Genomic DNA, 57,645 nt, shown 5'->3' with positions numbered 1-57,645 from the left:
ACAGAAGTTTATAATGCAGAACCGTAAAAATAAAAAATCATATTCTTTCACAAAAATTATCTTTTCGCCCCAAATTTTTTATTTTCCCAAGGGTAAGAGAAGAAATTGGACCCCAAATGTTGTTGTACAATTTGTCCTGAGTACGCTGATACCCCATATGTGGGGGTAAACCACTGTTTGGGCGGATGGGAGAGCTTGGAAAGGAAGGAGCGCCGTTTGGCTTTTCAATGCAAAATTGACAGGAATTGAGATGAGACGCCATGTTGCGTTTGCAGAGCCCCTAATGTACCTAAATAGTAGAAACCCCTCACAAGTTACACCATTTTGGAAAGTAGACCCCCTAAGGAACTTATCTAGATGTGTGGTGAGCGCTTTGACGCACCAAGGGCTTCACAGAAGTTTATAATGGAGAGCCGTAAAAATAAAACAAAAATTTTTTCCCACAAAAATTATTTTTTAGCCCCCAGTTTTGTATTTTCCCGAGGGTAACAGGAGAAATTGGACCCCAAAATTTGTTGTCCAATTTGTCCTGAGTGCGCTGATACCCCATATGTGGGGGGAAACCACTGTGTGGGCGCATGGGAGGGCTCGGAAGGGAAGGAGTGCATTTGAATGCAGACTTAGATGGAATGGTCTGCAGGTGTCACATTGCGTTTGCAGAGCCCCTAATGTACCTAAATAGTAGAAACCCCTCACAAGTTACACCATTTTGGAAAGTAGACCCCCTAAGGAACTTATCTAGATGTGTGGTAAGCGCTTTGACCCACCAAGGGCTTCACAGAAGTTTATAATGGAGAGCCGTAAAAATAAAACAAAAATTTTTTCCCACAAAAATTATTTTTTAGCCTCCAGTTTTGTATTTTCCCGAGGGTAACAGGAGAAATTGGACCCCAAAATTTGTTGTCCAATTTGTCCTGAGTGCGCTGATACCCCATATGTGGGGGGAAACCACTGTTTGGGCACATGGGAGGGCTCGGAAGGGAAGGAGTGCCATTTGAATGCAGACTTAGATGGAATGGTCTGCAGGTGTCACATTGCGTTTGCAGAGCCCCTAATGTACCTAAACAGTAGAAACCCCCCACAAGTGACACCATTTTGGAAACTAGACCCCCTAAGGAACTTATCTAGATGTGTGGTGAGCGCTTTGACCCACCAAGGGCTTCACAGAAGTTTATAATGGAGAGCCGTAAAAACAAAACAAAAATTTTTTCCCACAAAAATTATTTTTTAGCCCCCAGTTTTGTATTTTCCTGAGGGTAACAGGAGAAATTGGACCCCAAAATTTGTTGTCCAATTTGTCCTGAGTGCGCTGATAACCATATGTGGGGGGAAACCACTGTTTGGGCACATGGGAGGGCTCGGAAGGGAAGGAGTGCCATTTGAATGCAGACTTAGATGGAATGGTCTGCAGGTGTCACATTGCGTTTGCAGAGCCCCTAATGTACCTAAACAGTAGAAACCCCCCACGAGTGACACCATTTTGGAAACTAGACCCCCTAAGGAACTCATCTAGATGTGTTGTGAGAGCTTTGAACTCCCAAGTGTTTTACTACAGTTTGTAACGCAGAGCCGTGAAAATTTAAAAAAAAAAATTTTCACCCAAAAATTATTTTTTAACCCCCAGTTTTGTATTTTCCCCAGGGTAAGAGGAGAAATTCGACCGCAAAAGTTGTTGTCCAATTGGTCCTGAGTACGCTGATACCCCATATGTTGGGGGGAACCACCGTTTGGGCGCATGGGAGGGCTCGGAAGGGAAGGAGTGCCATTTGGAATGCAGACTTAGATGGAATGGTCTGCAGGCATCACATTGCGTTTGCAGAACCCCTAATGTACCTAAACAGTAGAAACCCCCCACAAGTGACCCCATATTGGAAACTAGACCCCCCAGGGAACTTATCTAGATGTGTTGTGAGAACTTTGAACCCCCAAGTGTTTCACTACAGTTTATAACGCAGAGCCGTAAAAATAAAAAATCTTTTTTTTTCCCACAAAAATTATTTTTTAGCCCCCAGTTTTGTATTTTCCCAAGGGTAACAGGAGAAATTGGACCCCAACAGTTGTTGTCCTATTTGTCCTGAGTACGCTGATACCCCATATGTTGGGGTAAACCCCTGTTTGGGCACACGGGAGAGCTCGGAAGGAAAGAAGCACTGTTTTACTTTTTCAACGCAGAATTGGCTGGAATTGAGATCGGACGCCATGTCGCGTTTGGAGAGCCCCTGATGTGCCGAAACAGTGGAAACCCCCAATTATAAGTGAAACCCTAATCCAAACACACCCCTAACCCTAATTCCAATGGTAACCCTAACCACACCTCTAACCCTGACACACCCCTAACCCTAATCCCAACCCTATTCCCAACTGTAAATGTAATCTAAACCCTAACTGTAACTTTAGCCCCAACCCAAACTGTAACCCTAGCCCTAACCCTAGCCCTAACCCTAACCCTAGCCGTAACCCTAACCCTAGCCCTAACCCTAGCCCTAACCCTAGCCCTAACCCTAACCCTAGCCCTAACCCTAGCCCTAAACCTAGCCCTAGCCCTAACCCTAACCCTAGCCCTAACCCTAGCCCTAGCCCTAACCCTCGCCCTAACCCTAGCCCTAACCCTAGCCCTAACCATAACCCTAGCCCTAACCCTAACCCTAGCCCTAACCCTAACTCTAGCCCTAACACTAGCCCTAACCCTAACCCTAGCCCTAACCCTAACCCTAGCCCTAACCCTAGCCCTAACCCTAGCCCTAACCCTAGCCCTAATGGGAAAATGGAAATAAATACATTTTTTTAATTTTTCCCTAACTAAGGGGGTGATGACTGAAAGACGCTTTTTATTGCAAAAAATATTTTTTGCATTACCACATTTTGAGAGCTATAATTTTTCCATATTTTGGTCCACAGAGTCATGTGAGGTCTTGTTTTTTGCGGGACGAGTTGACGTTTTTATTGGTAACATTTTCGGGCACGTGACATTTTTTGATCGCTTTTTATTCCGATTTTTGTGAGGCAGAATGACCAAAAACCAGCTATTCATGAATTTCTTTTGGGGGAGGCGTTTATACCGTTCCGCGTTTGGTAAAATTGATAAAGCAGTTTTATTCTTCGGGCCAGTACGATTACAGCGACACCTCATTTATATCATTTTTTTATGTTTTGGTGCTTTTATACGATAAAAACTATTTTATAGAAAAAATAATTATTTTTGCATCGCTTTATTCTCAGGACTATAACTTTTTTATTTTTTTGCTGATGACGCTGTATGGCGGCTCGTTTTTTGCGGGACAAGATGACGTTTGCAGCGGTGCCATGGTTATTTATATCTGTCCTTTTGATCGCGTGTTATTCCACTTTTTGTTCGGCGGTAAGATAATAAAGCGTTGTTTTTTGCTTCGTTTTTTTTTTTTTCCTACGGTGTTTACTGAAAGGGTTAACTAGTGGGCCAGTTTTATAGGTCGGGCTGTTACGGATGCGGCGATACTAAATATATGTACTTTTACTGTTTTTTTTTATTTATTTAGATAAAGAAATGTATTTATGGGAATAATATTTTTTTTTTCATTATTTAGGAATATTTTTTTTAATTTTTTTTTACACATTTGGAAAATTTTTTTTTTACTTTTTTACTTTGTCCCAGGGGGGACATCACAGATCAATGATCTGACAGATTGCACAGCACTCTGTCAGATCACTGATTTGACATGCAGCACTGCAGCCTTCACAGTGCCTGCTCTGAGCAGGCTCTGTGAAGCCACCTCCCTCCCTGCAGGACCCGGATCCGTGGCCATCTTGGATCCAGGCTTGGAGCAAGCAGGGAGGGAGGTAAGACCCTCGCAGCAACGCGATCACATTGCGTTGCTGCGGGGGGCTCAGGGAAGCCAGCAGGGAGCCCCCTCCCTGCACGATGCTTCCCTGCACCGCCGGCACATCGCAATCATCTTTGATCGCGGTGTGCCGGGGGTTAATGTGCCGGGGGCGGTCCGTGACCGCTCCTGGCACATAGTGCCGGATGTCAGCTGCGATAGGCAGCTGACACCCGGCCGCAATCGGCCGCGCTCCCCCCGTGAGCGCCGCCGATCGCGCTGGACGTACTATCCCGTCCGTGGTCATAGGGGCCCACCCCACCTCGACGGGATAGTACGTCCGATGTCAGAAAGGGGTTAATCTCTCACTATTTTTTTTTCAGGGAGAATTTAAAAGAAATCTGGCCCAGTATTACACACTAGATTTAATGTGGCACACAATTTGAGACAGGTGGCACACACAGGAGTGGCACTGAAGCAGAAATGCCAATCTTAATCTCCCACTATTTTTTTTTCAGGGAGAATTTAAAAGAAATCTGACCCAGTATTACACACTAGGTTTAATGTGGCACACAATTTGAGACAGGTGGCACACACAGGAGTGGCACTGAAGCAGAAATGCCAATCTTAATCTCCCACTATTTTTTTTTCAGGGAGAATTTAAAAGAAATCTGACCCAGTATTACACACTAGGTTTAATGTGGCACACAATTTGAGACAGGTGGCACACACAGGAGTGGCACTGAAGCAGAAATGCCAATCTTAATCTCCCACTATTTTTTTTTCAGGGAGAATTTAAAAGAAATCTAGCCCAGTATTACACACTAGGTTTAATGTGGCATACAATTTGAGACAGGTGGCACACACAGGAGTGGCTCTGAAGCAGAAATGCAAATCTTAATCTCCCGCTATTTTTTTTTCCAGGGAGAATTTAAATGAAATCTGACCCAGTATTACACACTAGGTTTAATGTGGAACACAATTTGAGACAGGTGGCACACACAGGAGTGGCACTGAAGCAGAAATGCCAATCTTAATCTCCCACTATTTTTTTTTCAGGGAGAATTTAAAAGAAATCTGACCCAGTATTACACACTAGGTTTAATGTGGCACACAATTTGAGACAGGTGGCACACACAGGAGTGGCACTGAAGCAGAAATGCCAATCTTAATCTCCCACTATTTTTTTTCAGGGAGAATTTAAAAGAAATCTGGCCCAGTATTACACACTAGGTTTAATGTGGCACACAATTTGAGACAGGTGGCACACACAGGAGTGGCACTGAAGCAGAAATGCCAATCTTAATCTCCTACTATTTTTTTTTTTCAGGGAGAATTTAAAAGAAATCTGACCCAGTATTTGTTAGGAGTCGAGTTTCCTCTGCTGCACAGGGGGAATCTCGATCCGTCTCCGCTGCGGTCTCCCATTCTTCTCCAGCTGCAGTGGAGTCTGCTCAGCAGGGACGTCGATCCCAGCGTCTCGCTCAGTCTGACTCTGTGTGAAGAGTTACTGCTGCTTTTCCTGCTTCTGCCATTGAAGCCAGTGCTGGGCAGCGGCGAGTGGACGTTTCTGGATCTAAGTCCTGCTTTTCTCTGTCTGAGCATGCCCAGTGCAGGATCTCCCGTTGGAGATCGAGGGTCACATGCTCAGGTACTGCAGCACATCCCATTGGTCCTTTTGGCAGGTCCTGAAAGGGCAAAACTTCTGTAGCTGTTTCCTGTGCTGCAGCTATATAAACTGCGCATGACCGCACGGCCATGCGCTAGTATTGTCTTGTAAATATGTGTGAGTGTTGTGAGTGAAAGTCGCTCTTTAAATAACCCTCCCTATTGAATGTCTGTTCGCGGAAGGTGTATGTTTGCTATCTAGCGCCCGACTTATCCAATAGCACGAAACACACATTACAGCTACCAGTTGCTGTGTCCGCCAGTACGGCGCTGTGTGCTTGCTCTGCGCTTTCCTGACCCAAGCCTGGGTGGTTAGTGGCGTCCGTCAGTGCGGCACCGCACGCACTCTTGTGCCTTAATATTATTATTTATGTTCCTCTGACACACCCAGTTGCGGTGTTGTGCCAGCAAGTGTCTAATTGGACTTCAATCCTGTGTTGGGGTTGAGTCCGCTGACTTCTTGCTCGCGCTTTATGTGCGGTACTGCGGTCCTGTAACGCAACAGGATCGCTTCCTTCACGCAGGGTGAAGTTAACCCATGTGTGTATACTTAGTACCACCATATAGTCCGTCTTACTAGCAGCAGGGTCTTTTACCTGCACGGTGGACCTCGGACTGCGAACGCACCTAATACCATAACATCTGATTCTTGGTGCGTTCCGCCAGTCCCTAACAGAATACTAGCGCCAAGGTCTGGCTAGTAATGACGGACGATCAGCATTCACAGTGGTACATCAAACAGCTGGAGGGTAGGTTGGCGGCTCTAGAGTGTGCAACCTCAGCTGTGGACGTTACTGCTGTCGCTGTTCAGGCTGCAAGTGCAGTTGCAGCCAGTTTGTCCGCTGCCACCCCTGCTCCGACCTTATCCCATCTCCCGCTTCCAGACAAGTGTGCTGGTGACAGTAAGCTATGTCGGGGATTCGTGAGCCAGTGCTCCATACATCTCGAGCTGCTGGCTGCACGTTTTGCTACGGAACGGGCGAGGGTGGGATTCATCTTGTCTCTTTTGTCGGGCAGGGCGTTGGAGTGGGCAACGCCGCTTTAGGTGGTGATCGTGTGGTACAGAGTGCTCCTATCTTCTTGGACGCTCTGAGGCAGGTCTTTTTGGGACCCCGTGTCACCCACGATACCGCGCTCCAATTGTTGGCAATTACTCAGGCTTCGTCCATGGTCAGCCAGTTCGCCATCCTATTCCGGACTCTAGCTTCTGAGCTGGAATGGCCGGATAAAGTCCTTATTCCGGTGTTCTGGAAAGGACTGGCAGATCATGTAAAGGACGCCTTGGCCACCAGGGAGATTCCCGCCACACTGGAGGAGCTTATTACTATAGCTACCCGCATCGATCTCCGTTTTAACGAGCGGAGGTTGGAGCGGACCCAGTGTAGGCAGAGGTTTCAGCTGGCTCCCACCTTTGCCAAACCTCTAGAATCTCCTGTTATGGCATCTGACTCCCATGAGGCCATGGAGGTTTCTAGAGCGGGACCTAGGTCTCAGACCGCTCGAGTACCTGTGGTGTGTAAAAATTGCCAGCAACCGGGACATTACGCTAATAAATCTCCACGGCGGTCGGGAAAACGATCGCGTCTAGTGACCATTGGAGGAGGTTCACTGGACACAGCGGCATTTTCCTCCAAATTGTCCTTTAAAGGGACAATCCTGTTAGGCACATCCACTCTTACAGTAGAGCTTTGTGTGGATTCAGGAGCAGAAGGAAATTTTATGTCTTCTGCTTTTGCTCTGCGCCACGCAGTACCTCTGGTTATGCTTGCCAAACCAGTAACCGTTAGAGTGGTGAATGGGTCGACACTTCCGCTACAGATCACACATCAGACTGTCCCTTTCACGTTAGCCATGTCCCCATCCCACCAGGAGATTATTTCCCTTCTTGTCCTTCCCGAGGGAATGGATGAGATTCTGCTGGGAATACCCTGGCTCCGTTTCCACTCCCCACATATTGAGTGGACCTCTGGGAGGATATTGGGTTGGAGTGAATCCTGTAAGGGCAGATGTGTGAAAGAGTGCGTTCAGGTTTCCACCACTGAGATGCCCGCAGATCTCTCTACTCTCCCCAAATACTATTGGTCTTATGCAGACGTCTTCTCCAAAAAGGCTGCGGAGACCCTTCCGCCTCACCGTCCCTATGACTGTCCTATAGATCTCTTGCCTGGAGCAGAACCTCCTCGGGGACGTGTCTATCCCCTCTCTCTCCCGGAAACGGAGGCTATGTCCCAGTACATCCAGGAGAATTTGGCAAGAGGGTTTATTAAGAAGTCAGTGTCACCAGCAGGGGCAGGGTTCTTCTTCGTACAGAAGAAGAATGGAGAGTTGCGTCCTTGCATAGACTACAGGGGTCTTAACGCCATCACCGTTAAGAATGAGTACCCGCTGCCCCTGATTTCTGAGCTTTTTGATAGGCTACTGGGAGCTAAGGTATTTACCAAATTAGACCTGCGGGGAGCTTATAACCTGATTTGCATCCGTGAGGGGGACGAATGGAAGACGGCGTTTAACACCAGAGATGGGCACTATGAGTATCTGGTGATGCCCTTCGGGCTCTGTAATGCCCCAGCCGTTTTCCAAGACTTTGTCAACGACATCTTCCGGGATATGCTTTCCATCTCGGTCGTAGTCTATCTGGATAATATTCTCATCTTCTCTCCAGATGTTGACTCCCACCGGAGAGATGTTGGCAGAGTCTTCGACCTCTTACGGGCAAACTCTCTTTACGCAAAGTTGGAGAAGTGTGTGTTTGAGCAGGAGTCTTTACCTTTCCTGGGCTATATCATCTCTGCCCAGGGATTGACTATGGATCCTGCCAAACTACAGGCTGTGATGGACTGGCAAGAACCCCATTCACTTAAAGCGGTGCAGCGCTTTATGGGGTTCATTAATTATTACCGCCAGTTCATTCCCCATTTCTCAACTTTGGTAGGTCCCTTGGTAGCCCTCACCAAGAAGGGAGCAAATCCCAAAGTGTGGTCTGAAGAGGTCTCCAAGGCCTTTTCTCCTACTAAGTCTCATTTTGCTAGCGCTCCCATCCTACATCGTCCCGATGTCGATAAGCCGTTTATAATGGAGGTGGATGCCTCTTCCGTTGGTGCTGGAGCAGTCCTCTTCTAAAAGGATGCTCAAGGTCGGAAGCATCCGTGCTTCTTCTTCTCCAAGACCTTCACACCAGCGGAGAGGAATTATTCCATCGGGGACAGGGAGTTGCTAGCGATGAAATTGGCTTTCTCAGAGTGGAGACATCTCTTGGAGGGGGCTCGTTTTCCCTTTCAAGTTTTTACAGACCACAAAAATTTGCTCTATTTGCAAACAGCCCAGCGACTAAATTCTCGCCAGGCCACATGGTCCTTATTCTTCTCCCGATTCCACTTCACCCTCCATTATCTCGCTGGGGAGAAGAATATTCGAGCTGATGCTCTTTCTCGCTCTGTTGTGTCATCTGAGGAGGAGGAGGAAGGAGAGCCTCGGCTTATTGTTCCTTCTGAGAGCTTGAGAACCGTGGCTCCGGTGTCGCTTGAGTCTGTGCCTCCGGGCAAGACTTTTGTGCCCATAAATTTGCGACCGGAGGTTCTCTCTTGGGCTCATTCCTCCAGGGTGGGTGGACACTTTGGGACAAAAAGGACATCTGAGCTGCTGGTGAGGACGTACTGGTGGCCGCATATGCTCCGAGATGTCAGAGATTACGTTCTGGCATGTGTCTCATGCGCCAAAAATAAGTCTCCTCGACAACGGCCGTCTGGGTTACTCTATCCCTTGTCGGTGGCAGACAGGCCCTGGGAGATGGTCGGGATGGACTTTGTAGTGGGTTTGCCCAAGTCTCGCGGCTGTACCATCATTTGGGTTATTACCGATCATTTCTCGAAAATGGTGCATTTGGTGCCGCTCCCACGGTTACCTTCTGCACGGGCCTTGGCAGCGTTGTTCATAAGACACATCTTCCGCCTACACGGCATGCTAGACAAAATTGTCAGTGACCGGGGTCCCCAGTTTGCGTCTCGTTTCTGGAGAGAGCTTTGTCGTCTTCTCAGCATTGAGTTAAATCTCTCTTCCGCATATCATCCCGAGACGAATGGGTTGGTAGAGAGGGCCAATCAGACTCTGGTCACATATCTACGACATTTTGTTTCTGCCAGGCAGGATGACTGGGCATCTTTATTACCATGGGCAGAGTTCGCCCTTAATAACGCTGTAGCCGACTCCACCGGTCAGACTCCTTTCCTCCTTAATTACGGCCAGCATCCACGGGTTCCTGTGCCTATGCCCGTGTCCTCTGCTGACTCCAGGGTGGCAGACTGGGCAGTGGAGGCACGGGACATTTGGAACCGCACTCAGGATGCCATTCGGGCCTCGAAGGAGAGAATGAGGTCCTCCGCCGATGCACATCGGCGCCCTGCCCCGACCTTTGCTCCTGGCGATTTAGTGTGGCTCTCCGCCCGTAACATCAGGCTGCGAGTTGAGTCCACTAAATTTGCTCCTCGCTACTTGGGCCCATTCAAGGTCCTCGAGCAGGTTAATCCTGTGGTCTATCGTTTGGCCCTTCCGCCACGCCTGGGTATCACCGACACCTTTCATGTGTCCCTCTTGAAACCCGTGTATATGTCCCGGTTTTCCGAGTCATCTGCTGGGACATCGGGTTCGTCTACGGACGATTATGAGGTGAACGCTATTTTGGGGTTCAAGGTGGTACGTGGCAAAAAATTTTATTTGGTGGACTGGAAGGGTTATGGCTCCGAGGACAGGTCCTAGGAGCCTGTTGAGCACATTCGGGCCCCGCAGCTCATTGCTGCCTTCGAACGTAGCGAGGCCCAAGGAGGGGGGGGCCCTAGGAGGGGGGGTAATGTTAGGAGTCGAGTTTCCTCTGCTGCACAGGGGGAATCTCGATCCGTCTCCGCTGCGGTCTCCCATTCTTCTCCAGCTGCAGTGGAGTCTGCTCAGCAGGGACGTCGATCCCAGCGTCTCGCTCAGTCTGACTCTGTGCGAAGAGTTACTGCTGCTTTTCCTGCTTCTGCCATTGAAGCCAGTGCTGGGCAGCGGCGAGTGGACGTTTCTGGATCTAAGTCCTGCTTTTCTCTGTCTGAGCATGCCCAGGGCAGGATCTCCCGTTGGAGATGCTCAGGTACTGCAGCACATCCCATTGGTCCTTTTGGCAGGTCCTGAAAGGGCAAAACTTCTGTAGCTGTTTCCTGTGCTGCAGCTATATAAACTGCGCATGACCGCACGGCCATGCGCTAGTATTGTCTTGTAAATATGTGTGAGTGTTGTGAGTGAAAGTCGCTCTTTAAATAACCCTCCCTATTGAATGTCTGTTCGCGGAAGGTGTATGTTTGCTATCTAGTGCCCGACTTATCCAACAGCACGAAACACACATTACAGCTACCAGTTGCTGTGTCCGCCAGTATGGCGCTGTGCGCTTGCTCTGCGCTTTCCTGACCCAAGCCTGGGTGGTTAGTGGCGTCCGTCAGTGCGGCACCGCACGCACTCTTGTGCCTTAATATTATTATTTATGTTCCTCTGACACACCCAGTTGCGGTGTTGTGCCAGCAAGTGTCTAATCGGACTTCAATCCTGTGTTGGGGTTGAGTCCGCTGACTTCTTGCTCGCGCTTTATGTGCGGTACTGCGGTCCTGTGACGCAACAGGATCGCTTCCTTCACGCAGGGTGAAGTTAACCCATGTGTGTATACTTAGTACCGCCATATAGTCCGTCTTACTAGCAGCAGGGTCCTTTACCTGCACGGTGGACCTCGGACTGCGAACGCACCTAATACCATAACATCTGATTCTTGGTGCGTTCCGCCAGTCCCTAACAGTATTACACACTAGGTTTAATGTGGCACACAATTTGAGACAGGTGGCACACACAGGAGTGGCACTGAAGCAGAAATGCCAATCTTAATCTCCCACTATTTTTTTTTTCAGGGAGAATTTAAAAGAAATCTGACCCAGTATTACACACTAGGTTTAATGTGGCACACAATTTGAGACAGGTAGCACACACAGGAGTGGCTCTGAAGCAGAAATGCCAATCTTAATCTCCCACTACTTTTTTTTCAGGGAGAATTTAAAAGAAATCTGACCCAGTATTACACACTAGGTTTAATGTGGCACACAATTTGAGACAGGTGGCACACACAGGAGTGGCTCTGAAGCAGAAATGCCAATCTTAATCTCCCACTTTTTTTTTTTCAGGGAGAATTTGAAAGAAATCTGGCCCAGTATTACACACTAGGTTTAATGTGGCACACAATTTGAGACAGGTGGCACACACAGGAGTGGCACTGAAGCAGAAATGCCAATCTTAATCTCCCACTATTTTTTTTTTCAGGGAGAATTTAAAAGAAATCTGACCCAGTATTACACACTAGGTTTAATGTGGCACACAATTTGAGACAGGTAGCACACACAGGAGTGGCTCTGAAGCAGAAATGCCAATCTTAATCTCCCACTATTTTTTTTTTCAGGGAGAACTTAAAAGAAATCTGGCCCAGTATTACACACTAGGTTTAATGTGGCACACAATTTGAGACAGGTGGCACACACAGGAGTGGCTCTGAAGCAGAAATGCCAATCTTAATCTCCCACTATTTTTTTTTTCAGGGAGAATTTAAAAGAAATCTGGCCCAGTATTACACACTAGGTTTAATGTGGCACACAATTTGAGACAGGTGGCACACACAGGAGTGGCACTGAAGCAGAAATGCCAATCTTAATCTTCCACTATTTTTTTCAGGGAGAATTTAAAAGAAATCTGACCCAGTATTACACACTAGGTTTAATGTGGCACACAATTTGAGACAGGTGGCACACACAGGAGTGGCACTGAAGCAGAAATGCCAATCTTAATCTCCCACTATTTTTTTCAGGGAGAATTTAAAAGAAACCTGACCCAGTATTACACACTAGGTTTAATGTGGCACACAATTTGAGACAGGTGGCACACACAGGAGTGGCACTAAAGCAGAAATGCCAATATTAATCTCCCGCTATTTTTTTTTTCAGGGAGAATTTAAAAGAAATCTGACCCAGTATTACACACTAGGTTTAATGTGGCACACAATTTGAGACAGGTGGCACACACAGGAGTGTGTTATGACCTGGTGGTTAGGAGCACCCGACACGACCTGATAGTTAAACTCACACAGGACAAGCTCTGGGATGTGGGAGCTCTGCTGACCGCAGGCCCTAATCCTATCACAACAACTAGAAATAGCCGTGGAGCGTTCCTGACTCTCCCTAGATGCCTCTTCACAGCCTAAGAGCTAGCTAGCCCTAGAGATAGAAAATAAAGCCTACCTTGCCTCAGAGAAATTCCCCAAAGGAAAAGGCAGCCCCCCACATATATTGACTGTGAGTAAAGATGAAAGTCACAAACGCAGAAATGAAACAGGTTTCAGCAAAGGGAGGCCAGACTTACTAAACAGACAGAGGATAGGAAAGGTATCTTTGCGGTCAGCACAAAAAACTACAAAAGACCACGCAGAGAGTGCAAAAAGACCTAGTGCAAAAATCTGACCCAGTATTACACACTAGGTTTAATGAGGCACACAATTTGAGACAGGTGGCACACACAGGAGTGGCACTGAAGCAGAAATGCCAATCTTAATCTCCCTCTATTTTTTTTTTCAGGGAGAATTTAAAAGAAATCTGACCCAGTATTACACACTAGGTTTAATGTGGCACATAATTTGAGACAGGTGGCACACACAGGAGTGGCTTTGAAGCAGAAATGCCAATCTTAATCTCCCACTATTTTTTTTTTCAGGGAGAGTTTAAAAGAAATCTGGCCCAGTATTACACACTAGGTTTAATGTGGCACACAATTTGAGACAGGTGGCACACACAGGAGTGGCACTGAAGCAGAAATGCCAATCTTAATCTTCCACTATTTTTTTCAGGGAGAATTTAAAAGAAATCTGACCCAGTATTACACACTAGGTTTAATGTGGCACACAATTTGAGACAGGTGGCAAACACAGGAGTGGCACTGAAGCAGAAATGCCAATCTTAATCTCCCACTATTTTTTTCAGGGAGAATTTAAAAGAAATCTGACCCAATATTACACACTAGGTTTAATGTGGCACACAATTTGAGACAGGTGGCACACACAGGAGTGGCACTAAAGCAGAAATGCCAATATTAATCTCCCACTATTTTTTTTTTCAGGGAGAATTTAAAAGAAATCTGACCCAGTATTACACACTAGGTTTAATGTGGCACACAATTTGAGACAGGTGGCACACACAGGAGTGTGTTATGACCTGGTGGTTAGGAGCACCCGACACGACCTGATAGTTAAACTCACACAGGACAAGCTCTGGGATGTGGGAGCTTTGCTGACCGCAGGCCCTAATCCTATCACAACAACTAGAAATTGCTGTGGAGCATTCCTGACTCTCCCTAGACGCCTCTTCACAGCCTAAGAGCTAGCTAGCCCTAGAGATAGAAAATAAAGCCTACCTTGCCTCAGAGAAATTCCCCAAAGGAAAAGGCAGCCCCCCACATATATTGACTGTGAGTAAAGATAAAAGTCACAAACGCAGAAATAAAACAGGTTTCAGCAAAGGGAGGCCAGACTTACTAAACAGACAGAGGATAGGAAAGGTATCTTTGCGGTCAGCACAAAAAACTACAAAAGACCACACAGAGAGTGCAAAAAGACCTCCGCACCGACTAACGGTGCGGAGATGCCACTCTGCATCCCAGAGCTTCCAGCTAGCAAGACAAAATCATGATAACCAGCTGGACAAGGAAACAATGAACAAATAATAACTATCAGGAACTTAGCTTCTGCTGGAGAAGACAGGTCACCAGAAAGACCCAAGAGCGAACTGAACCAATGCAGGAACATTGACAGCTGGCATGGAGTAACGATCTGAGTGGAGTTAAATAGAGCAGCTAACCAAAGGATAAACCACGTCACCTGTGTAAGGAACCTCAGAAGCAGCAGCTTCACTCACAGCCACCAGAGGGAGTCCATGGACAGAACTCGCCGAAATACCATTCACAACCACAGGAGGGAGTTCGACAACAGAATTCACAACAGGAGTGGCACTGAAGCAGAAATTCCAATCTTAATCTCCCACTATTTTTTTTTTTCTGGGAGAATTTAAAAGAAATCTGACCCAGTATTACACACTAGGTTTAATGTGGCACACAATTTGAGACAGGTGGCACACACAGGAGTGGCACTGAAGCAGAAATGCCAATCTTAATCTCTCACTATTTTTTTTTTCAGGGAGAATTTAAAAGAAATCTGACCCAGTATTACACACTAGGTTTAATGTGGCACACAATTTGAGACAGGTGGCACACACAGGAGTGGCTCTGAAGCAGAAATGCCAATCTTAATCTCCCACTATTTTTTTTTCAGGGAGAATTTAAAAGAAATATGGCCCAGTATTACACACTAGGTTTAATGTGGCACACAATTTGAGACAGGTGGCACACACAGGAGTGGTCTGAAGCAGAAATGCCAATCTTAATCTCCCACTATTTTTTTTTTTTCAGGGAGAATTTAAAAGAAATCTGGCCCAGTATTACACAATAGGTTTAATGTGGCACACAATTTGAGACAGGTGGCACACACAGGAGTGGCACTGAAGCAGAAATGCCAATCTTAATCTCCCACTATTTTTTTTTCAGGGAGAATTTAAAAGAAATCTGGCCCAGTATTACACACTAGGTTTAATGTGGCACACAATTTGAGACAGGTGGCACACACAGGAGTGGCACTGAAGCAGAAATGCCAATCTTAATCTCCCACTATTTTTTTTTTCAGGGAGAATTTAAAAGAAATCTGACCCAGTATTACACACTAGATATAATGTGGCACACAATTTGAGACAGGTGGCACACACAGGAGTGGCACTGAAGCAGAAATGCCAATCTTAATCTTCCACTATTTTTTTTCAGGGAGAATTTAAAAGAAATCTGACCCAGTATTACACACTAGGTTTAATGTGGCACACAATTTGAGACAGGTGGCACACACAGGAGTGGCACTGAAGCAGAAATGCCAATCTTAATCTCACACTATTTTTTTCAGGGAGAATTTAAAAGAAATCTGACCCAGTATTACACACTAGGTTTAATGTGGCACACAATTTGAGACAGGTGGCACACACAGGAGTGGCACTGAAGCAGAAATGCCAATCTTAATCTCCCACTGTTTTTTTTTCCGGGAGAATTTAAAAGAAATCTGACCCAGTATTACACACTAGGTTTAATGTGGCACCCAATTTTAGACAGGTGGCACACACAGAAGTGCCACTGAAGCAGAAATGCCAATCTTAATCTCCCACTATTTTTTTTCAGGGAGAATTTAAAAGAAATCTGACCCAGTATTACACACTAGGTTTAATGTGGCACACGATTTGAGACAGGTGGCACACACAGGAGTGGCACTGAAGCAGAAATGCCAATCTTAATCTCCTACTATTTTTTATTTCAGAGAGAATTTAAAAGAAATCTGACCCAGTATTACACACTAGGTTTAATGTGGCACACAATTTGAGACAGGTGGCACACACAGGAATGGCTCTGAAGCTGAAATGCCAATCTTAATCTCTCAATATTTTTTTTTTTTCAGGGAGAATTTAAAAGAAATCTGACCCAGTATTACACACTAGGTTTAATGTGGCACACAATTTGAGACAGGTGGCACACACAGGAGTGGCTCTGAAGCAGAAATGCCAATCTTAATCTCCCACTATTTTTTTTTCCAGGGAGAATTTAAAAGAAATCTGACCCAGTATTACACACTAGGTTTAATGTGGCACACAATTTGAGACAGGTGGCACACACAGGAGTGGCTCTGAAGCAGAAATGCCAATCTTAATCTCCCACTATTTTTTTTTTTTCAGGGAGACTTTAAAAGAAATCTGGCCCAGTATTACACACTAGGTTTAATGTGGCACACAATTTGAGACAGGTGGCACACACAGGAGTGGCTCTGAAGCAGAAATGCCCATCTTAATCTCCCACTATTTTTTTTTTTAGGGAGAATTTAAAAGAAATCTGGCCCAGTATTACACACTAGGTTTAATGTGGCACACAATTTGAGACAGGTGGCACTCACAGGAGTGGCACTGAAGCAGAAATGCCAATCTTAATCTCCCACTATTTTTTTTTCCAGGGAGAATTTAAAAGAAATCTGACCCAGTATTACACACTAGGTTTAATATGGCACACAATTTGAGACAGGTGGCACACACAGGAGTGGCACTAAAGCAGAAATGCCAATCTTAATCTCCCACTATTTTTTTTTTCAGGGAGAATTTAAAAGAAATCTGACCCAGTATTACACACTAGGTTTAATGTGGCACACGATTTGAGACAGGTGGCACACACAGGAGTGGCACTGAAGCAGAAATGCCAATCTTAATCTCCTACTATTTTTTTTCCAGGGAGAATTTAAAAGAAATCTGACCCAGTATTACACACTAGGTTTAATGTGGCACACAATTTGAGACAGGTGGCACACACAGGAATGGCTCTGAAGCTGAAATGCCAATCTTAATCTCTCAATATTTTTTTTTTCAGGGAGAATTTAAAAGAAATCTGGCCCAGTATTACACACTAGGTTTAATGTGGCACACAATTTGAGACAGGTGGCACACACAGGAGTGGCTCTGAAGCAGAAATGCCAATCTTAATCTCCCACTATTTTTTTTTCCAGGGAGAATTTAAAAGAAATCTGACCCAGTATTACACACTAGGTTTAATGTGGCACACAATTTGAGACAGGTGGCACACACAGGATTGGCTCTGAAGCAGAAATGCCAATCTTAATCTCCCACTATTTTTTTTTTTCAGGGAGACTTTAAAAGAAATCTGGCCCAGTATTACACACTAGGTTTAATGTGGCACACAATTTGAGACAGGTGGCACACACAAGAGTGGCTCTGAAGCAGAAATGCCCATCTTAATCTCCCACTATTTTTTTTTTTAGGGAGAATTTAAAAGAAATCTGGCCCAGTATTACACACTAGGTTTAATGTGGCACACAATTTGAGACAGGTGGCACACACAGGAGTGGCACTGAAGCAGAAATGCCAATCTTAATCTCCCACTATTTTTTTTTTCAGGGAGAATTTAAAAGAAATCTGACCCAGTATTACACACTAGGTTTAATGTGGCACACAATTTGAGACAGGTGGCACATACAGGAGTGGCTCTGAAGCAGAAATGCCAATCTTAATCTCCCACTATTTTTTTTTTTCAGGGAGACTTTAAAAGAAATCTGGCCCAGTATTACACACTAGGTTTAATGTGGCACACAATTTGAGACAGGTGGCACACACAGGAGTGGCTCTGAAGCAGAAATGCCAATCTTAATCTCCCACTATTTTTTTTTAGGGAGAATTTAAAAGAAATCTGGCCCAGTATTACACACTAGGTTTAATGTGGCACACAATTTGAGACAGGTGGCACACACAGGAGTGGCACTGAAGCAGAAATGCCAATCTTAATCTCCCACTATTTTTTTTTCCAGGGAGAATTTAAAAGAAATCTGACCCAGTATTACACACTAGGTTTAATGTGGCACACAATTTGAGACAGGTGGCACACACAGGAGTGGCACTGAAGCAGAAATGCCAATCTTAATCTCCCACTATTTTTTTTTTCAGGGAGAATTTAAAAGAAATCTGACCCAGTATTACACACTAGGTTTAATGTGGCACACAATTTGAGACAGGTGGCACACACAGGAGTGGCACTGAAGCAGAAATGCCAATCTTAATCTCCTACTATTTTTTTTTCAGGGAGAATTTAAAAGAAATCTGACCCAGTATTACACACTAGGTTTAATGTGGCACACGATTTGAGACAGGTGGCACACACAGGAGTGGCACTGAAGCAGAAATGCCAATCTTAATCTCCTACTATTTTTTTTTTCAGGGAGAATTTAAAAGAAATCTGACCCAGTATTACACACTAGGTTTAATGTGGCACACAATTTGAGACAGGTGGCACACACAGGAATGGCTCTGAAGCTGAAATGCCAATCTTAATCTCCCACTATTTTTTTTTCCAGGGAGAATTTAAAAGAAATCTGACCCAGTATTACACACTAGGTTTAATGTGGCACACAATTTGAGACAGGTGGCACACACAGGAGTGGCTCTGAAGCAGAAATGCCCATCTTAATCTCCCACTATTTTTTTTTTTTCAGGGAGACTTTAAAAGAAATCTGGCCCAGTATTACACACTAGGTTTAATGTGGCACACAATTTGAGACAGGTGGCACACACAGGAGTGGCTCTGAAGCAGAAATGCCCATCTTAATCTCCCACTATTTTTTTTTTTAGGGAGAATTTAAAAGAAATCTGGCCCAGTATTACACACTAGGTTTAATGTGGCACACAATTTGAGACAGGTGGCACACACAGGAGTGGCACTGAAGCAGAAATGCCAATCTTAATCTCCCACTATTTTTTTTTTCAGGGAGAATTTAAAAGAAATCTGACCCAGTATTACACACTAGGTTTAATGTGGCACACAATTTGAGACAGGTGGCACATACAGGAGTGGCTCTGAAGCAGAAATGCCAATCTTAATCTCCCACTATTTTTTTTTTCAGGGAGACTTTAAAAGAAATCTGGCCCAGTATTACACACTAGGTTTAATGTGGCACACAATTTGAGACAGGTGGCACACACAGGAGTGGCACTGAAGCAGAAATGCCAATCTTAATCTCCCACTATTTTTTTTTAGGGAGAATTTAAAAGAAATCTGGCCCAGTATTACACACTAGGTTTAATGTGGCACACAATTTGAGACAGGTGGCACACACAGGAGTGGCACTGAAGCAGAAATGCCAATCTTAATCTCCCACTATTTTTTTTTCCAGGGAGAATTTAAAAGAAATCTGACCCAGTATTACACACTAGGTTTAATGTGGCACACAATTTGAGACAGGTGGCACACACAGGAGTGGCACTGAAGCAGAAATGCCAATCTTAATCTCCCACTATTTTTTTTTTCAGGGAGAATTTAAAAGAAATCTGACCCAGTATTACACACTAGGTTTAATGTGGCACACAATTTGAGACAGGTGGCACACACAGGAGTGGCACTGAAGCAGAAATGCCAATCTTAATCTCCTACTATTTTTTTTTCAGGGAGAATTTAAAAGAAATCTGACCCAGTATTACACACTAGGTTTAATGTGGCACACAATTTGAGACAGGTGGCACACACAGGAGTGGCACTGAAGCAGAAATGCCAATCTTAATCTCCCACTATTTTTTTTTTAGGGAGAATTTAAAAGAAATCTGACCCAGTATTACACACTAGGTTTAATGTGGCACACAATTTGAGACAGGTGGCACACACAGGAGTGGCACTGAAGCAGAAATGCCAATCTTAATCTCCTACTATTTTTTTTTTCAGGGAGAATTTAAAAGAAATCTGACCCAGTATTACACACTAGGTTTAATGTGGCACACAATTTGAGACAGGTGGCACACACAGGAGTGGCACTGAAGCAGAAATGCCAATCTTAATCTCCCACTATTTTTTTTTTAGGGAGAATTTAAAAGAAATCTGACCCAGTATTACACACTAGGTTTAATGTGGCACACAATTTGAGACAGGTGGCATACACAGGAGTGGCACTGAAGCAGAAATGCCAATCTTAATCTCCCACTATTTTTTTTTCCAGGGAGAATTTAAAAGAAATCTGACCCAGTATTACACACTAGGTTTAATGTGGCACACAATTTGAGACAGGTGGCACACACAGGAGTGGCACTGAAGCAGAAATGCCAATCTTAATCTCCCACTATTTTTTTTTTCAGGGAGAATTTAAAAGAAATCTGACCCAGTATTACACACTAGGTTTAATGTGGCACACAATTTGAGACAGGTGGCACACACAGGAGTGGCACTGAAGCAGAAATGCCAATCTTAATCTCCCACTATTTTTTTTTCAGGGAGAATTTAAAAGAAATCTGACCCAGTATAACACACTAGGTTTAATGTGGCACACAATTTGAGACAGGTGCCACACATAGGACTGCCACTGATACAGATTTGCCAATTTTAATCTGCACTCTTTTCTTCTTCAGGGAGACTAGTGAATAAATCTGGGCCACTGTATTAGAGTATATTTTCTGTGGCAGAAAGTGGCTTGAAGAGATATAACGAAACAAGCAAAAAAAAGGGACTGTCCTACAATTACTATCTCCCTGCAGTAATCTCAGCAATGTATGGCAGGCAGCAATAACAAGGAGTGGACTGATGCACAAAAAAAGTCAACAGTGTGGACAAACAAACAAGGAAGCTGTGCAGAAAGGAAGGAGCAACAGGACTTGTGCTTTGAAAAAAAGCAGTTGGTTTGCACAGCGGTGTACAAACAGCAATGCAGCTATCTGGGAGCCTTCTAGGGCAGCCCAATGAGCTACAGCGCTGAGGAAAAAAAAAATGTAGCCTCCACTGTCCCTGCAAACAAAAGGTGGTGTTGGACAGTGGAAATCGCTACAGCACAAGCGGTTTGGGGGTTAATGGACCCTGCCTAACGCTATCCCTGCTTTTGAAGAAGCGGCAGCAACCTTTCCCTATGCTCAGATCAGCAGCAGTAAGATGGCGGTCAGCGGGAACGCCCCTTTATAGCCCCTGTGACGCCACAGACAGCAAGCCAATTACTGCAATGCCCTTCTCTAAGATGGTGGGGACTGAGACCTATGTCATCACGCTGCCCACACTCTGCGTCCACCTTCATTGGCTGAGAAATGGCGCTTTTCGCGTAATTGAAACGCGACTTTGGCGCGAAAGTCGCGTACCGCATGGCCGACCCCACACAGGGATCGAGTCAGGTTTCATGAAACCCGACTTTGCCAAAAGTCGGCGACTTATGAAAATGACCGACCCGTTTCGCTCAACCCTAGTAGGGAGAGCTAGTGAGCGGCTTGTTTGTAAACTTTTTCTAACATTATGTGTGCACATTGCGAGTGAACATCTTGTGCCATTTTGACACTGTAACAGCGCAGAGAGGCTACTCCTGACGCTGGAACTGTTTGCTGCTATATTTTACCTAGTTAGCTAGGCGATTATTTGTTAGTCAGATAGTTTAGCTAGCTAGTGTCCTGTGTGGCTGTGAAATCGACCTTCCTGTAGATTTTATTTTTGTGCCATTACTGAGGTCCACTGACAAAGACAGCAGGGCGCATTTCATACATGTGTGTTGTGCACTGCTTCTATTGTGCTCCATGCACGTGTAGACTGTTCTAAATCTTATTTTTCCAATTGCTAAATGTGATACAGCACACCATATCCCACCTTGCTATTTAATTTAGTGACATTATTTTGTGATTTGAGCTGTTGGCCATGAATAAAAAATTTTTTTTGGCAGTTGCTACCATAATTCAGCATGCCATATCTCACCTTGCTATTTAGGGGTGGGGAAATTCCACTGTCTGCATAGATCATGCAGATTTAAAAAAAAAATCTGTTGCTAAATGTGAAGAAACCAGATTGTATCTTAATTTCCCAGACAACCATGTTTTTTGCAAACCAAAAGAACTGGCTTTTTATCTGAATATTGGCTTGTGAATTTAAGTGTTTATGTCTGGTGGGTCAAAAAGACAAGACTTGCCAACTGATATACTATCTAACATAATGTGTAATTCTGTAACAGTGACTGTACATAGGGTGTGTTAAGCTTTGTTTATAGATGTGTGCTTATATGCTAATAGTGCTACTTAATCCCATCACCATTGTTTACCTTATCTTGATGTTGGACTGAAGGACCCTGGGTAATTCTAAAAATAGCTTACATGCCTTGGGTATAAAAAGACTCAGAGATCACATCTTGGGAAAGGGAAGTAACACAGAGCTACCAGCCAGACATTCTGCAAACCACCCAACAGACAAGAGAAAGGACTGCAGCCAATTCATCATGGAACCATCACGAGGGACACTGATCTATGATTCTATAGGAAACAACCTAGGGGTTTTCGGCTCCGGTTGGAAGGACACACATCTGATCCAGTGACCATCTCTGAACCATGGATATGTTTGGAGAAAGCCAGGTTTGGGATTCGCTGGTCGCCTGGTTCCATGGAGATGGTCAGATAAGCCAGGTGGTGACTCTCGTGTCAACTGGCTTTGGACCTTGGACAGTTCTTGGTCATCTCCCTATGCTTGTCGTTACCTCTTCTTTGTGCGTGCATCCACAGATGAAGTAGCGATCCTGGGAGCTCTGACATCATGTCATACTGGAAATACGTGGAGACGTAGTGATCTTTTATATGCGAACCTGGTGAGACAGAAGAGGGCACCACAGGGATACAGGGATCCAACCTGATCTATATTACAGGCAATAATGCAAAAAAAGGGCAATAAGAAATAGATCACAAAAAGGGGATCACCTGAGGCATTAGATCCAGTATAAAAATATACAAATTTTATTTATATTCTTAAACACAGAAAACCACACAAAAAGACATATTAAAAACATTAAAACTGGTCACACATGTGACCTACACACAGTAACAAGACAGCTCATAATAAAGCCAGCCTCCTGAAGAGACTCCCCAGCAATAATGCAATAGAATATCCCTATAAATATAGGGTATGGTATTTATGTGAACAGCACTTGAGCTCTAAAAAAGAGTGAGATATAAGGTCATTAAAGAGAATTCGCCTAAGGCAATTTATTACATAAATGCATGCTCAATGTTGGTAAAATTGGCGACACTTTGTATATTAATTTACTAACTCAAGTGAGCCATAAGAGAGTAAGACCGTTAATAAACAGCAGTGACTTGCAATACAAATAGTTTCAAAATATAAACATGAACCTATCGCTTGAACAGACCCACAGAATGACTGTATCGAGAGAAACAGAAGAAATGTGATCTATAAACACAATAATTGTATATAAACTCCTCTCACAAGGTCCTATTGAAAGGTGTATATCCAGGTGTATGCAAATACTAAGTCACCCATAATAGAGAATATATCCAAATTTGCAGAGTGCCAGCGGGATTGTTGTACCCAGCCCCCTTACCCAGAATCATTTAAGGGGGAATATATCACACTCCAATAACGCCCCGAGCATCCTAGTCACTGCTGTTACAAAATGGTCTCTATGGTAACTCTGTCTGGGGCGCGGTGATGCGCGATAGGTGGGGTTTCTACCCACGCATGCGCCATCCAGACTCACTGGATGCCGGTCTCTGGAACTTCCGGCCCCACGGAGTCCATGCTACTTCTGGTAAGCCGCACAGCTGCAGCATTTGATTTGTAAATATTTGCTATAAATAGACACAGGATACCCACAGGAGACACCCCTGACGAAGCCACTTCTGGTGGCGACACGCGTCGGGTCTGCGCACCTCCTGCCTTTGCTCCCTGGGGCTCTTGATTGATCTACAGCAGTGACTAGGATCGCTTAATAATAACTGAATAGATGCTTATCTGTGCATATTGGTCTCTATGATCCAGGGTGTGTTCCCCATTGTGGGTAAGCTCGGGGCTTTATTGGAGTGTGATATATTCCCCCTTAAATGATTCTGGGTAAGGGGGCTGGGTACAACAATCCCGCTGGCACTCCGCAAATTTGGATATGTTCTCTATTATGGGTGACTTAGTATTTGCATACACCTGGATATACACCTTTCTATAGGACCTTGTGAGAGGAGTTTATATACAATTATTGTGTTTATAGATCGCATTTCTTTTGTTTCTCTCGATATGGTCATTCTGTGGGTCTGTTCAAGCGATAGGTTCATGTTTATATTTTGAAACTATTTGTATTGCAAGTCACTACTGTTTATTAACGGTCTTACTTTCTTATGGCTCACTTTAGTTAGTAAATTAATATACAAAGTGTCGCCAATTTTACCAACATTGAGCATGCATTTATGTAATAAATTGCCTTAGGCGAATTCTCTTTAATGACCTTATATCTCGCTCTTTTTTAGAGCTCAAGTGCTGTTCACATAAATACCATACCCTATATTTATAGGGATATTCTATTGCGTTATTGCTGGGGAGTCTTTTCAGGAGGCTGGCTTTATTATGAGCCATAACACCATAACCCCTATTGCATATTAATACAATGAGGAAAAGAGTTTTTCAAAATATCAATATTTTATTTATACAAAAAATAAAATTGTTTAATACAAGATCAGAATACCACACACCAAACAGGTTAAGGGAATTATAGCCAGGTCTGTTAACTAATAACATTTACACCATCACATACAATTGTGCAAACTGCCATATCGGATACCAAATATATCCTAATTGTATAATAACTGTTCATGCAAAAAATTGCTGTATATAGAATTCTACATTATACAACGGTATATGGTCCTCTACGCAGAGAACAAGTAAGAACTGACTTGGGCCATCTCATATATAGGGCACTGAATTATCCTGGATAGTCATTAGGGCTGGTATAACATATATTGGAAATTGGCAAATGCCGTACACAGCAGTCCTACCAGGAGCAAAGAACAATGTGCATATTTAACCCAGATTCCGGGAGACCCATGTCAGAAACAACTCACCCAAAGTTCGGAACCTGGTATCCCCACCTGTCGCCCCTTTATTATGAGCCGTCTAGTTACTGTGTGTAGGTCACATGTGTGACCAGTTTTAATGTTTTTAATATGTCTTTTTGTGTGGTTTTCTGTGTTTCATAATATAAATAAAATTTGTATATTTTTATACTGGATCTAATGCCTCAGGTGATCCCCTTTTTGTGATCTATTTCTTATTGCCTTTTTTTTAATCTTTTATATGCGCCCATGTAACTGTCAACTGGCTTTGGACCTTGCATGGACTCTATGGACAGTTCTTGGTCATCTCCCTATGCTTGTCGTTACCTCTTCTCTGTGCGTGCATCCACAGATGAAGTAGCGACCCTGGGAGCTCTGACATCATCTCACACTGGAAATACGAGGAGACGCAGTGATCTTTTATGTGTGCCCATGTAACCAAACAATCCCAGTCATGGTGGGATTGTTCTGTTTGCTATTGTGTGTTGTGGTTCAATAAAGTATTGCCACACTGTTTTACCTTAACCCTGTGCTGTCTGTGTAGTGTATTGCCCACTGGGAGATAGAGCGGGCGTTCAGTGTTATGAGCCATGGTCCATGCAGTCTTGCTAAAGACAGCCGGGCCAGCAGATGAGAGCACCCACTGATCCCGTTTCTCCACACTAAACGTGATACAGCCTGCCATATCCCACGTTGTGTCAGTATTCCGGGTTTTCCAAGTCACCTTGTAAATGATCTTGCCCTTTGTTAAGATGGAGTTTGCTGTTTTTGTCTGCCCTACTTCCTGTTCATTTGTTTTAAACACGACTCAGGTGTCAGCCTCCTTGCTGGAGTATTCTGCTTCCGTTTCCCCTTCAGCTCAGCTGCTTGTTCTACTGTGCTTCTACCCATGGCTCTGGACATTCTCTGACTATGTAAGCTACACTCTCAATTATCTTTAGTCTGTTGAATTTGGAACTTAACCCTTGGTTCACTCCTCCTGGTAAGAACTCTGTTTTTGAACTGTGTTTTGGAACTATGTTGCTGGACTGTGTTTTTGCTACTTAATACTTCATTTACGCCCCCCAGTGGGAGCTACTGGAATCTACACCAGTATAATACTTTAATGTGAACTTGTTCTGGACATACCCGTGTTTATACTACAACTGAGATCAAGTTGAGAACTTGTTTCTGGACTTTCCCGTGTTCATGCCACACCTGGTATTAGGAAAAACCGAAAAAAAATAAAAAAAGACCTAAAAGAATAAGCTTTAATATCAATAATTTAAAACTAGGAACCACTTATATAGCCTATAAACCAATAGTAGGGATCCTATGGGTCAGGATCTGCTAGTAATGAATTAGAGAACACAAAAAAAAATATTATATTAGGAAAGATCTAGGGAGGATAGTGGTGCCTAACCCTAAACAATTCCCTTCCTTGCAGCGGAGGTTGGCACCCTGGGATACGAAATGGCGCCCCCACTCAACGTAGACTGACCCTGGAGACCCTAAGAGGTATCCCTACCAAAAGCCACCACCCAAAAAACACCACAAAACAGAAAAGAGTGAATAAATACACTAAAGTACTGTAGCTAGTACTGACTTATGGTGCATCGATGGCATCGGTGAGCTTGATTCAATGAACTCTGAGGAATTACTGAGACTCTCGATTATGTTAATACTAGGAGATAAGGTGATTCACAGAGATAGAGTGTGAACAATGTTTTGTAACACAATGTACTCCTCCTTCTAGATATAATTCAATCGGTACAGGAAAGAGACATGAAAAACTACCGGCTCATTACCTCAGGTGGTGAAAAAAGACTATATATCATTTACATGAGCAACCCATCTCTTTTTTGTGTTATTATAATAAAAATAAAAAATTATTATAATCACCTATTAGAAGAAAGCGTCTTTCTACAAGTGACAAATGATGTTAAGCACTTGCCATACTCAGAGTGTCTCAAAAATTATTCACACAGAGGAAATCGGCATCACCACCAGAATAGCATAGGCATCATTGCCAGAATAAAGCCATTAAACGTACAAAATGTTGCATATTAGTTGATGGTTTATCATGTACGAGCTATTCCTAATGTGGCACCCCTAGGGGTATTTGCCACAAAAACAGTTACTGACACTAAATACAAATACTAAAATAGCAAGTACCACCTCCGGCCAGAAGGGGGAGCTCCAGAGACTCCCCTTGATCCATTCTGGTCTGAGAGAAGAACTGGCAGTTGGGCTAAGGAGCTGAAAGTGAGAGGTCATACAACTGAATTTCTAACAGTCCTATGACGGTTTCCAGGCCCAAATCACCGGCCTGAGGAGAAAAGGGACGGAGAAAAAGGACATTGTGAGAACCGGGTAGCATTAATCACTACCCAGAACAGGCGCAAAGACGGATACTGGATCCGTGGCTGTATTCATTATATATAATACAGCAACCGGAAAAACGTGAGGTGATATCAGCTTCACTAGGGCCGGACGCAGCAACAGTCACAGAGTTCAGCGGTACTCCCGGAGGGGGTAAGCCGATAAAAGGACTCGGGTTGCCCGTCGAACCAGGACCCGGAGGGGACAGATTGGGCCGGCAGCCAGTTCACATACAGCAGCAGGGCCATACAGAAACTGCGTACAATAAGAGGCGAAGACCCCGGCAGGGTCAAAGTAACTCAGAGTTCCCATACAGACTCCGGTGACAGGACTGGTTGTAAATCCCTTTATGTTGAAGTAAACTGGTTAAATGTTTAAGTGCCTCAGTCTTTCATTTGGACAATAGCCATCTATCCAGGATCGGGATCATCACCGCTGGGAAAACCTGCTGCTGATCAAGTAAGTGCCTGTTCCCTCACGATACCCTTACACTGTGCATTGCCTGAGGCCACAGCACCGGGTCAAGCCACCCGTGACATACCCCTCAAGAGACAGACCCCATTGGTCCGGTGCTGGGTACCCCGGTCTCCTGGGCGTCACACTACCATGCTAGATAATTAAATGCAAATGGTGGCATCAGGTCTCTTCAAGTCATTGACCAGGTCCTCCCGTGTATTTCTGGGCTGATTCCTGACCTTTCTCAGAATCATGCTTACCCCACTAGGCGAGATCCTGCATAAAGCCCCAGTCCGAGGAAGTTTCACAATCATCTTGTAATTCTTTCATTTTCTAATAATTGTGCTAACATTTGTTGCTTTCTCACCAAACTGCTTGCCTATTGTCCTGTAGCCCATCCCAGCTTTATACAAGTGTAAAATTTTGTCCCTGGCGTCCTTAGACAGCTCCAGAATTCTTGATGGTTGGTAGATGATCAAATACTTATTTCATGCAATAAAATGCAATTTAATTGTTTAAAAATCATATAATGTGATTTTCTGTTTTCTATTTTTAGATTCTGTCTCTCACAGTTGAAGTGTACCTAGGATAAAAATTACAGACCTCTCCATTCTTTGTAGGTGGGAAAACTTGTAAAATTGTCAGTGTATCAAATACTTATTCTCCCCTTGGTAATGGGTTACAAGGCAAGGTGATTTTCTTTTATTGTGTCTGTACATGTAGGAGTAAAATGTGTAATCAGAATAGCGGTGGCATTACATTATGTGGGGGACATCTTAATTTGTGGACAGCCATCGTGGACATTTCGTACTGTGCGGAAGCCATGGAAGATATATTGGTTGGGACACTAAGGGGCATCACAATTTTTGTGTGAATGCCACAATACATTTCATTCTTTCCTGTGTTTAAAAGTTGTGAATTATACTCTTCATGACCATGCTAAATAATGGTTTTGCTTAGAGGTTTGAAGAAGTTTTCAATTCAAAAGTTCCTTTGACACTGCATAATTTCTATTTACGCCCCGGGTCTTATGTTATTAGCAGATCACCCTGATAAATGGATGAGACAAGCAGGGTATTGAGTGCTTACCTTGGCATCTGTTCTGATAATGAATAGCTTAAACTCTCCATGGTCAATGTCAAATAGACATACTTTGTTTAAATATAGCTTTATTATTTTATGCTTATTAATTTTCAATTACAAATGGTCATTGTTAATTGTATACATTTTCTAATAATCATTTAGTTCACCAAATTGTTTTTGCTCTCTTTTATACATGTGTTATATTACGATAACTTGTACTTCCTCATGTGAGTTATCTGATGTGTAACAAGATTTGCTTTCTGATTAAAATTTTTCCCACATTCTGAACATGAAAATGGCTTCTCCCCTGTGTGAATTCTCTGATGTCTAGCAAGATCTGATTTCTCCTTAAAGCATTTCTCACATTCTGAACATGAAAATCGTTTCTCCACTGTGTGACTTCTCTGATGTTTAACAAGTCTCGATTTTTCAGTAAAATATTTCCCACATTCTGAACATGAATATGGCTTCTCCCCTGTGTGACTTCTCTGATGTGTAACAAGTCTTGATTTAGTAGTATAACATTTACTACATTCTAAACATGAAAATTGTTTCTGCTCTGTGTGATTTAACTGATGTCTAGCAAGATTTGATTTCAGTGTAAAACATTTACCACATTCTGAACAAGAAAATGGCTTCTCCCCTGTATGAGTTATATGATGTCTAGCAAGATCAGATTTCGAACTACAACATTTCTCACATTCTGAACAAGAAAATGGCTTCTCCCCTGTGTGAATTTTCTGATGTGTAGCAAGATTTGTTTTCTGATTAAAACATTTCCCGCATTCTGAGCATGAAAATGGCTTCTCCCCTGTGTGAGTTCTCTTATGTATTTTAAGTTTGGCTTTCTCACTATAACATTTTCCACATTCTGAACAAGAAAATGGCTTCTCCCCTGTGTGAATTTTCTGATGTGTATCAAGATTTGCTTTCTGAGTAAAACATTTCCCACATTCTGAGCATGAAAATGGCTTCTCCCCTGTGTGAATTCTCTCATGTATAATAAGAGATGATTTGTCTATGAAACATTTTCCACACTCTGAACATGAATACAGCTTCACCCCTGTGTGATTTCTCTGATGTTTAACAAGGCTTGATTTACTTCTGCAATATTTTCCACACTCTGAACACGAAATTGATTTTTCCCGTAAGTAAGCTATTTCATTTTCAACAGCACTTCTCTGACTTTCATTTTGCATATTTGCCTTTGATGAAGCAGAAGCGAGGACCTGCTGAACAGGATCAGGTGTCAGATTTTTTCTGAGATGAGCTTGAGGTGTATCTGCGAAAATTACAGGTTCTTCACATGTATGAGATGTGCTACTACAATTAACAGATGCAAAATCTGAGAATAGCACTAGTCCTTCGGAGCTCCTGGTGCAGTCATCTGCCAAGAATAAAACTTATTTTATTATTAAATAACAGTGAATTTGAATTATATTAAGTTATATTATTATATACTTTAGAACATTTCCATGCAAACTGTAATAGAATTCTATTATTGACAGTAAACCACAAAAGAGAAGCTGTTTATGGCGAAAGTCCACCAGGCTGTGGTCTTTCAAATTTTCACTTTTCTTTTGTAGACATCTTCTCTGTAGGTTAATGTTTGACTGTGTTTGTCACCAATCAATTCCAGTTAAATTTTCTAAAGAGGCTAGTAAAGAAGCCTGTAATCAGTTGCATTGGGTAATTCCATCTCATGCACTCTCTGACAGGTACCAGCACTCTACTATGGAGGAAAACACATTGGAGAAGCATAAACTGGTCATGTACACATTGTCATTAGACTGCAGGTAAAGAAAAAGGCTACCTTGGACAAATTTAGCACAAGTCAGTCTTTCTGGCAGATTACAAAGAAACCTTAGCATTCAGCTTTTAACCCCTATACAGGAATCTGGTTGGAGACACAATAGCGATTTTAACATCGGTCTAATTGTGATGCAGGAGAGTCGGACAAGTGTAATGCAAGTGTCATGAGTAGGATTGCTCGATCCGATCATGTAAAATTGGAATTATACCGATTTTCACTATGATCAGAATTCCAAATCCCGATTCCGATTTTTTTTTAATCAAATAGATTTTTATTGATTTATAAAATGCAATAAACATTTAACAATAACACATGTGTTTTTCAATTCCCCCCCAGCATTAACCCCCTTTACCCATCCCACCCCCTTCATCCCCATCTCTCCCCCCTTTCCCACTTAGACAGCTCACGTCCTTCTTTTAACATGTCTTGTAGAATTATATACTTTAGTATGATATAATGTCCTTCACTATGAATTTATATACCATTATTTTATAGGCGAAACCTCCTCAGGTCTATTTTCCCTTAATCTCCTCCTAACCCAATTCCAACCAAGGCGTCCACAATTTGTCATACAGAACCATTTTTCCTCTTTTCTGATATATTCCCTTTTCTAAGGCTATGACCTTCCCCGCATACTTGATGTATTCTTCCCTCGAGGGAGGCTCCTCTTTCATCCAGTTTCTTGCTATGACCTTCCGAGCCATGTATAACAGTCTAGCTATTGCTATTTTCAATGTGTTATCTACAATTATCTCATCCACATATCCCAGCACGCACACCACTGGTTCCCTTGGAATTACACATCTATACGCCCCTTCTATCCGGCTGAGAACCACTAACCAGGAGACAGTCAACCTCGGACACGACCAGAGCATGTGGAACATTCCAGCATTATCATTCCTACACCTAGAGCACTCCGAATCGGGTCTCAACCCAGCTCTATATAGAACATCCGGAGACCTATATTTATGTTATACTCTGTGTATAACCTAAAGCTAAGAAAGTCTTTACGGCTCATTCATTGATAGCTTCGGTACCCATTCCAAAACAGATTCCCATGTTTCATCCTCCAAGCGACCCAACTCTCTTTCTCATTTAGCCCTCGCCCCAAACCGATATCCCAATAAGTAAGTATGGAGTAAGTCCTTATATAAGGAAGAGATAACACCCCTCGATAATCCCGCATCGCAGATATATTCCAATACTAAGTCACTTTGGATTTTGAGGCAATCACCCCTATTCTGAGCCAAAAAGGCATGTCGAACTTGTGCATATTGATAACCCTTGGATGTCTCGAGGCCATACTCAGACTGCAGCTGGAAAAAGGACTTCAACTCCCGTTGCTCTAAAATCTGATAAACATATCTAATCCCTTTGGCCTGCCATCCTGATATACAGTGGGGCAAAAAAGTATTTAGTCAGTCAGCAATAGTGCAAGTTCCACCACTTAAAAAGATGAGAGGCGTCTGTAATTTACATCATAGGTAGACCTCAACTATGGGAGACAAACTGAGAAAAAAAAATCCAGAAAATCACATTGTCTGATTTTTTAACATTTTATTTGCATATTATGGTGGAAAATAAGTATTTGGTCAGAAACAAAATTTCATCTCAATACTTTGTAATATATCCTTTGTTGGCAATGACAGAGGTCAAACGTTTTCTGTAAGGCTTCACAAGGTTGCCACACACTGTTGTTGGTATGTTGGCCCATTCCTCCATGCAGATCTCCTCTAGAGCAGTGATGTTTTTGGCTTTTCGCTTGGCAACACAGACTTTCAACTCCCTCCAAAGGTTTTCTATAGGGTTGAGATCTGGAGACTGGCTAGGCCACTCCAGGACCTTGAAATGCTTCTTACGAAGCCACTCCTTCGTTGCCCTGGCGGTGTGCTTTGGATCATTGTCATGTTGAAAGACCCAGCCACGTTTCATCTTCAATGCCCTTGCTGATGGAAGGAGGTTTGCACTCAAAATCTCACGATACATGGCCCCATTCATTCTTTCATGTACCCGGATCAGTCGTCCTGGCCCCTTTGCAGAGAAACAGCCCCAAAGCATGATGTTTCCACCACCATGCTTTACAGTAGGTATGGTGTTTGATGGATGCAACTCAGTATTCTTTTTCCTCCAAACACGACAAGTTGTGTTTCTACCAAACAGTTCCAGTTTGGTTTCATCAGACCATAGGACATTCTCCCAAAACTCCTCTGGATCATCCAAATGCTCTCTAGCAAACTTCAGACGGGCCCGGACATGTACTGGCTTAAGCAGTGGGACACGTCTGGCACTGCAGGGTCTGAGTCCATGGTGGCGTAGTGTGTTACTTATGGTAGGCCTTGTTACATTGGTCCCAGCTCTCTGCAGTTCATTCACTAGGTCCCCCCGCGTGGTTCTGGGATTTTTGCTCACCATTCTTGCGATCATTCTGACCCCACGGGGTGGGATTTTGCGTGGAGCCCCAGATGGAGGGAGATTATCAGTGGTCTTTTATGTCTTCCATTTTCTAATTATTGCTCCCACTGTTGATTTCTTCACTCCAAGCTGGTTGGCTATTGCAGATTCAGTCTTCCCAGCCTGGTGCAGGGCTACAATTTTGTTTCTGGTGTCCTTTGACAGCTCTTTGGTCTTCACCATAGTGGAGTTTGGAGTCAGACTGTTTGAGGGTGTGCACAGGTGTCTTTTTATACTGATAACAAGTTTAAACAGGTGCCATTACTACAGGTAATGAGTGGAGGAAAGAGGAGACTCTTAAAGAAGAAGTTAGAGGTCTGTGAGAGCCAGAAATCTTGATTGTTTGTTTCTGACCAAATACTTATTTTCCACCATAATATGCAAATAAAATGATAAAAAAACAGACAATGTGATTTTCTGGATTTTTTTTTCTCAGTTTGTCTCCCATAGTTGAGGTCTACCTATGATGTAAATTACAGACGCCTCTCATCTTTTTAAGTGGTGGAACTTGCACTATTGCTGACTGACTAAATACTTTTTTGCCCCACTGTACATCCCATTGCCAAAATTTCTGGTAAATTATTATTAAACCATAGTGGAGAAAACCTGCTAAGACAAGTGACCCCACGAATATGTTTGACTCTTCCCCATATTTTATATATGGGAGCCATCCTCTAAACACTGTACCGCCGGACTTCTTTTGGCAATCTTTTCTATTAAGAGTTGTATCCTGTTGGCGGACGTCACCTGCTCCCAGCCCTTTAAATGTTGACACTGGGCCGCAAGGAAACATATCTCAGGATTAGGCAGGGCCAGACCCCCCCCCCCCCCCGCATCTTTAGGCCGCTGAAGCGTCTCCAACTTAATTCATGGGTGCTGTCTCCACCACACCAGACTTCTAAATAATGAGTTAATCAGTTTGAATTTCCCACGTGGTATCCAGATAGGTGAATTATGAAGAACATTCAATATTTTAGGCATCAGAATCATTTTGATAAGGTTAACTCGACCCACAACAGACAAATGCAGCTTAAACCAAGCCCCAACCTTAGCCTTAAGAGTTTCCAACACCGGTGTCAGATTCTTGTGCAAGTAATTTGTAATTGGAAAAGAGATTGATATACCAAGATATTTGAATTGGTCTGCTATCTTAAGTTTACCCCCTTCCGTAGAATCACCCAGCTCACCCCCCACATCATCCACCATGAATAGAATTGATTTATTCCAGTTCATTTTTAGTCCTGATAGAGAGCCAAATCCCTCAATGAGCCGCATAGCATTGCTCAATGAGTCATGCGGGTCCCCCAGAAACAGCAGTATATCGTCAGAGTAGAGCGCTATCTTTTCTTCTATCGACCCATATTTGAACCCTAAAACCTCGGTGGACTGTCGAATTTTGGCGGCCAATGGTTCCATGGCCAGAGCAAGCAAAAGAGGGGAGAGCGGGCACCCCTGTCTCGTTCCTCTATGCAGCTGAATCGTGTGAGAAAGCTCGCCATTCACTCTCACTCTAGCTGATGGTTGCTCATATAGCAGCTGAACCCAAGACACGAAGTGTGGGCCAAAGCCAAAACAGTGCAATACCTGCCACAGATACCCCCATTCCACACTATCGAATGCCTTATGGGCATCTAAGGAAGCAATAACTCTATGCCCACCGTTATCAGCCCCCAGTTGTAAATTCAAAAAGAGTCTTCTTAAGGTACCGTCACACTAGACGATATCGCTAGCGATCCGTGACGTTGCAGCGTCCTCGCTAGCGATATCGTCCAGTGTGACAGGCAGCATCGATCAGGCCCCTGCTGTGCTGTCGCTGGTCGGGGAAGAAAGTCCAGAACTTTGTTTCGTCGCTGGACTCCCCGTAGACATCGCTGAATCGGCGTGTGTGACACCGATTCAGCGATGTCTTCACTGGTAACCAGGGTAAACATCGGGTAACTAAGCGCAGGGCCGCGCTTAGTAACCCGATGTTTACCCTGGTTACCATCCTAAAAGTAAAAAAAACAAACACTACATACTTACCTACAGCCGTCTGTCCTCCAGCGCTGTGCTCTGCTCTCCTCCTGTACTGGCTGTGAGCGTCGGTCAGCCGGAAAGCAGAGCGGTGACGTCACCGCTCTGCTTTCCGGCCGCTGTGCTCACACAGACAGTACAGGAGGAGAGCAGAGCACAGCGCTGGAGGACAGACGGCTGTAGGTAAGTATGTACTGTTTGTTTTTTTTACTTTTAGGATGGTAACCAGGGTAAACATCGGGTTACTAAGCGCGGCCCTGCGCTTAGTTACCCGATGTTTACCCTGGTTACCGGCATTGTTGGTCGCTGGAGAGCGGTCTGTGTGACAGCTCTCCAGCGACCAAACAGCGACGCTGCAGCGATCCGGATCGTTGTCGTTATCGCTGCAGCGTCGCTAAGTGTGACGGTACCTTTAGATTCACTGCCGTAGACCTATCAGGCATAAAGCCGGACTGATCTGGGTGAATTAATTTAGAAACAACTCCTGTTAATCGAGCCGCTAACACCCCGACCAGGAGCTTAACATCTGTAGTAAGTAGAGAGATCGCGCGATATGATTCAGGCCGTCACAGATCTTTATCTTCCTTCGGAATTACTACTATTATGGCTTCCCTCATGGAAGCTGGCAAGGTTCCCCTAAGCTTGGCCTCCTCCAATACCACTCTCAGTTGGGGTATTAATAGCTCTTCCATCTCTTTATATATTCTGGCAGGTAGCCCATCTACTCCTGGTGCCTTACCTCTTGCCATCGCCCTTAAAGCCCGACTTAGTTCTTCATCAGTAATAGGGCCCTCCAACTTTCCCTATCCTCCTCACTCAGTCTAGGCAAGGTGATGCCCTCTAAAAATGCCATATTGTCTCCCTCCGATGGGACCACACCAGAGGAGTACAGATCCGCGTAGAATTCCATAAAGACTCTTAAAATCTCAGAGGTCTCCGATACTTTCATACCATTGTCAAGTTCCAATGAATGCACGAATGATGCAGAAGCCACCAATGACAACATATGTCCAACTACCTCTCCCTCCTGGTAAAACGACAGATGTTGGAACTCTCTCTTCTTCTCTGCCCTCTGAATTAGAATTTTATCCATGCGGTTCTGGGCTTCTTTTAGCAGTTTCCCAGCCTCAGGAGTACCCAGTGTAATCAAATCACCTTCAGCAATTCTCAGCCTTTCCCTCGCGTCATTCTCCGCCTGTTTTGACCACGCTTACATCTACTAATATCCCTAAACAGCAGCCCTCTCAAAAAAGCCTTCATAGTCTCCCAAATGGTAAGTATATCCGCACTACCCTCATTAATCTCAAAGAACTCCTCTACCTCTCGCTGTATGGTCTCCAAGCTCACACTATGCAACCAGATGAATTTTCCACTCTCTCCTTTGTCGCGCCCATGTTGCTGGCCTCAACTCCACCTCCAATGGATTATGATCCAAGAACGCCCGTGGCAAATACCTGACTTCTCCCACCGAAGTGTCAAACATGTTATTCCCGAGTGCCATGTCTATTCTAGATAGCGCGTCATGAGCCTGTGAGTAGCAGGAGTATCCCCTCTCCCCCACGTGTCGCACTCTCCACAGATCAATCATACCGATCTCTCGCACATATGTTCCGAATGCCGTAGTATGACTTTCCGTCCTATGCTGTATGTTTTTATTTCTATCCCAAATATCATCGCAAATGTTATTGAGGTTTCCTATAATTAAAAGTGGCAACGGATCTCCCCGTCCAATCAATTCCAAAACTTCTCTAATTTTTTTGCTAGAATAGGGGGGAGGGATGTACATAGCCACCACATACATCAAAACCCCAAGCAGTCTACATTTCACTATCACATATTGCCCTTCCACATCAACATACACCTTCACCTCTTCATAACGCACACCTGCTGGGACCAGCACCGATACTCCTTTTGCGTACGTAGAGAAAGTGGAGTGATATGACCTCTGCAGCCATCTCCTACTCAAGACATCGACCCTCTCACGTACCAAGTGCGTTTCAAACAGACATATCAAGGAGGCCCTTTGATCACGAGCATATTGAAGAATTGCCGCTCTCCTGGTCTTGTCCGCTAGGCCTCTAACATTCCAACTTAGTATTTTAATGCGTTCCCCCATCATGTTGCAGAATAGTGATCCAAGAATCCTTACTCCCTAACCTGAGTCTTCTGGCGTCATGAAGAAGTGTGCTTTATTGAAGGCAACCACTCTCAACCTCGCAGGGAAAAACATGGAATATTGCACCCCCAGTTCTCTCAATCGCCTCTTGACGCCAGTAAACTGCATTCTCTGTTTCTGGACCGCAGCGGAGTAGTCTGGATAAATGGCAATCCTCTGTCCTCCAGCAGTGAAGTCCTCCATTTCTCTGGCCTTCCTAAGTATAATGTCTCTGTTGTTTAATATTATAGCCAGCATAGTACGGGGGTTAGCTCCAGGGGGAGGGGGCTGCGGTGGCACTCTGTGCGCTCTTTCCACGGCAAAGACCTTTGTCAGAGCTTCAGCTCCAATCTTCTCCTTCAGCCAGCTTTAAATAAACTCAGTGGGATTTATCCCCTCTGTTTTTTCTGGCAAACCGACTATCCGGATGTTATTTCTTCTGGATCTGTTTTCTAGATCCTCATTTTTTGCCGCCAATTCCTTTATCTGTTGGACAAACTTTTTCTCTTCCTTTTGCAGTTTTACAATATGATCCTCAGCAGTGCTCACCCTCTCTTCCACTTCTCCCATACGTTTGTCCATTCTCTGTACAGCAGCCTTTATTTGTATAATCTCCCCTTTAACCTCCTTCATCTGAAGGGTTAAGTCATTTACGGACTGGTTACAAGAAGATAAGATGATAAAAACATCCTTTATGTTTGGTTCCCCACTCAATTCCACTGCCTTTACAGCCTCTGCCTCCATGCCATTGTCTTCCTCCCCCTTCTGAGTCCCCCCATACCCCCCTGGCATTCCTTTATCAAGTCTCTCCTCCACCTCCTCCTCTCCTTCAGATCTCTCTCCAGATGTTTCCTGTGCCTTTTCCCCACCATCCACCCAGGCAAACCTTTTTAGCTTTGCTGCAGCCTCAAGACGTTTCTGACAGGCGGCATGTGCCCACGTCCTTCTGCGGCGATCGCAGGGCTGTCGGGCGTCTGTGCGGGGCTGCTGGGGGTCTGTGCCGGGCTGTCGGGGGTCTGTGCGTGGCTGATGGGGGTCTGCAGCGGGCTGTCGGGGGCCTGTGCTGGGCTGTGGGGGGTCCTTGGGGGTGTGTGCACGTGCAGGCATCGTCCTATGGGACTACAAGTCCCATCAGGCTATGCCTGCTACAGTGACAGTGGTTGACACATTAGCCAATAATGGGACAGTAGTAGTCCCATCATCTGGCTAATGTGTTGAATGTAAAAAAAAACATGAACATACAACAGATCATACAACATACGACATATGACAGAACATACAACATATGACAGAACATACAACATATGACAGAACATACAACATATGACAGTACATACAACATAGGACAGAACATACAACATATGACAGTACATACAACATATAACATACATACATATAGACATACAATACATACATACAGTATATTCATACATTACATACAATACATACATACAGTACATATAACATAGAGTACATACTCACCATCACCTGTCACTTTGTTCCCCGAAGCCAGTGTCATCTGTAAAAATATTAAAATAACAAACAATATACCCCCTGATCCGCGGAAATCCACGAGTGTCCCACGACGATCTGCCGTAGAGAGCAGCAGCATCAGCTGATGCGACTGCTCTCTAGGGGCTCCAGGAGTACAATGACGGGAGGGAGGTATCCTTCTGCACTGTATTCCTCCGCCACTGTAAAAAAAATAGTCCCTAGTCTCACTTTTGGCACTGCTGTGTCAGAAAGTTCCCACGCAGCAATGGCATAAAGTGAGACCCTGAACTGAGGTAACTTCTTCAGTGATGCACTGCAGGAGCCATTGTCTCCTGTCAGTGTGTCACTGGAGGTCCTATAGAGCAGTGACATCACCCGATGTCACTGTTCTTTAGGGGGGGTCGTCGTGGGACACTCGTTATTAATTGGACTACGGCGGACAGGTAGTATACGGTTTATTATTTTACGTTTTTTTGCCTGTGATCGAGTATGGTAAGTATGGTTAAATTAAGAATAATAAAATACTTTTTTCTGGCTTTGTCTTTATTATATTTTAACTCTTTCACTACTCTAGGATTAATAATGGATAGGCTTCTTATTGACGCCTCTCCATTATTAACCCAGCTTAATGTCACCTTACAATAGCAAGGTAACATTAACCCCTTATTACCCCATATCCCACCGCTACAGGGGAGTGGGAAGAGAGGGGCTAAGTGCCAGAATTGGCGCATCTTACAGATGCACCATTTCTGGGGCGGCTGCGGACCGGTATTTGTAGCCGGGGGGGGGGCCAATATCCATGGCCCCTCTCTAGGCTATGAATATCAGGCCACAGCTGTCTGCGTAGCCTTTCTGGATATAAAATATAAGGGGACCCCACGTCATCTTTTTGGGGGTCCCCCTATTTTAATAGCCTGTAAAGGCTACGCAGACAGCTGTGGGCTGATATTCATAGCCTGGAAAGGGGCCATGCGTATTACCCCCTTCCCAGGCTACAAATATTGGCCCCTGGCCATCGGCTTTCCCCCTCTGGTGCAGAAAATTGCGCGGGAGCCCACACCATTTATTTTCACGTTTTTTTCTTTATGTTCATTAATCAACATGGGCCTATCTATGGATATAGCTATATCTATAGATACATAGATGTTTCTATCCATATATCTATCTGGCTAATTTCAGACATCAGGTTTTTGCCGTCAGGCACAATCCGGCGAGTTTTGAAGAAAAACGATCCTTTTTCTGTGCTGAATCCGTTTTTTCTCATAGAGTTGTATTAGCGCCGGATTGCGCCTGTTGGCCACATGTTTCATCCGTTTTTTGCCAGATCCGTCAAAAAAGCTGTTTCCGCCGAACGGAAAACACATACAGAGGAACGGTTTTTCTGTGTGGCGAAAAAAAACGCACAGCGACGGATCCGGTGAAAAACATATGAAACTGAGATGTGAAATGATGAATCCGGCCTCTGAGTCCGTTTTTTCATGCATGTTTCCATTCAAATCATGCACATTTTCCATTTATTTATTTATTTCCAAAAACTGCATCAAAAGTGTGCAAAAACCGCAACAAAAACTGCATCAAAACAGCATTAAAAACGCATCAAAACTGCACCACAAACAGCATCGAAATGGCACCAAAAACTGCACCGAAAACTGCAGAGATGGATTACATACAGTAAATACATATAGAATAGGTAGATATATAGATGTATGTGACAAATACAATTAGTACAGTGTGTGTGCAAATTACTGTACGTGCATTTAATTGTTTTTTTTTTACGGGAAAAAATGTTGTGGGCTCTCGCGCAATATTTAAAACCAGCAGAGGGAAAGCCAGTGACTGGGGGCAGATGTTTATAGCCTGGGAAGGGGGTAATAACCATGGAGCTTCCCAGGCTATTAATATCAGCTAACAACTGTATACTTAGCCTTTACTGGCTATTAAATTGGGGAACCCCCCGAAAAAAATGACACGGGGTTCCCCCATAATTAATGGCCAGCAAAGCCTATGCAGACAGCTGTGGGATGATATTAATAGCCTAGGAAGGGGCCATGGATATTGCCCCCCCTCCCCCGGCTAAAACATCAGCACACAGCCGCCCCAGAAAATGCGCATCTCTGAGATGCGCCAATTCTGGCACTTAGCCTCGCTCTTCCCACTTGCCCTGTAGCTAGTCAACTAGACACCTATCCATTACTAATCTAATAGCTGATAAGGGGTTAAATAAAGACACAGCCAGAATAAAGTATTTTAATAAAATCAAACACAACACAGTTTCCCATCTTTATTGTACTCCTAATTCCTGCGACCTTTTGTAATGTAACAAGCAAGAAATGAGCAGATTTTTATATTCTTTTGTATGTCATGCAAGCCAATAGAAACTAGCCAAAAATACGAATACGGTAGCAAAGGGGTATCTGAAAAAGTATTTGCAGCAGTGTTCTCTGAATGCCGTTGCTGTCAGTCCCTGTTTTTTCGTAGGTCTGCTTGCCTTACACTGGTGCTTGAAAGTTTGTAAACCCTTCATAATTTTCCAAATTGTCCATATTTCTACATAAATTTGAAATACAACTACCGTACATCAGATTTTAGATTAAGAGAACCAAATCAAATACATAAGTTAAAATGATTAGATTGTCATTTTTTCAATGAGGAAAATTATTCATTATCATATGTCTGAGTGGCAAAAGTATGTGAAACTTTACTTTCTATATCTGGCGTGACCCCTTGTGCAGCAACGAAACAGAAAAGGTAGCACTCAGTAGCGCTATAGCATGCAAACATAAAATATGAAAATTGGATTGCATTACTACACTAGGAATATGAAAAATTGAGAATGCTTAGAGCACGAATTGGCCAATTCATGTGTACCTGGCAGCCACATTAAGGTGTTTCTCATGGCCAGGACCTAATGCCAATCCTCTCTTAGACAGTCTACATTTCTCTGGGAACCTAATGTGAATCCTCTCTGGACTAAAGTCTATATCTCTGTGGAGGGGTAGAATCCTGCTGCAATTAAAAACACTTAAGGCTAAGGGGCAGAGTGCTCAGTCAGAAGGCTAATACAAATATAAAAAAAACTGACCATCACATCCAAACATAAATCAGGTCTGAACAGGTGCTTACCTAGAGTCGCCAACTTACATACAAAGAAACAGATAAGGCAGCACTCAGTAGCGCTATAACATGCAAACATAAAATATGAAAATTGGATTGCATTACTGCACTAGAAATATGGAAAATTGAGAATGCTTATCGCATGAATTGGCCAATTCATGTGTGAGTATGAGTTGACTCCTCTAGGTAAGCACCTGTTCAGACAGTTTTTTTGACCCTTGTGCAGCAACAACTGCATCTGGACAGTTCTGGCAACTGTCTATTAGTCCTGCACGTTGGGTTAGATGAGCTTGGTGGGTTTTCTTCCATGAACTGCTCTTCTTAGGTCCGTCCACAACATTTCTATTTTTTCTTCTATATTGTTCTGTATCAGAGGTTCCCAACACCAACAATCTTCAAAAGTATATTCAGCGTCATCCACTGAGCACAATGTCCAGTGATGGACACCACTGTGAATACAGAAGGATCTTCTCTACAGCAGCTCAGAAGCGATTATAGCAAAAATAGTGTAAAAATGTGTTTTTTTATTTTAAAACACTGAATCTTAAAGTGTAAAATCCACATGTAAAGTTCTGTATAACATACATTAAAAAAACAATATAAAGTAATTATAGAAGCCAGTGACAGAGTAGAATCTGTGACTTCTCTACATTTAGTGGTCATTACTCACCTGTGCGGTTCCCTGTAGGAATCTCCTCTTTACACCGCTCATCACCCCTCACATATGTCTCTATAGTATTAATATGGGGCAGATCTTTACCCTAAAACAGAGAAGTCGTGTGAAATGATTCAGAAAAACAGAAAAGATCCTAAGTTATCATGACGATGAGATATGCATATGACAGCAGTAGTTATCCCATAGTTGCAGATCTCCTGTATACTGTAATTTCAAACTTTCGGCTCTTAATTCTAACCAGCAGTTTCCATAACCAGATAATTGTTAGAAGATCCAGACAACATATAATATCTATGATCAGCTTTATCCTGTCATTTCCACCAAGTATAAAACATGAACTGATTTGCTACATTATCAGAGACACCAATCTATTAGCATGGTGGACCTCCTTTGGCCTTCAGAACCTCAGCAATTTTTCCTATCATCGATTCCACAGGTCTGAAGCTGGGGGGAGTCTTAGGAGATGTTTCTAGGTGGTTCACCATTTGGTGTAAATTGTACTGTATACACAATAGACTCTGGTTGTAGTGCATGTTTCTTACGTGGAGCTCTGTACAGTGAGATTGTGGCACTATTGTGCTTATTGTTGGCATTTGCGACATGATATTAGTTGTGCAGAAAAATCCAGAAGAAAGGGAGAAGTTTAGTTTAGAAATAGTCCCCTGGGTGCTGTTAGAGTTTAGTTGGTAAATGAGAGTTGAAGAAAGAATTGAGAGCCTGAGAAGCAAGGAGAAAGCAGAGACAGTGTGTGATGAGGAAGGATGAACAGCAGTCTGAAATAACCCCGCTGCTACCTCACCACTACCTGAGCTACCGCCTCACTAGCACAAGAGCTGTAGAGACAACCGAACCTACTGTTTCCTTCTTGACTATCATATAGACTGTAAGCCCACAAAGGTAAGGTCCTCTCCCCTCTGTTACTATTAGTTTGTTCATTGTAATTTATATTTGTAACCCCTTCTCATGTACAAAATCATGGAATCAATAATAATATATTGTGTTTCTAAACGTACACTGATAATGATATGTAGCTGAGAAATTGGAGAAAAAATGATAAGACCTGAGACCAGGTCAGACATCTGGTAAGGAAGGAGCATCTCCAATGGTACTGAGCTGGAGGCCCAGAAAGTTAGCCGTGCATCCTGAGACGGCAAGGGCAGAGTACATATAAAACAGATTAGTTGTTTAGTGAAAGAAGCCTTGATAGCCAACCCATGGCACAGATCATACACTGGGAGTGGACTGTAGGGAGAAGGAGAGATGGAGACAGCTAATGAATGTAACATCTAGATGATGAATAAGATGGATAAATTATGTACCACCACATGAAAAGCATCAAGAGTATGTGCCTGTTGGAAACAGAAGATGTGTGGACAACTGCTCATTGATACCCGGGGACTGTGCTTAAGGTGTGCAAACGCTCTCTCAGGCTCTTAAAGGGACAGCACTCTCTATCCTAAAGTGTCTCCAGCCAATGCCTGAGGGACACTTATTATTTAAGGCATCTCCACCTGTTGTGCAGTGACTGAGCAACATGTTACGCTAGTTGTCTGCACTCTTGCTAGTTCTTAGGCCCCCTGTACCTGCCAGTTTACCTGTCCTGTACCTGTCTGCCCGTACTTGCTGTGTTTTCCTATATAACAGCCATGCCTGTCAGCACCTGCCTGCTTGCATATCAGCCATGCCTGCCAGCATCTGACTGCATTCCAGCCATGCCCACTGGCACCTGCCTGCTTGCATATCAGCTGTGCCGGCATCAACTACCTGCATTCCAACTGTGCCCACCAGCACCTGCCTGCATTCAGCATTGTCTGACAACTCCTGCCTGTCTGTACATCAGCCGTGTCTGCCAGCCCCTGTCTGACTGCATATCAGTCATTCCGTGCCTGCCTGCATATCAGCCGTGCCTCCTACTACCTCTCTGCCTGCATATCAGCAGTTCCTACCACTACCTACCTGCCTATTAGGCATGCCTACCAGTATCTGACGGCCTATATATCAGGTGTATCCGCCAATACCTACCATACCTGCCTGCACCTGCTGTTACAGCAGGGTCAGCTGCTGCGCATCTGAGATCCGTCCTGGAGTAGCACCTTGTGCCCAAGAGTTGGGTGTTCGCTTAGTCACACCCCTCCATGTTCTCCTCGGTCCACAACATAGTGGATATATAGAAAATGTTCAGCACAGCCAAACGGAGGAGGTGCACGGTCATAGGTTCCCAAGCCTTTATGTAAAATGCAAGTGACTAGCACACTCCAAAAGTGTTGTGATGCAAAGTGGGGGTTTTATTTACATACAGTATTCACAAATGTTTCGGTCGTTACTGGACCTTCATCAGTGTGCTGAAGGGAAATATATACAGAGAAAGTGACATCCAATGTATAAAAACATATACATTGGATGTCACTTTCTCTGTATATATTTCCCTTCAGCACACTTGTCTATAGATTACATCTGTAATGTGCTGCTGCAGTGCAGAATAGAGCAATCTCCACCAGGGGGTGCTGGATAAGGAAAGGAGGCTGCACACACAGCACAGCAACACTGAGCAACAACACAGGTGTCACAGGTAATGAAAGGGACATGAAACAAGCCAAGGTCATACACGGAGATAGCAGCGCGGTACAGAAGGGGTGAGCAGAGAATCGTCGGGGACAAGCAAGACGTCAGAACCTACCGGGAACGTGGTAACCAAAACGTGAGACGGAGTCGGGGTACAGGCCACAGGTCAGAATAAGTCATAAACGGGTGTAGGCAGTCAGAGGCAAACAGGAACACAATAACAGGGATCAGGTCAGGAGCTCAAACCGTGCAGCATGAACTATAGCTGACACTGGCCCAATGGCTGCAGAGGACTTAAATAGCTCAGCCAGCTCCAGGGTGAGGCAGAGAGGATTAACTCCCACATGACCAGTCCAGAGACAAGAGAGCTGAACATAATCTCAGAACTGGATCATGACACATCTGGGGTGACTGTCATCTGATTATATACTGCTTTTCAGGAAAACATGTGCAGAACTTAACAACACACACCCTGAGGAATCTGTTTTACTGGTGTTTAGGGTTGATATTCGACACCTTGATCTTTGCAACCTTATACCGAAAGCAATCCATGACTACATGGCTTTTGTGACATGGGTCATTGTACTTATATTGTAAGTAAAGAGCTGACATGAAGGGATGAACTTGGTAAGTCACAGCACTTAGTTAAACCCTAGTATCCAAACATCCTTTCACAGATGTCAGGGGACCAAAGATGTGCCAAGAAAACATTCCCCACACCATTACTCCACCTCCACCAGTCTGAAATGTTGACATCTCGCTTTCTACAACTGAACATGGACAAAACAGAGTTCATCATCTTTCCCCTATCTCACTCTACCCCTCCACCAGACCTATCCATCAAGGTCAATGGCTGCTCCCTTTTCCCAGTACCGCATGCTCGGTGCCTCGGGGTGATCCTCGACTCTGCCCTCTCTTTCAAGCCACATATCCAAGCCCTTGCCTCCTCCTGCCGTCTCAAACTCAAAAATATTTCCCGGATCCGCGCATTCCTCGACAACAAAACCACAAAAACACTAGTGCACGCCCTTATCATCTCCCGCCTTGACTACTGCAACCTCCTACTCTCTGGCCTCCCCCCTAGCCCTCTGGCACCACTCCAATCCATCCACTCTGCTGCCCAACTAAACTACCTGTCTCCCCGCTACTCCCCAACCTCTCCCCTATGCCAAGCCCTTCACTGGCTTCCTATCTTCCAGAGACTCCAGTTCAAAACCCTTACTATGACATACAAAGCCATCCACAACCAGTCTCCTCCATACATCTGTGACATGGTCTCCCAGTACTTACCTACACGCAACCTCCGATCCTCTTGAGATCTCCTTCTCTACTCCCCTCTTATCTCTTCTTCCCATAACCGCTTATAAGACTTCTCCCGTGCTTCCCCCATACTCTGGACAATGTATTCTACCGCTCAGTTACATTATTTTCACTTTCTTTTGTCCAATAAAGTTTTTCTTTCTTTCTGTCTTTCTGTTTCTGTTGGAAAGCAATGGCACTGGAACTAGTTGTCTGTTGCTATAGCCCAGGTGCTCTAAGGAACGATTAGTGCATTTGATCACATTAATTTAATTAATATGCAATTTGCGCAACTGTGAACCACCTGTTCTTACAACAATTCTTAATATCTTCCGTCATGAGTTGCTTATATCCACAAAATGTAATATCACTGGATATTTCTCTTTTCTCACACTATTCTCAGTGTATTCTTGACATCATTGCATGTAAAAATTCCACGAGGTTAGAAAATTTTGAAATACTCGTGCTCGCTAATCTAGCATCAATGACCTTGTGTGAAGTCATTCAGATTGCTTAATCTTCCCATTCTGAAAACTATTTTACGTAGTAAACCAAAATCCACTAGGTACAAAGTAGTCATAAGTCATAGAATTGTCGCCCTATATGAGCAACCCATGATTCGCCACAACTGGCCTAAGAAGCATATTAGACCATGTTTCGAAAAAGAGAAAATTGGAGTCTTTAAATGCTTCAAAAGTACAATATGCAAACTGCCTCTTCAGAGAGGAAGAGGATTGAACTCTACAGCGCCACCTGTTGCAAGCAGCGATCCTACAAGTCACTACCGACCCTTTAGCAATCCTTGGAATGTGACTTAATATAGAAGTAAAATCAGAATATCATTATGCAAACATGGTGTTTTGGGGTATTGCCCCTTGCCAGTGTAGGTATGAAAACTGACTTAGCTAGGTGAGAGGCTCTGGACTGAGGTCTAAGGGGTAACTCCAGAGGTGGTATGTCACTCTCCACAAGAGAAAATTACCCCTTAGACCTCAAAAGTACAAAACATTTGATTAATACACAACATTGAAAGTATAAAAATATATAGTGAGCAGATATCCAAAGGTAAATATTACATAATTATAGTGGTTAAAAGTAGCATGATAAAGCGTAATATGTGGACATGCGAAACACGCGTCAGGGACACTGGGGAACCTCTCCTAACTGACTTCTCTTCAGGTGCCTATTTACTGCTATGCTACTTTTTACCACTATATCTATGTAAGGCTGGTTTCACATTTGCATTTTTTGCCGCTGCATTTTAGCGCAAAAAAATGCATGCGTTTTTTTTCTATACTTAACATTAAAAACGCATGCGTTTTTTTGCATGCGTTTTGCCGCGTTTTGACGACGCATGCGTCGTTTCTATGCTTGAGTTTTGTTGCGGAAATGCAACATGTAGTAATTTCTAGCGGCATTTTTTTTGCGGCAAAAAAACGTATTGCTGTCTATGTAAACGCATGCGTTTTTAAGCACATGCGTTTCAATAGAAAAACACAAGAATACACACTGATAAGCCACCCCCCAACCCTAAAGGGATCCTAACCCTAACGCTAGGGATCCTAACCCTAAGGGTTCCTAACCCTAAGGGTTAGGGTTAGGATCCCTAGCGTTAGGGTTAGGATCCCTAGGGTTAGGGTTAGGATCCCTAGGATTAGGGTTAGGATCCCTAGGGTTAGGGTTAGGATCCCTAGGGTTAGGGTTAGGATCCCTAGGGTTACTAGGGATCCTAACCCTAACCCTAGCTATTTCTGTTTATAGTGGGTTTTCTAGTTGATTTTGATGATTGGCAGCTGTCACACACTTCTCATCATGCGTTTCAAAAACGCAAACGCAGGAAAAAACGCATGTAAACGCGTCAAAACGCTGCATTTGTTTTAACATATGTAAAGACGCATGTGTCTAAAAAACGCAGCGTTTGCACGCGTTTAAATGCGTTTTTTTCACCACCTGTGTTTGCGTTTAAAACGCTGCATTTTTAAACGCAAATGTGAAACTAGCCTAACATTTATCTACAGATATCTTGGTCACTATGCATTTACGACTATATAGTCATGACTGTTCATTATTCCATAGTGTATCAGTGAGTCAATGCATGTATATAATTGTCACCCACATACATTCACTTATAATAAGGACTATGAGGTCATAATTGCTATTCTTGTTGTGGGTCTGATTTATTAGATTTATTGCTTGACATCTTGCACCAGACACTTTGCCTTTTGCTGTGATCATTGTATACTCTTTCCTATGTATCTATTTATTTTCAATGTTGTGTATTGATGAAAGGTTTTGTACTTTTGAAGTATTTAAAGATTTAAATTTACTCTTTTTCTAAACATTTTGTTTTATGATGCAAATTGGGGTCATGAGTCTAAGGGTGCGTGTCCACGGTCCGGATTTTCGGCGCTTTGGACGGAGCGGAAAACTCGCTCCACCCAAAGTGCTGCCCCCTTCCGTACGTGCAGTGATTCCAGATGTGTTCATTGCACCCATCCGGAATCTCCGCACCCTATACATAGGACCCTGTTATTTACCTTGCGGCGACGGAGCATCACTGCAAGTTAAACAGACATGCTGCATTCTAAAAAGACGCGCCGCATGTCCGTAAACGCAGGGCCGCCGGATGCGTGTTCGCACGCATAGTGGAGATGGGATTTCATAAAATCCCTTCCACTATGCTGTAACATCTGGACGCTGCGGGTTGAACGCTGCGGTTGTACGCAGCGTTCAATCCGCAGCTAATCCAGAAGTAATCTGCGGACAGTGCTGTATACTACTGTGTGGGCAGTGCTGTATACTACTGTGTGGGCAGTGCTGTATACTACTGTGTGGGCAGTGCTGTATACTACTGTGTGAGCAGTGCTGTATACTACTGTGTGGGCTGTGCTGTATACTACTGTGTGGGCTGTGCTGTATACTACTGTGTGGGCTGTGCTGTATACTACTGTGTGGGCAGTGCTGTATACTACTGTGTGGGCAGTGCTGTATACTACTGTGTGGGCAGTGCTATATACTACTGTGTGGGCAGTGCTGTAAACTACAGTGTGGGCTGTGCTGTTTACTACTGTGTGGGCTGTGCTGTATACTACTGTATGGGCTGTGCTGTATACTACTGTGTGGGCAGTGCTATATACTACTGTGTGGGCTGTGCTATATACTACTGTGTGGGCTGTGTATATACTACTGTGTGGGCTTTGATATATACTGCTATGTGGGCTGTGCTATATACTACTATGTGGGCTGTGCTATATACTATGGAGACTGTGTTATATACTATGTGGCTGTTATATATTTGGGGGGTACATTATATTCTATGGAGGAGGCTGTGTTATATATTATGGGGGGCTGCATTATATTCTGTGGGGGGGCTTTATTAGATTTTATGAGGGATGATTGCATCATACTCTTTGATGGGGCTACATTATATTCTATGGGGAGGTGGGCTGTATTATATCCTGTTTGGGGCTACATTGTATTCTATGGGGGGGCTGTATTATATTTATATTCTATGAGGGGTGATTGCATCATACTCTATGAGGGGGCTACATTATACTATATGGGGGACTGCATTATATTCTATGGGGAGGTTACATTATACTCTGTGGGGGGTTACATAATACTCTGTGGGGTGGCTGCATTATACTCTGTGGGGTGGCTGCATTATACTATATGTGGGCTGAATTATACTGTATCGAGGACTATGGGGAATACATTATACTATATGAAGAACTATGGGGTGCATTATACTATGGGAAGTGAATTGTACTACATAGATGACTATGGCGGTGCATTATACTCTATGGAGCACTGTGAGGAGTGTATTATGCTTTATGGAGGACTGAGGAGTATATTTTAATATATGGAGGACTATGAGGAATGCTATATGGAGGACTATGGGAAGTGTATAATACTATATGGAGGACTATGAGGAGTGTATTATACAATATGGAGGACTATGGGGCACATTATATTATATGGAGGACTATGGGGTGTGCATTTTGCAATATGGAGGACTGTTGTGCACATTATAATATATGGAGGAGTATGGGGTCTATTATACTAAACAAGCAAAATGCTGCATATTCATTGGGTGATTGGATTGTTTATGCCGGAATAAAAATCATTGTTCTCAGCAGGACATCGGCGGTGTAAACTGTAGATGTGCTGCTGATAACATGATACTGTATGGTGATCTGTTAGTGATCGTTCTGTCCCCTTCATTCTTTCACAGACGGTGAAAAGAGGTCTGGAAACAAGCGTCCAACGACTTCAGTATTGTAGATCACACTCGTTTAGCGGCCTGAGATCCGCGCATGTAAATACAACCGAAATGCTTCTGTGTGATGTGCAATACGTTAGCATTTGGGGCCCCATTTTAAACTTTGCCTAGGGCCCCACTTTGCCTAAAACAGGCCCTGTTATCCATTAACTGTATACTTTTGGTGGACAAAACAATACTGGTTGCTCGATTCTCCCATAATAATGTCGGTGTACATTTTATGTGATCTACAGAAACCTAATTATTTGATTTTCTCCTGCACTCAAGGGTCACTGGTCAAATTTTCAGGAATGATTCAATCAGGAAAAAGTTGGTGTCTCTAATAAATTACCATTCCGTATATTATAGTGATGAATAAAACAAGACTGAACACAAGAACTTCACATCCTTCTACACATCATAGGGAAGATCTCATGATACCTTCTCTCCATCTACCTGATGATCCTGAGGAACATTGGGATGTTCTTGTTTACAGTCCTGTGGAGGAAGAGGACGGGGACATCTCTCTGGTGTTGTCCTCTCACTGGTTAGAACTGGAGGAAACACATAAAGGACAGAATTAATTCTTTACATACAGATAATTATAGGCCGTGTGTATTTAGTCCTGTCTATTACCTGGTGATGTGAGGGGCTGGGGAACCTCCATCATGACGTCCTTGTACAGATCTTTGTGTCCTTCTAAATACTCCCACTCCTCCATGGAGAAATAGACGGTGACATCCTGACACCTTATAGGAACCTGACACATACAATGATACTGTCATCCCCCGATCCCTCCATAGCGTTACTGTATAATGTCCCAGCATTCCCTGCAGTGTCACCTCTCCAGTCAGCAGCTCAATCATCTTGTAGGTGAGTTCTAGGATCTTCTGGTCATTGATGTCCTCATGTGTCAGAGGATGAGGTGGAGGCCCCGTGATTGGGCTCAGGGGTCTTTCCCATCCCTCAGACACAGAGGCCTGACAGCGCTCACTAGAGGTCTTCTTCACTACTGTGTAATCCTAGTTATGGAGAGACACATTAATAAATCTCACTACAGACATTTCCAGAGTCCTCACCTCTCCAGTTCTGTCCATATGTTATTCCCATAGATAAGAATGATGTAATGTGACCTCATCAGAATCTCTCACCTCTCCAGTAAGCTGGAAGAGGATCTCTAGGGTGAGGTGTAATATCCTCTCCGCCATCTTGTCCCTGTCCCTCTCCATCCTTGTAGGGTCACTCAGGAGAATTCTCTTATATAGAAGATCTCCACTGAGAGGATCCGATATTGTAGGGACCTGAATGGGGAGAAGATGAGCCGATGTAACATCATAAAGATCCAATGTAATATCACAATGAGATAAATATTACTGAGGAGGAGAACGTCTGAGGGGAAACATAATGGGGAATCTCCACAGACCTCCACCCGCAGAGCCGCACACTAGATATATGACTGTTCTGTGTGCACAGGACCTGTGATGATGTCACAGTCATGTGATCAGTCCCATGGAGGGGAGGGGCCAGTCTCCATTTTGCTCCATGTGAGAGAAGACATCTGCACTGGTGACAGGTAATGAGGGAGCAGGGAGGGTGTGATGGGGGAACAGGACTAAACCCTAATGGGCTGAAGGTCAGGGTCTCTCTGACCCCTAGAATATACAGCGGAGCCTGAAAGGTCGGAACTCTAGAATTTTCCATATTTCTGAATAAATTTGACCTAAAACTACATCAGATTCTCACACAAGTCCTAAATGTATAAATCCTACATCTACAGAGACAAAACAGGACCTATCTTCTACTCTTCCTTCTTATAGAAGTACAATTGCAATTATTTTTTTGACCACCAGGAGTCACCGTTGTTTCATACTTTCTTCCTTATATACTGTAAAGCTTATGACAAGAAATTTCAAACTCAACAGATGGTATTCCATTAGATAGGGCCTGGAAATTGGGAATCTTTTGCTGCCATTCTCCCTTAACCCCTTTACCCCCAAGGGTGGTTTCCACGTTAATGACGGGCCAATTTTTACAATTCTGACCACTGTCCCTTTATGAGGTTATAACTCTGGAACGCTTCAACGGATCCCGGTGATTCTGACATTGTTTTCTCGTGACATATTGTACTTCATGATAGTGGTAAAATTTCTTTGATATTACCTGCGTTTATTTGTGAAAAAAACAGAAATTTGGCGAAAATTTTGAAAATTTCGCAATTTTCCAACTTTGAATTTTTATGCAATTAAATCACAGAGATATGTCACACAAAATACTTAATAGGTAACATTTCCCACATGTCTACTTTACATCAGCACAATTTTGGAACCCAAATTTTTTTTTGTTAGGGAGTTATAAGGGTTAAAATTTGACCAGCAATTTCTCATTTTTACACCATTTTGTTTAGGGACCACATCTCATTTGAACTCACTTTGAGGGGTCTATATGATTGAAAATACCAAAAAGTGACACCATTCTAAAAACTGCACCCCTCAAGGTGCTCAAAACCACATTCAAGAAGTTTATAAACCCTTCAGGTGTTTCACAGGAATTTTTGGAATGTCTAAATAAAAATGTAGTGGATGCTTTCCTGAAACGGAAAGTACTTGCAAGCAGCATAATACAAAGAATAGCAGGTTTACCCAGAATCCTTTGCAGTAGGCGGAGCTATGCAAATCATCTCTTTTCACCCCAGTCTAATCCACAGCGCTTGGAACTTTGTATTATGCTGCTTGCAAGTACTTTCCGTTTCAGGAAAGCATCCACTATGTATTTCCTTTAAGTAGAGGGCTTTTCAGTCTCTTTCGTCCCGCTACATTTAGCCCAACTTGGGTCTCTCCCTAAGGTGGCTAGCATGTGTGTATAAATGAAAATGAACATTTAACTTTTTTTCACAAAAAATTTACTTCAGCTCCAATTTGCTTTATTTTACCAAGGGTAACAGGAGAAAATGGACCCCCATATGTGGGGGTAAACCACTGTTTGGGCGCACGACAGAGCTCGGAAGCAAAGGAGCGCCATTTGACTTTTCAATGCAAAATTGACTGGAATTGAGATGGGATACCATGTTGCGTTTGGAGAGCCACTGATGTGCCTAAACATTGAAACCCCCCACAAGTGACACCATTTTGGAAAGTAGACCCCCTAAGGAACTTATCTAGAGGTGTGGTGAGCACGTTGACCCACCAAGTGCTTCACAAGTTTATAATGCAGAACCATAGAAATAAAAAAATCATATTTTTTCACAAAAATTATATTTTTGCCCACAATTTTTTATTTTCCCAAGGGTAAGAGAAGAAATTGGATCCCAAAAGTTGTTGTACAATTTGTCCTGAGTACGCTGATACCCCATATGTGGGGGTAAACGACTGTTTGGGCGCATGGGAGAGCTCGGAAGGGAAGGAGCGCCGTTTGACTTTTCAATGCAAAATTGACAGGAATTGAGATGGGACGTCATGTTGCATTTGGAGTGCCTAAACATTGAAACCCCCCACAAGTGACACCATTTTGGAAAGTAGACCCCCTAAGGAACTTATCTAAATGTGTGGTGAGCACTTTGACCCACCAAGGGCTTCACAGAAGTTTATAATGCAGAGCAGTAAAAATAAAAAAATAAAAATTTTTCCCACAAAAATTATTTTTTAGCCCCCAGTTTTGTATTTTCCTAAGGGTAACAGGAGAAATTGGACCCCAAAAGTTGTTGTCCAATTTGTCCTGAGTACGCTGATACCCCATATGTTGGGGTAAACCCCTGTTTGGGCACACGGGAGAGCTCGGAAGGGAAGGAGCACTCTTTTACTTTTTCAATGCAGAATTGGCTGGAATTGAGATCGGACGCCATGTCGTCTTTGGAGAGCCCCTGATGTGCCTAAACAGTGGAAACCCCCCAATTATAACTGAAACCCTAATCCAAACACACCCCTAACCCTAATCCCAATATTAACCCTAACCACACCTCTAACCCAGACACACCCCTAACCCTAATCCCAACCCTATTCCCAACCGTAAATGCAATCCAAACCCTAACTTTAGCCCCAACCCTAACCCTAACTTTAGCCCCAACCCTAACTGTAGCCTTAACTCTAGCTCCAACCCTAACCCTAGCCCTAACCCTAATGGGGAAATGGAAATAAATACATTTTATTTTTCCCTAACTAAGGGGGTGATGAAGGCGGGTTTGAATTACTTTTATAGTGGGTTTTAGCGGATTTTTATGACTGGCAGCCATCACACACTGAAAGACGCTTTTTATTGCAAAAAATATTTTTTGCGTTACCACATTTTGAGAGCTATAATTTTTTCCATATTTGAGTCCACAGAGTCATGTGAGGTCTTGTTTTTTTGCGGGACGAGTTGATGTTTTTATTGGTAACATTTTCGGGCACGTGCCATTTATTGATCGCTTTTTATTCCGATTTTTGTGAGGCAGAACGACCAAAAACCAGCTATTCATGAATTTCTTTTGGGGGAGGCGTTTATACCGTTCCATGTTTGGTAAAATTGATAAAGCAGTTTTATTCTTCGGGTCAGTACAATTACAGCGATACCTCATTTATATCATTTTTTTATGTTTTGGCGCTTTTATACGGTAAAAACTATTTCATAGAAAAAATAATTATTTTTGCATCACTTTATTCTGAGGACTATAACATTTTTATGTTTTCGCTGATGATGCTGTATTGTGGCTCGTTTTTTGCGGGGCAAGATGACGTTTTCAGCGGTACCATGGTTATTTATATCCGTCTTTTTGATCGCGTGTTATTCCGCTTTTTGTTTGGCGGTATGAGAATAAAGCGTTGTTTTTTTTACGGTGTTCACTGAAGGGGTTAACTAGTGATATAGTTTTATAGATGGGGTCGTTCCGGACATGGCGATTCTAAATATGTGTATTTTTATTGTTTTTTTTTTATTTAGATAAAGAAATGTATTTATAGGAATAATATTTTTTTTTAATTATTTTGTTTTTTTAAAATTTTTTTTACACATTGCAATATTTTTTTTTTACACTATAACATTGCCCCATGATGGGGGGCATCATGTTAAAGTGTAAGATCGCTGATCTGACACTTTGCTGTGCACTGTGTCAGATCAGCAATCTGACGTGCACTTTTCCTATGCTTCCCGGCGCCTGCTCTGAGCAGACGCAGTGAAGCCACCTCCCTGCAGGACCCGGATGCTGCGGCCATCTTGGATCCGGGCCTGCAAGGAGGAGGAGGTAAGAGACCCTCGCAGCAACGCGATCACATCGCGTTGCTGCGGGGGTCTCAGGGAAGCCCGCAGGGAGCCCCCTCCCTGCGCGATGCTTCCCTATACCGCGAGTACACCGCGATCATGTTTGATCGCAGTGTGCCGGGGGCAATCCGTGACCGCTCCTGGCACATAGTGCCGGATATCAGCTGCTATAGGCAGCTGACACTCGGCCGCGATCGGCCGCGCTCCCCCCCGTGAGCGCGGCCTATCGCGCTGGACGTACTATTCCGTCCTTGGGAATTAGGGCCCACCCCACATGGAAGGAATAGTACGTCCAATGTCAGAAAGGGGTTAATTTTGCAAAGTTTTTAACTTTTTTTTTTTCATTATTATGTCTTCTAAATAAAGTTTCGTATACTGTTATTACCTGGGCCTCTATTACTTCCTGGAGGTCGGCGCTCATAGCAAGTGAGTAATTCTACTACATAGAGGTGATCTGAGCATCGCCTGTATGTAGCTGTGCCGATCAGGTTGTGGCAGCTTCTAGCCTCCTATGGAGACTATTCAAGCATGTCAAAACTTAAAAATAAAATGTTTTTAAAAATATTAAAAAAAAATAAATGTTCAAATCACCTTCCTTCCGCCCCATTCAAAATAAAACAATAAAATAATCAAACCTACACATATTTGGTATCGCCATGTTCAGAATCCCCCGGTCTATCAATAAAAAAAGATTAACCTGATCGCTAAACGGCATAGCGAGAAAAAAAGTCAAAGCGCCAGAATTACAGTTTTTTGGTCGCCGTGACATTGCATTAAAATGCAATAACGGGTGATCAAAAGATTTTATCTGCACTAAAATTATATAATTAAAAACATCAGCTCGGCACGCAAAAAATAATCTCTCACCCAACCCGAGATCACGAAAAATGGAGACGCTACGGGTATCGGAAAATGGTGCAATTAAAAAAAAAAGAACCTAGACATGTTTGGTGTCTATGAACTCGTAATGACCTGGAGAATCAAAATGACAGGTCAGTTTTAGCATTTAGTGAACCTAGAAAAAGGCCAAACAAAAAACAAATGTGGGATTGCACTTTTTTTGCTATTTCACTGCAGTTGGAATTTTTTTCCCATTTTCTAGTACATAACATGGTAAAACCATTGGTGTCGTTCAAAAGGACAACTTGTCCCGCAAAAAAAAAAAAGCCCTCACACGGCCACATTGAGGGAAACATAAAAAAGTTATGGCTCTTTTGAAGAAGGGGAGTGAAAAATGAAAATGCAAAACCAAAAATACCTCTGGTCGTTAAGGGGCTAAGCAGCTGATGGAGCCGATCTACCACAACATGTATAAGAAATTTACAGAGGCTTGCAAAACTATTCACCCTACTTGGCAGTTTTTGTGTTTTGCTACCTCACAACCTGGAATTTCTGTTTTCCCCAAGGTAAACTGCTCCAGCTCCTTCAAGATAGATGGTCTCCTTTGGTGAACAGCCATCTTCTAGTTTGACCACAGTGTCTTAATTTTATTAACCTCTAGGCTTTGACTAGGCCACTCCAAAACATTAACTCATTTCCCTTCAAACCACTCAAGTGTTGCTTTAGCATTATACCTTTAATCATTGTCTTGTTGGAAGGTTAATCCCCATCCCAGTCTCAAATCACTGACAGACTGAAACAGGTTTGCTAATGAATATCCATCTTCCTCTCGACTCGGACCATTTTCCCTGTCTCT

At 43.5% G+C, this 57,645-nt stretch overlaps 1 protein-coding gene across 1 annotated transcript; it reads right to left on the bottom strand.

Moving 5' to 3' along the window:
• Positions 1-28,958: 28,958 nt before the first annotated feature.
• LOC138667020 (oocyte zinc finger protein XlCOF22-like) lies at positions 28,959-52,193 on the bottom strand. The gene is made up of 7 exons (XM_069755262.1): positions 52,144-52,193; positions 51,872-52,021; positions 51,563-51,742; positions 51,357-51,480; positions 51,177-51,274; positions 42,593-42,683; positions 28,959-30,269 (listed from the first exon to the last, which is right to left on the bottom strand). The coding sequence occupies exons 2-7, from the start codon at positions 51,947-51,949 to the stop codon at positions 29,086-29,088; spliced, it is 1,755 nt and encodes a 584-aa protein (XP_069611363.1). The 5' UTR covers positions 51,950-52,021; positions 52,144-52,193; the 3' UTR covers positions 28,959-29,085.
• Between the last annotated feature and the right edge of the window lie 5,452 nt (positions 52,194-57,645).

This window comes from Ranitomeya imitator, chromosome 2, assembly GCF_032444005.1.
Source record: "Ranitomeya imitator isolate aRanImi1 chromosome 2, aRanImi1.pri, whole genome shotgun sequence".
Taxonomy (NCBI): domain Eukaryota; kingdom Metazoa; phylum Chordata; class Amphibia; order Anura; family Dendrobatidae; genus Ranitomeya; species Ranitomeya imitator.
The sequence above is the reverse complement of the archived record's forward strand: the minus strand, read 5'-3'. Positions and strand labels throughout refer to the sequence as shown.

Coding starts and splice junctions, on each gene's coding strand:
- LOC138667020 (XM_069755262.1), bottom strand. CDS start 51,949: ATGGAGAGGGACAGGGACAAGATGGCGGAGAGGATATTACACCTCACC. Junction 51,481..51,562: donor TTGAGCTGCTGACTGGAGAG/GTGACACTGCAG, acceptor TGTATGTGTCAG/GTTCCTATAAGGTGTCAGGA. Junction 51,275..51,356: donor CCAGCCCCTCACATCACCAG/GTAATAGACAGG, acceptor TGTTTCCTCCAG/TTCTAACCAGTGAGAGGACA.